The sequence below is a fragment of the Orcinus orca genome, chromosome 11 (assembly GCF_937001465.1).
Source record: "Orcinus orca chromosome 11, mOrcOrc1.1, whole genome shotgun sequence".
NCBI lineage: Eukaryota > Metazoa > Chordata > Mammalia > Artiodactyla > Delphinidae > Orcinus > Orcinus orca.
The window spans coordinates 43,415,503-43,484,204 of record NC_064569.1 but is presented as its reverse complement, the minus strand read 5'-3'; the positions used below and the strand labels follow the sequence as shown (position 1 = coordinate 43,484,204).

Below are 68,702 nucleotides of genomic sequence, written 5' to 3'. Positions count from 1 at the left end.
TTTCGATAGGACATCCAAGTTTCTCCTTTGGTGGGCTTTCATGGTGTTTTGTTCAGGACATTAAAGCTGGAATCACAGTGTATAACAATTGTTTATCTGTCTTGTCACAGTCATTTATGAACCTGGCTTACATTTTATTCATTTTGGACTTCTTCCCCACCAGGAGACTACCACAGTGCCTCTCATGTAAGAGACTCATAAATATTGAAAAGTATAAATGAGTTAACAGCTGGTGGTAGGTTGGATGGAATTTGTGATTTTTATTTCATAGAGAAGAGAGGTAAATGACTTAAGAGAACCTTAGAGATAAAACCAGGACTAGAATTTGAGTCAGTTGACACATAGCCTGCAGCTCTTGCCATCCAGTCAGGCTTTGAAATTCTGGAACACTGAAAATAAGACCTTGTCACTCTTTTGTGTACCCCCAGCCTTGCTGTCTTCAGCATGGGTCCCTAAAGATCAAAGGTAGGCTCAACTTAAGGCCTGAGAGAGGTTCCAGACTTGGAGCAGCCAACCTACTAATGTTGGCACTGTGTGGGGAGATGCAAATCAAGGGCCCCTGAGACAATTGAGTTCTCCACAGCTCCCTTCTCAGCTTTTGTTTGAGTTCAATTGGCCACCAATTGAACAGACAGATCAGTTAAAGACTTCTGAGATCAGTCTAGGGAAGGATTTCCTAAGTTTGGTCCTGATTTTTTTTTTTTAATTTTATATTGGGGTATAGTTGATTTAAGATTTTTTTTCTCTCTCTCTCCCACTTTCTCTAGGCTAGGGTCAGAGAACAGGTTGATGGATCAAGCTGTTGTGTCAACCTTGAGGTCCCATCTCGGGGAAGAGGTTACTCTTGACCTGGGCAAGGAGTTGAGAGGGAGAAGAACCATGGTCCCTGCCCTGTGGGAGGCCCAGATGTAATGGAAACATGCCAGAGCCTGGCAAGCCCTCAGAAACAAGCAGAGGGCAAAGCAGGCAGCTGAGCCTTGAGTGGACTCAGGATGTAGAAGTGGAGAGGAGTCCATCAGGAAAGGCTCCTGGGTAGAAGGTAGCTTTATTTATTTTTTAATTTATTTTGGCCGTGTTGCACAGCGTGCAGGATCTCAGTTCCCCAATCAGGGATTGAACCTGGTCCATGGCAATGAAAGCCCGGAATCCTAACCACTAGGCCACCAGGAACTCCCAGAAGGTAGTTTTAAACAGGATTGAAAAAAGATGGTATGGATACAGCTGAGCAGGTGTTTGTTGACTGCCTAATAAAAGCTAGGACCTTGGAGCTATGGAGGAAAATTAAACAAGGTCTCCTCTCTGATCTGCCTCAAGTCTAGTCTGAGAGGCCAGGTGTGAATTCATGAAGAAGCAGCTAACCATGGTGACGTGCAGTGGTTCTCAGCCGTCACCAACAATCAGCATCACTTGAAGAAGCCTGTTTAAAATACAGATTCCCAGGCCTCACGCCAGCCGTACTTGGGTTGGGCGAGGCTGGGAAGGTACAGCAAATGGTGCAGCATCCTGAAGAGGGACGGCTTTACCAAAGGGATAGTTCGAGCTGCATCTGGAAGGGGAGGTATGATTTGGATGTGTGGAGGGGTAGGGGACTCACAGTCGTGCTTCACTCAAGGAGTCTGTGAAAAATTGGGTTTGTAGAAATAGCATGTGCAAGGTTTGGGGAGCTGAGGTAGGAAGGGCGTTTTGAAAGTGTGAATGGGAAGGTCAGTTTGGACCACTGGGTTTGCATGGGAGTGATTAGAAGGAAGATTGGAAGGAATGGCCTCTGTGGGTTACAGCGCTTGCTGGGGTGCTCCCTCTTCCTGCTTCCCCCCTTCCCTCTTTCTCGTTCTCTTCCCTTCCCCCTTTACCTCCCCTGGGCCACCCTTTACACACAATATCTCATTCCATTTCTTGTATCAATATTGTTAAGTGGATATTGTTTTTCTTAGTATTTGGGTGAGGAGACCTGAGGCTCTGGCCAGGGTTACCTAGCTTGTAGGAGTCTAGTGTGGGTCTGGTAATCGTCTCACTCACCACTGAGGATTCTTGAACATGGGCAGGAAGCTGGGCTGGGGTTGCGGGTTGTAGAATTAGCAGCGTGGCCCATCGGACCGTCGAAAGCGAGATGGGTGCGGATGGTGATGCGCACAGCCTTGAGCCAGATGGTTTGGGTTCAAATCCCAGCTTCGTTATTTGCTAAGTGCGTGACCCTGGGCAAGTTGCTCGATCTTGCTAAGCCTCAGTTCTCTCCCCTGTAACGGGAACAGTAATACCCACCTCGCGGGGTTGCTGTGCACATCAGTGAGGGGCACCTGGCACAGAGCAGTTGCTCACCACCTGGAAGCTATTGTAATCCGCTCTGTAATTAGTCTCTGGGCTGTGGCTGTGCACCTGCATCCCACCCTTTAGCACATTGGTTTCCAGGACACAGTCCCTCCTGGCTGGGCTTGTTTTAGGTGCTGCAAGTTTGCCATGTAAATATTTATTGAAAACCTAGGCGTGGCCTAGGAACCAGTGACTCAAAACCTGTGCCTGATGGAAAGGAGGTTTGGAGTGGGGGATGGTTGGTGGTTATGGGTCGTGCTCACCAGGTAATATATAAAGAGGGAGGATACTTGAATCCAGAAGAGGAAGGGCCCTTCATTACCAGGAGCTGACATGAGCAAGAGCTTGCCTGGAGGTTGGGGGTGACTGACAGTCTCTTCTTTTTTTACTTTTTTTTTTTTTTTTTGCGGTACGCGGGCTTCTCACTGCTGTGGCCTCTCCCATTGTGGAGCACAGGCTCCGGACGCGCAGGCTCAGTGACCATGGCTCACGGGCCCAGCCGCTCCGCGGCACGTGGGATCGTCCCAGACTGGGGCACGAACCCGTGTCCCCTGCATCGGCAGGCGGACTCAACCACTGCGCCACCAGGGAAGCCCGACAGTCTCTTCTGAGCTCAGGAAGTGGTAGTAGGGGCCCTGGCCAGCCTGGATCCCTCCCACGCTATGACTGGGGCTGTTGGGGCCTCTGTCCATCTCTTTTCCAGGTGACAGTGTCATGGCTGTGCCCCAGGCTTTCCCGCCGGGGCCCCTCCATGAGGGGGGTGCTCTGGTGGAGCCCCAGCCCTCCCCTCGAAGCTCGGCCGAGGGCTTCTTGGAGGAGGAGCTCCGGCTTAACGCTGAGCTGAAGCAGCTGCAGTTTTCTGAGCCCGTGGGCATCATCTACAATCCTGTGGAGTATGCGTGGGAGCCGCATCGCAGCTACGTGACCCGCTACTGCCAGGGGCCCAAGCAAGTGCTCTTCTTGGGCATGAACCCAGGACCCTTTGGCATGGCCCAGACTGGGGTAAAGAGGTCGGCTTCCTCTGTTGGGTGGAGGGGGAGGCTTCAGGGTGGATGCTTGGCTGCGCGGGCTGTGGGGAGCCTGTGCGCGGCTGTGGACGTGTGTGGGCCCCCCCGCCCCACACACTGGCTCCTGTGGTCTCAGACACTCTCCCGGCCTCGCTGCCCCTAGTTAACCAAGCACATTAATGGTAGTTCCGCTTCCCCTGTGAGCTGTCCACTAATTGCCTCTGAGAGCCCTTCCTTCCGCCAGCCCCATCCTTTCCTTACCCTGCCGGATCTCCCCTCTCCCTAGAGCGTGCTTGAGTTCAGGAGAGGGACCAGGACTTATGGGGTCCGTGGGGAGACTGGTTGACCGGGGTGGGTAGGGAAGAGATGCAGGACTTCCCGGCAACCCGGGTTCTGCTTCTCAGCTTGAGGAGAGCTTCGGAACAGAGCAGACTCCAGGGCTGCCTGCTTCCCTTTCAGACCTCCAGATGAGTGACTGCCCCTCCGTGTGGGTGCTCGGCAGGTGGGGGAGGTGAAGAGGCTTCAGGGCAGGAGGCTCAATCGCTTTTATTGATCCCAACTGGGGGCTGAAAGGTGATCCATGATGATCGATGGAAACGACAGCTTGAGGCTTGGGGCTGAGAGGGCACCCAGAGAGCAGTGGTCAGCCCTGTCCTTGTGCCTCCTCTAGCTCTGGCCGCCTTTCTGTCTCGGGCCATCTGTCTGTCCCCCCTGCTACCCATCACGCCCTGTGTGGGACCACATATCCCCCATGCGCTTCCTGTACCTGGTCCCAAAGGCTCGTGGGGTAGAGGCAAACAAATAGATCCTCCTGGACCGCAAGCCACACGAACAATTGGAGAAAGAGGGACAGGCTCAAACCAAGGGCCAGGAATCCTTGTCTCAGGCCCTTGGGTGAAGGTGGTTGGAGTGGGGGGTGAGTAGGGTGCAGCTAGATCCTCTTGGAGGGTGGAGAGGGGCTGGTTGGTTCAGAGCCCAGGCGTCAGGTCTCCAGTCTGAAGCCCTGGTGTGTCTCTCCTTCCCCACAGGTGCCCTTTGGGGAAGTGAGTGTAGTCCGGGACTGGTTGGGCATTGGGGGGCCTGTGCAGACCCCTCCCCAAGAGCACCCCAAGCGACCAGTGCTGGGACTGGAGTGCCCTCAGTCCGAGGTGAGTGGTGCCCGGTTCTGGGGCTTTTTCCGGAACCTCTGTGGACAGCCCGAGGTCTTCTTTCGTCACTGTTTTGTCCACAACCTGTGTCCTCTGCTCCTCCTGGCTCCCAGCGGCCGCAACCTCACCCCCGCCGAGCTGCCGGCCAAGCAGCGAGAACAGCTCCTTGGGGTCTGTGATGCGGCCCTGTGCCGGCAGGTGCAGCTGCTGGGGGTGAGGCTGGTGGTGGGCGTGGGCCGCCTGGCCGAGCAGCGGGCGCGGCGAGCTCTGGCCAGCCTGATGCCCGAGGTCCAGGTGGAGGGGCTCCTGCACCCGTCCCCTCGCAACCCGCAGGCCAACAAGGGCTGGGAGGTGGTGGCCAAGGAGAGACTGAACGAGCTGGGGCTGCTGCCGCTGTTAACGAAGTGAGCGCCCCTGCGGCCTGCACAGGATGTGTTCAAGGTCCCCTGGGTCCTTCGGGGCAAGCAGATGGCCGCGCGCTTCCTGGACTGGAGCGACAAGGTCCCCCTCGGCTCCCTGGTTGCTGGGACCTGCCGCGGCAGTTTGGACACTACTCCTGCTTGCCCTCCCGATTCCTGCCTGCCTCACCTTCCTTTGAGCGTTGCTTCTTTGGTCTGTGGTACCCAGCTCCACAGAGAGCCAGCACCTGCAAACTGCTCCACCTCAGTGTTTCCCTGGAGCCTCTCTTCGGCGGAGAGTGACCTGAACAGTGACTTCCGAGGTCATATTTGCCGTTTTAGAGAAAAGATTCTGCCAGGATCCCCACCCGTCCTAGAACGGCTTCCTTCAGCTCACCCCTTGCCTCACAGGGACCAGGACAAAGCGTGGGTCATGGCTGCTGAGAGTGAACTTCTGATGGGAGACTGAGGCTGCGTCAGAGAGAGACAGTTCGTGTGGCAGCGTGGGGACGGCCAGAAGACCTGGATTTCCATCCCAGCTTTGAGACTTGTGAACTTTATGACTTTGGACAAGTTGCTTGACCTCTCCAAGCCTCGGGATCCTCATCTATAAAATGGGGTCCCTGCCTCATGGGGCTGGTGTGGGGATTAACTGAGATAACCCTTAAAAGTGCCTTGCGTAGTGCCTGGCACGTGGGTGCTCCTTACACCTTTTCTAGCTTTCTTGCCCCCAGGTTGGGGAGGCACTGCACTGCACTACACAGGAAGCCCCTCTGACCCAAAGACCCGGGTGGGGGTAGGGGTCTGGGCCTCCACCTGTAGCCTGAGTGACGGGCAGATTCTTGCCCCACCAGAGATGGACTAATGAATTTATGACAAACCCAGCCTGTGACTTTTCCGTCTAAGCATTAAAAGCTCCTAAACCCTTTTGTGTTCGCTCTTTTTCCCTCCTGCGTGTCAGGTGTAGAAGGAGGTGGTTTATGTTTTCCCATCTCTTACCTCTTCCTGTTTGCAAAGGGTTCTCTTGGGTACCGGGGGGTGGTATGAACAGTCTCTAATTGCCTCACCAAAGCTGTAGGGTCTCTGTTAGGGCCCTGTCCAGTGGTTTGTCTGCTACTTGGGGCACTGTGATGGGTGGATGGGAGCCTGGTATCTCCAGCTGACTCATTTCTTACGTCTGCCGAATGGCTGCCCCTTTAGTAAGGGCTGGGAGAGTGAATTCAGTTGGGGGCAGAGACCAGCTTAATAAGGAACACATGGTTGGACTCTAGCTCCTAGGACAGGTCATCTCCAGCTCTCAAATAAGATTATTTATTTTTGCGGTACATGGGCCTCTCACTGTTGTGTCCTCTCCCGTTGCGGAGCACAGGCTCCGGACGCGCAGGATCAGCGGCCGTGGCTCACAGGCCTAGCCGCTCCACGGCATGTGGGATCTTCCCGGACTGGGGCACGAACCCGTGTCCCCTGCATCGGCAGGCGGACTCTCAACCACTGCGCCACCAGGGAAGCCCAATAAATCAGATTTTTAATATGTGTCCCCCCCATTGTATAATAAATAATTTGAGTGGCCTCCATTCTTGGTATTTGGGAGGGAGCCTCTAGATCCTCAGAATTTCCCAAGTGCTGGGAGTTTGTCATCCATGGTGGGACCCTCAGACCACGCTTGAGGTTGTGCTGAAATTTGACTCAGGAGGGCTGACCATGCCCGAAAGACCAACAGTGTGATTAGAGGGCTGGGGCTTCAAGCCAGGTGATATCAGCCTGCCCTCCAGAGAGAGGAGGCAGGGCTGGAGGCTGAGCTCAGCCACGTGGTCAATGATTTCAATCACTTATGCCTGCATAATGAAACCCTAATAAAGACTCTGGACATGGAAGCTTCGGTGAGCTTCCTGGTTGGTGAACACATGGATGTGTCAGGAGGGTGATGTGTCCTGACTCTGGGAGAAAGGACGTGGAAACTGGGAGCCTGCCAGATCTTGCATTATGTGTCTCTTCATTTGGCTGGTCCTGATTTGTATCCTTTATAATAAAACTGTAATTGTAAGTGGAGTGCTTTCCTAAGGTCTGTGTCATTCTAGCAAGTTATCGAGCCTGAGGAGGGTGTGGGAACCCTTGAATTTGTAGCCAGTTAGTCAGCAGTGCAGGTGGCCTGGGGGCCTCCAAACTTGAAGTTGGCATCTACAGTGAGGGCAGTCTTGTTGGGGGCTCTGCCCTTAAACCTGAGGGGTCTGTGCTAACTCTGGGTGGTTGGCATCAGAATTACATTACAGTTTTGCACCCCCATGTTCCTTAGACTCCTTTCCTCTCTTTCTAAGTAGTTATTGCCCCAGTTAGAGCACTAGAACTGGGCACTGGAATAATTGCACAGAGATAAGAGCCATTGTTCTCTTATGTATTTAGCCAAGGTAGTCAGGGAGAGCTTTCTGGAGGAGGTGGCATTTCAGATGGCTTTAGAGACTGGGAAAGTTTTGGAGAGCTTAGTGAAGAGCATTGTTCAAGGGCTGGCGAGTAGATTAATGTTGACTTGGCCCAGTTGGGAGAACAAGGTGGAGAGCTAAGTTGGGGCCAGCTTGTGAAAGGTCTTGAATGCTAGACTAATCTTTGAGAATTTGCAGTCCAGTGAAGGAAGTGAGATGCACAGAACATGCACTTAAAACACCCAACAGATGGGGGATGGAGGGGCAAGCCATATAGGAGGCAGTGTAGGTGCAGTGGGGTCAGGAATGGGAAGGGAGGGGATTAGTGTGTAGGGAAGATGTCTCAGGGGGATAGAGTTGGTTGGGGTGAAAGCCTAGCATTGGGGTGAGAATCACGAGGTCGTGGAGGTAGGGTTGGGCAGTGCGTAGAGGCTCTTGAATAGTAGTGACCAAGATGATGACTTGAAGGCTTAGGTGTGTCAGAGTCACTGCTGGATCTGGCTTCTAGAGGGTTGTTGCCCTCAATTCTTGGGGTGCATCTTTTCAGGGAGAGGCTGAATAGGGTCCTGGGCCTGCTTTTTCCCAAGGGCACCATGTTAGTCTGCTAGGGCTTCCATAACAAAATGCCACAGACTGGGGGGCTTGAACAATTTATTTTCTCACAGTGCTGGAGGCTAGAAGTCCAAGATGTAGACGTCAGCAGGTTTGATTTCCCCTGAGGCCTCTCTCCTGGGTGTGCAGGTGGCAGCCTTCTCGCTGTGCCCTTCATGGCCTTTTCTCTGTGTGCACCTGCCTGATATCTCTCTTCTTAGAAGGACACCAGTCATATTGCATTAAGGTGCCACCCACCCTTATGACCTCGTTTAACTTGGCTTCAGTAGGAGTTTGGGGGAGTCACAAATCAGTCCATAACAGGCACCTAAAATCATGTCACCGCTTTTTCTTCCCTGACCAATGTCAACCTCTAACGAATGGGTACTCCATGCCTTTCCTCCAGTCTGGGCATGGAGGCTGGTGTGGTGGCTTAGCTGGCTAATAGGCCTTAAAATACCAGCCTGGCCCCTACCCCCCAATCCATTTTAGAACAGTTTCTTCAGTACAAGTGAGAGTGTCCTTAGGGAGGGGAAGCTCATTATTTTCTCGTGGGCCAAAGGGCATGGTGATGTCAGCTGCTACCAAACAATATTGTAAGGGAATTCCCCAGCAGACCAGTGGTTAGGACTCAGGTGCTTTCACTGCCCGGGCCGGGGTTCAATCCCTTGTCAGGGAACTAAGATCCTGCAAGCCGCACGGCGTGGCAACACCCCCCCCACCCCCGCCACACACACACACACGCGATGTTGTGAAAAGTATTTTAAAGCCAAATTGAAGTGATTTGGGATCATCAAGAGTTTTGCAGTCTGATATGTTGGCCACTAGCCATGTGTGGCTGTTTAATTAAAATTAAGCAAAATAAAAAATTCAACTCTAGTCACTTGCCATATTTCAAGTGCTCAGTAACCACACGTGGCTAGTGGCTACTGACTGGACGATGCAGATGCAGAACATTCCATCCTCTTGGAAGGTTCTGTTGGATAGAACTGTGAATCAGTTCACCTGTAGAGGTTTTAAAAAAGGCAAGCATCCCAGCTCCACTTTAAGAGATGTTAATTAGGGAGGTGTGAAGTGTAGCCTCGCATCTATTTTTCTCTTTGTGCTGTGGATATGCAGCCAAGGTGAAAACAGGATTGCCCTGGATGCCCTGAAGGCAAGGAGAGGGCCTCATATTCCTTTCCCCGTATGTAACCCCACACCTGGCACAAAGTTGGTGTCCAGGACAAATGCACATCTGGGTGCTCGCATCTGGGTTTGGAGATCTACCCCAGGGTGCCCATCCAGTAACATGAGTATCACCAGAGTTTGTTGTGTTTGCCCAGTGATGGTGACACGAATTCCGGTTCAGAGAAGTGATGGGGTCTTCAAGGTCCCACTCCAACATGTATGTATGCGCACACACACGCACACAATTACACACAGTCAACTTGATAGAAACCAAGCTGTGCTTGGGGTGGGAGTGCTTCTGAGACCTGCAGGATGGAGTGTGTTGGGGAGGAAAGGGGCTCTCCCTGTTTTTTTTTCTTACTGAAACAGGATGGCCTAAAGCAAGATTGAGTCTTTTTTTAAAAATAAATTTATTTATTTATTTATTTTTGGCTGTGTTGGGTCTTCATTGCTGCACGTGGGCTTTCTCTAGTTGCGGCGAGCGGGCGCTACTCTTCATTGTGGTGCACGGGCTTCTCATTGCGGTGGCTTCTCTTGTCGCGGAGCCGGGCTCTAGGCGTGTGGGCTTCAGTAGTTGTGGCTCGCGGGCTCTAGAGCGCAGGCTCAGTAGTTGTGGCACACGGGTTTAGTTGCTCGGCGGCATGTGGGATCTTCCCAGACCAGGGATTGAACCCATGTCCCCTGCACTGGCAGGCGGATTCTCAACCACTGAGCCACCAGGGAAGACCCAAGATTGAGTCTTGAGTTTGACCACTGTGTGGTCCTTGACTTTCCTTTCCCAGTTTGACAAACATTTATTGATGTCTGCTATGTGCCATTCCCCACGCTAGACACTGTAGGGAGTGACTTAGATGAGGTGAATTAGATGATTCTTTGCCCTCATGTTGCTCACTGTCTGGTGCTGGGAGATACAAGCATATAATTATAGTATAAATCAAACAGAAAACATGCTGTGAGCAATTTCTAAACACAGTGCTCTGGGCACACTGACTGAGGAAGGGATTAGCCCTCAGTGTGGATAGGAGGCTGTGTGCCACTGAGAGAGGGCAATGATTGGAAAGTTCTTCTCTCATCACTTGCTCAATCTTGCTACCTCCATGGCATGGGTGTTCGGAAAAGGAGAACACCCAATGGTGTCAGATTGCCCCAAGAATTTCTCAGCCCCAACTGCAAGGTTGAGGGGAGGGGCTCAGGGGCCAGGATTGGCCGGAACCAGGTGTTGGGCGTGGCTCTATGGGAGATGGGAAATGGGGCTTCCTTTTTGATCTCTTGTTCTGTGAACCTCTGGGATGGAAAACAGCAATAGGTGTGTCAGGGGGTGTCCAGGTGTTGAAGCAAAAAAGGCCAGAAACTCAGCCTGGGCATTGCCGGGCAGAGAAGATGAGTGGAATGGAGGGAGGGAATAGAGATTGTGGCCCGGCCCAGACTAGGTCTCAATTCTCCAAATATTCCTGTTTGGGAGGATGTAGGCCAGCTGTTTTCTATTTTTTCCTAATGCCCCAAAGAAGGAAATAATTTCAGTTGGAGCATAAGACATTGAGGTTAGACACATGGATAAACGTCCCAGCTATGACCATCAGGTGATACAGAAATAAAGTGCTTTGGGGGAGGCTGAATTGCTTTCTTCTTCAGAGGGCCTTATGCCAGCCTGGCCACAGCCCAAGCTTACCAGTCAAGGTTGAATTATGTATTGGGGGAAACTTTCTCTCCCTTTTTCTTTTCTCTCTCCTTGTTTTGGCCCTCATTCTGTCAAAAACAAAACAAACAAAACAACTGCAATAGAATTTTCCTGCACATCTTCTTGCCTGTTCTTCTGCCCCTAACTCCTCCTCAAGGATCTCAGCCTGACGTCAGTCTCTATGCCCAGCTCGCAGAGGGGGTGGCCGAGAGCCCAGAACAGTCCTCCATGGTGGCCTGCGCCAAGCCGGGTTGCCATTTCCATTTTCATTAATTGAAGCATCTTGACCCTGATCATTTCAGGCCAGCAATTCCCTGTCGGCTGGTTGGGAGTGTGTGGGGGACATGCCTCAGCAGGTCATTTTGTCCTTCCATCTACCTTGATGGTGCCGACTCCTGGTCCAGGCTGCAGAAATGGGTCTCTTATTGCAGTTGATAGGGGAGAAGCCCAGTCTCACCCCTTGGGATCTCAAACTTTGTCTTCTGAGGAAGGCCTTCCCTGTGTCTGTCCTCAAGCCTACCTGTTGTGATGTTGGCTCAGTTTTGTTTCTTTGTTCGGTTTTAGGAAACTTGATGACTGATGCAGTGGCCTCTCAGAACCTCATCCGATGATGCCTTCTGCTGTGCACTGGGAGAGGAACAAGTCTTTGAAGAAAGGGTTTGCCTTCCAGCCGTGGAAAGGCACCGCAGTGGAGCGATTGGGGTGTGATGGCGGCTGTGAGTGTGAGAGTGAATGTGTGTTTTACTCCTTACCTAGCTTTAGGAAGGGCTATGAAAGTCACTGAGTTAGCAAGATCTTGCCCCCCTGTGTGGTCGTGTCACTTCGTAAGAACCATTCCAAGGGGTACGGTGATGTGTTCCCTACAGAGCGTGGGTCTCCAGTGTATTACATGCATTTGTGTACTTTTGTGATCCCTGGGGATCTTCCTTGTCTCTGCATTTTGAAAAATCTCCCAGATGGACACTCGTGTACTTCAGTGTGACCCATTTTTGCTGCCGTTGGGCCTCTGTGCGTCTGGAGTCTTTTTATGTAGCCCCTGCCTTTTCACGCATCTTCCGGGGACTTGTGTCTTTCTGAGTGTCCTCTGGCTCCGTTTGGGCGGGGGGAACAGAAGAAGGACCCCAAACGCAGAGGGGAGCCGTCGGGCTGGGGGAGGAGGTAGGGAGGGGGTGCGCTGCAATCTGTGACTCGGAATACAGATTTGTGGTGGAGGCAGCAGCCCCTGCGCGCGGCGTGTGTGGGGCGGGGGCGGGGGCCGCTGTGGCCCCCAGCTCCTCCGCAATCCAATTAAATAACATTTAAATGCATAACCAGCCCGCGCGGCGATGAGTCTGGAGATTGGAGCGGCTGCGGCGGCGGGCCGCGCGGGCAGCGTTTTGTGGAGCTCAGCGATTCTGGCGGCAATTTCCCCGCTCGGCGCGGCTTTTACGAGCCGGCTCCCGGCGCCCGCGCCCTTTCCGCTGCGCCCGCCCCGCGCCCGCCGCTTCCCGCCACTCCCGCCTCCGCTCTTTCTTCTCTCTCGCCTTCTTTGCAGCCTTCTGGTCTGTCCGTGCATCTCTCCATCTCTTTGGGTAGCCTCTGCCGCCGTCCCTCCCCGCCTATAGCGGTCTAGCTCCTGCGTCTCTCTGTCTCTTTCCTCTGGTCTGTCTCTGTCCGTCTGTCTGTCTCTGGGGGTCAGACTCTCTGTTGCACCCCCTGTCTCCAGCTCCTGACGTCTGTCGGCTTTTGCTTTTCTCCCCATTTCTGCTTCTGAGTGTGACCCCCATTTTCTGGCCGATGCCCTCTCGGCATCCCTCTGGATCACCATCTCATCACAGCTTCTGATTCTCTTTGCTTGTTTCCTTGTCTCTCTGGCCTCTGCAGCCTCCCACCCCCAAAGCCTTCCCCTCAAGTCTACTTGCCTTCCCCCACGACTTGGAGGCCCGTGGCCGGGCTGTTCTGGCCTCATCACACCAGCCTTCATGCCTCAGCCTGCCTCCAATGTGTGCTAATGGGGCCCTGATGATTGGGAGTAGCAAGGCAGGGCCGAGGAGGGAAAGTAAGCAGAGGTTAAGAAGACGAGGAGCGGGGGACTTCCCTGGTGGCGCAGTGGTTGAGAGTCCGCCTGCCGATGCAGGGGACATGGGTTCGTGCCCTGGTCCGGGAAGATCCCACATGCCATGGAGCGGCTGGGCCTGCGCGTCCGGAGCCTGTGCTCGTCAACGTGAGAGGCCACAACAGTGAGAGGCCCGCGTACCGCAAAAAAAAAAAAAAAAAAGAAGGGGGGAACGGTGATGGACTTAATGGGCTGAGGCCCAGCAGGACGGTGGTGGAGATAAGTGTGTCTGCATGACTGATTGGATGAGACTGTTCTTCCCCACGTCCTCTGGGAGCAGAGCAGAGAGGGTTGTCCCATTCAGCGTCAGGGGAGTGAGATGTTTCCTTTTCAGGAGGTCCACGAGTCCTGGAGGGATGTGGTGCCATTGGAGCTTGAGGCCCTCCTGAGGGTGGGATGGAGAGTGGGGTGCTTCCTGAGGAGCCAGGGTGGAGCAAGTTCCCCATAAGGAGGAAGACAGAAAGCAAGATGAACCATTTTGTTTCTTGTGTGGGCCCAGACTCCATTATTGTCTCCTCTTCCTCCTCATGCCCTTTCTTATCCCTGCTCAGGCCCCCAACATACGGAGCCCGCCGTTTACCAGACGCTATGGCCCATGCAGATTTCTGGGGGAAGAGCATTCCTGACAAAGAGAACAGCAAGGGCAAAGGCCCTGGTGCGAGCGTGTCTACTGTTGGAGAACAGCTGGAGCAGAGGGAATAAGGGAGAGAGTGAATGGTGGGACTGAGAGGTAATGGGAACCGGATCACGTGGGGACTAATAACCCCCGTGAGGCTTTGGCTTCAGCTCTGAGTAAGATGCAGAGTCACTGGAAGGTTTGGAGCAGGGCAGAAGGTTTGACATGATCTGCCTTGTATTTGTATAGAAAATTCTTACTGTTCTGTTGAGACTCGATTGAGAAAACAAGGGCGGGGGGGAGGGGGACCAGGCAGGAGCCTATTGCAGTATGAGGTAAGAGATGATGGTGGCCTGGACCAGGGAGGTGGCAGTGAAGGTGGTGACGAGTGGTCAAATTCTGGATGTACTTTTCAGAGAGCCCAGGGATTTGCTGATGGGCTGGTTGGAGGGTGTGAGAGAAAGAGGGGAGTCAGCATGAGACCAAGGGATTTAGCCTGAGTGACCAGAACCATGGAGATTTGGGGAATACTGCAGGAGGAGCTGGTTTGGGGGGAGTCAGTTTGGACATGTCAGGTTTGAGATGCCTGTTAGGCAGCCAAGTGGAGGCATCTGGTAGGCAGAGGGATGTACAGGTCTGGGTTTCGTGGTGAAGTCCAGGCTGTAGATATAAATTTGGGGTCATCAGTGTCATTGAATGAGATCCCCTAAGGAGTGAGAACAGATAGAAAATAAAGGGCATCCAATGACTGAGTCCAAGCATTTCAATATTTAGAAGTTGTGGAGTTGCAAAAACTCCCCCAAAATGCTGAGACATCACAGCAAGGAAAATGTGGGCATGGCATGTGTGGGGCTCTTGGCTTGATCATTTTTCTTCATTCCCAGCTACCCTGGTGGGTGAACTCTCGTTGACCCATATCTAGATGGTTCCGACCCACTCTCTGGGTCTCGGCTTCATTCCCCTCCAGACTGCCCCTCCAGACTCTTGGTCTTAGAGCCAAGGAAAGAGGATTGGGGTGAGAAAGGACTGAAGATCTGAGACCCTGAGAGACAGTGACTTGCCCAAGGTCCCTCTGCCAGAAGGTGGTCAGGGCTCCCAAGACATAGTTGAGTGCTTTTTATACCACCCTACCCTGCCTTTTGGGTCACTTCTCAACAAGCAGCAAATGTTTACTGAGTACCTGATTAAACCTGCCATGTGCAGAATATCAATGGAAGACCCTAAGGGATCCAGTGGAAACAGATGATGCGATTCTTGCCCTCGAGAAGCTTGAACTAAGGACCCCTGAATAGTTGTTCCCTTCTTTTCCCATCTCTTCACTCTCATTCCTTATGACTAACCAACAGGGACTCTCTTCTTCCCCACTTTATGCCCTAGGTCTTTCCTTCCCTCCAAACCTTGCCCCAACCCTTTCTTCTGGAACCCTTCCCAGATCACCTTGGATTACCCTAATCTGACAGGTAGCTCAGGCCCATCTTCGTTAACTCTCTTTCCCTCGCTTCTCATACTGAATCCATATGCAAGTTCTGTCAGCCTTATCATCCAAGGAGATCCCAGATCTGACCACATCTCACAATCTCCACTTGTACAATTCTAGCCAAGACACTGGCTTGCCTGCACTGCTGAGCACAGGGGCCCCCGATGGGCCTCCCTAGAGTTCATTCTCGACACCGCAGTCCCTTTCACTTGGGGCCCCACCCTGTCTCCTGAGTCTGTGTGCTTCTTACCATCCCTACGCCATTCCAACCAGTCCCCCTGCCGTGGACACTTCTCCTCTGGGTGTGACCTATCTTCTCCCCTCTCAGCCCCTGGGGTGGAGGGTGCTGGAGGGCTGGGGTTGTCCTTCGTTCATGGACCACTGAGGACCCCTGTTGTGGGAGGCCATCTGCCTGGAGTTGGGATGGGGCACGTCCTGGAGGGGGCACTCAACAGGGAGCTTGGGAAGTAAGACCGAGTGTGTCTCTGCAGTGGCCGGCAGGGGTGGTTCAGAGAGGCTGTTGTGGACTCATGTTTCCTCATTTCCATCCTCCGTTTCTTCCCGCTCAGCATTCTCCCTCGTTCTCATCACTCTTTCCCTTCCATCTCTCTGACTGATTCTCTGTCTTTGTATTAGGGAGTGGGAGGGATCCCTCACCAGCCTCAGGGTCTTGAGAGAGTCTCCAGTGGAATGCACCCCTGTTCCTGATCTAAGCCCCCCAACTCTGGGGAGCTGGGACAACCAGATGGGGAGCACTGATCTCACCCCCTCCAGCCTGTGTACCCGGGGCTGAATCATTCACCATTTCCTCCCCAGTGCCTAGCACCGCACTTTGCACCCAGTAGGTGCTTATTAAATATTTATTGAAAGGATAAATGAATGAACAGCTGAAGCATTCAGCTTCCCTGTTGGTCCCTGGGCCTAGCTTTTCTGGTTCTTTAAATGAGTTCTTTCAAACTTTAATGTATACACAAACCACCTGGGGATCTTGCTAAACTGAAGGATGGGACTGACCAGTCTGGCTGGGGCCTGAGAGTTGGCATTTCTAGCACATTTTCAGCGATGCTGTTGCTGCCGTTCTCAGATCACATTCTGAGCAGCAGAGCTGTAAGGGGAGGTGTCTCTCGGGCAGAAGGAAGCCCCTGTCTAATTGAAAGAGAGAATGATGACTATTGCGAGGGACTGAGAGAGAGTGACAGAGAGAGGAGCCAGAGGAAGAGAGGAAACCCTCCACCGCTGGTCTAACGGCCCCTAGAGCCCCTCAGCAGTGCCCGTCCCAATGGTCTCAGGAAGCCTAGGGGCACCTGTAACGTCTCCTGCAGCAGCCTCCGTCTCCCCAGGGTCCCACCCTGACTCAGGGTAATGGGGCTCTAGAGACATCAGCCACCTCTGCGTCCCTGATTGGCCTCCTTATTTCTGAGACCACTGTGAGTCCCAGAAAAGAAAGCTCGGCTGGGAGCAGGTTTGGAGTTTTCACTCAGTTCCACGAACGTTCCCCAGACTGCCTCTCAGTACCAGGCACACGGGTGAACAAGAGCCAGGAGGCCCGTCTAGTGGGCAGGGAGACAACTTGCGTGAGTGAAAGAAGGTGGGATTTGCACTTGCCCTGGAGGAGGGTGGGGAGAGCTTTGATGAGCATATGGGAGCTCCAGGAAGTGGTGGAGAGGGCATTCCAGGCAACATGGGCCGTAAGCAGGATGGTTCAGGACATGTTCCTTGAAGCACATCGGGATCAGCAGCTGGGGAGAGGGGAGGTGATGGAGGAAGCAGAAATCGTAGGAGCTCAGCATGGGTCTGTATTAAGGAGGGCTCTAAATGTTGGTCTGAGGAATCAGCGCTGTGGCGTGAAGGCAGGTTTACTCTGCATGCGTTAGGGAGCCGTGGAAGGGAGGTCCGTGTATTGGAAGAGGTGCTTGGAGGAAAGGCTTTGCCATCTCTTGGTTTACCTGGCCTACCAGGGAGGGACTCTGCTCTGTGAGTTGCCTTGTTCGTCTGTTACTCACTGGAGGCTTGGTCAGGCTCTGAAGGTGACAGTGGTGCCTGGTTTGGGAGGAGCTGAGGGTGGTGGTGTTTTTTTCCCCCACTGTGGGAAAGAGCTAATTTTGTTCTGTGGGAAGTTTAATGATCTTCTGTCCTAACTCCAGGTTCTTTTACCCAGGAGTCCCTGATGAGGACAAACTTGCTTCAGGAAAGGGAGCGGGAGGGGAAAAAGGAGGCCAGTTTTCCATGGTGGCTGAGAGGTGAAGCATGCGTGCTCCGAGCTGGTGAACGCTCGGCCCCACCTACCTGCCCAGGACTGTGCTTCAGTCTTAAGCCACACCAGCCACTCACAACGCCTCAAAGCATTTTAAGACATTGGAGTGGGTGCCCCGGGCGTATCACCAGTGCCATATACTTAGGTACCGCCAGCGCGGCCCAGGCCAGGTGTCAGCCTTCCTAAGAACCAGCTTTTAAGTTTACCACATATGTATTTCATCCACAGACACGTGTGGGTGTAGGCCCTGTTTTGCTGGCTGCTGGGGAAGGGGTAGCATCTTTGTGATTGTGGAAGGGTGCCCCCCAGCACAGAGCTGGGGTTTTCCCTGACAGGGGTCCATGTCTTTCCTCCCTGCATGCCCCTGTCCTCTGTCACTCTCACTGTGCTCACCCTTCCCGCAGGCTGGAAATTGTGCCAACACGGAGGGCAGATTTTGTTTCTGTGGGAGGGCATGGAGTATTATTTTCATCTGATTTATTTTCATTCCTGATGATTCCCATGCTGATGCGCTAACGAGCAGAAGTAGCCCGGAGCAGCCGTCACCAGCATGGTGTGCAAGGTGGATGGATTAACGGGCTGGCAGGGACCTCATCCCAATAGGCTACTCAGGAAAGGGCTCAGGGGCAGGAAACTCAGGGCTGCCACTGACACACCCCAGCCTCGGTTTCTCAGTTCTGGGACAACGTTGTGTGGGCCCTTCCTCTCCCTGCGTCCCACGGCCTCTGACCTTTGCAGTCCTCACTGCTCTCCACCTCATTCAGCCCAGAGTCCTGTCAGTTCTTCTACAGCAACTGCACCCAGTGCATCTCAGGTAAAACCTCCTTGAACCTGTAGAGTGAAAAGTCCATGTCCTTGGCGTAGATCACGTCTTTGATCTGTGGCACACAGTGGGTGCTGAGTTCATGACCAGTGAACACGTGAAGGGATTCTGATGGAGGCGAGGAGGATTTTACCTATTCCTGGTTTCATTTATTTTTAGTGTTAGAGAGCTGAGGGCTAAGTTTTTGTTTCCTCGGTGGTAATTCTCCAACCTTAGGTTTCTTTTTTTTTTTTTTTTGCGATACGCGGGCCTCTCACTGCTGTGGCCCCTCCCGTTGCGGAGCACAGGCTCCGGACGCGCAGGCTTAGCGTCCATGGCTCATGGGCCCAGCCGCTCTGCGGCATGTGGGATCCTCCCGAACTGGGGCACGAACCCGCGTCCCCTGCATCGGCAGGCGGACCCTCAACCACCGCGCCACCAGGGAAGCCCTAGGTTTCCTTTTTGGGTGACATTCTCTCACCCCGACTTGTTGATCTTGTCTTACTCTTTCATGTGTGTTTTTTTTTTAAACAGGTTTTAAAAATTTATTTTATTTTTGGCTGCATTGGGTCTTTGCTGCTGCGCGGGCTTTCTCTAGTTGTGGCGAGTGGAGGCTACTCTTCATTGCGGTGTGTGGGCTTTTCCTTGCGGTGGCTTCTCTTGTTGCGAAGCATGGGCTCTAGGCATGCAGGCTTCAGTCGTTGTGGCACATGGGCTCAGTCGTTGTGCCTCGCGGGCTTCAGTAGTTGTGGCTCGTGGGCTCTAGAGCGCAGGCTCAGTAGTTGTGGCGCATGGGCTTAGTTGCTCCGCGGCATGTGGGATCTTCCTGGACCAGGGCTTGAACCCGTGTCCCCTGCACTGGCAGGCGGATTCTTAACCACTGCGCCACCAGGGAAGCCCTTTCATGTGTGTTTTTCTGTTTTATGTGTCTTACATGCTAGATCCTCTCAGGTCTTTTGGAGAAGAATGTGGGGAAAAAAACAGCAGCTCTGAAGACATTGTCACGTTCACTTCCACTGCCATGTGATTTCCTTTTTGTCCCTCCCTGTCAGGTGGCCCCTCCCAATGAAGGGGCTGTCAGTCATCTGTAATCACACCAGTTCCTGCAGGTCACTGTGAGGGGGGAAGTGCCTGGAGAGTGAACAAAATGCCAAGTTGAAGTTTAATGAGGCAGCATGATTGTAAGAGGGGAATCAAGGGAGGGCAAGAGGAGATGAGAGAATAGAAAAGAGGGTTGAGCAAAGCCGGGAGAGATCAGAGATGAGGCAAAGGGGTAGGGGCAGAGGATCTAGGCCCCAGCTTGTCATCTGTAAAATGGGGATAATAGAGTTGTTGTCAGGAGTAAGAGAATATAGTGCTTAGCAGGTTGGGAGCACTACAGAATCCTTGATGATAATGATAGTAATACATGGGGGTGATATTGCCTACATCACAAGGGGTGCTGGGAGACTCGGGCTTGTAAAACACTTTGTAAACTGCAGACTGCTAATGCTTTAGCTGCTGTTATTATTATTCCATTCGTGCATTGCTTTCGGCCACTGTCTTGTATTTATGCTGATGAAGGGGGAAGCCGCCAGAAGCCGGGGAGGACCCCCAGGTTCTGTTCTGCTTTGGGGACTGTTTCCTTCCTCTCCTCCTCACCGCCTGGGGAGCAGAGCCCACCCCTCTGCTGCCGCATCTGCCCCCGGGCGAGGTGCTGAGAAGGTAGAGGCTGGCAGGAGGGTGCAGGAGGGAGGCCAGGGGGAAGCCAAGCTGAAAATGAAAGCCGAGGAGGGGGCAGCTGAGCAGTGCCTGGAATCATGTTTGCGTAATGAGCTGCACCAGCCCGGCTTGCTGTTTCTCCAGATACTGCTCCTCCTCCTTTGTCTCTCGGCCTGTACTCCCATTGCTTTTCTTCTTTCTTCTCTCCTCACTTCCCTTGCCCCTCAGTACTCCCCACAGGCCTCTTCTCCCCCTCCCACTTCCCCGACTCCTGCTCTGAGGCCCCGTCCGTTTGTCCCCTTGATCTGGACAAGCCCCCCACCCCCAGGGTTCTCCTCTGTCTCCCTCCAACTCCCCCCCATCTCTCCTTGTCCTTCATCTCTGTGCCATTCCCTTTTTTCTTTCCGCCTCCAAGTCTCACATCTTTACCTGCCTGCTTTTATCTTCCCTTTCCATTGTCCGGCCCCTTTTCTCCTTACTGACCCCCTGCCCCCACCCCCAGCCTTCACCCCCTCTCCTCCTTTCTCTCCCTGTCGGCTTCACTGCTTGGGGTTAGGATCCACTGTGTAGCCATCATTCCCTTGATGAAATAACAGTAATAACAAAACAAAAATTTACTGAGCACTTACTATGGACAGCGCACCACTAACACTTCAATTATGTCTGATCTCATGTAATCCTCTCAATAACCCTGTGAGGTGAGTGGTATTATCAGCCTCATTTTACAGATGGGGTCAGTCAGGTACAGCGAAGTGAAATATCTTGCTGAAGTTCTCATAGTTAATAGGTGTCGAAACTCGAAGGCCAGCCTGTGTGACCCAGGAGCCTGTGCCCCTACCCACAGGAATCCACTGGGAGAAGCTGTTCGCACTTTCTCCCTGGGGTTAAGAGAGCCCTCTTTCTTTAAACATCATCTTGGCACCCCCAGATTCTTCCAAAGGTCCTTTGGTCCCTTCTCCTTTCTCTGCACAAGACCAGATCTAACCCACCCTGGACAGCTTGTTCTGTGTGACGGTACAACTAACGCTACACTGTCAGGCACTGCTCCAAGCACTGTATGCCTGTCACCTCATTTAATCAGCCCCATTTTACAGATGGAAAAACTGAGGCACAAGGAAGTGAGTAACTTGACCATTTCACACAGGTAAATCAGTGGCAGAGCCAGGATTTGAGCCCAGGCAATTGGGCTTTAGAGAACCTGCCCTCCTAGGTGGTGACATTGCTCCACTCAGCTCCTGGGAAACCCGGTTTCGGTTTCCCAACCACTGTTACTCACGCAGCTGCTCTGAGAAGTCCTCGTGGCCCAGCCCTGGGCTGCAGCGTATTTCTGTGGGCACTGCCCGCCGTGGTGTAATCTCTGCCACCAGCACTGACAGCCCTCGAGATCTGGTCAGGCCGCCAGCCCTAATCGGTACCCGAGGGGATTTATTGGCTGCCGCCCCCAGGGAGCAGGGACAAGTGTTTGCCTCTCCAGCCCCGCTGTGCCTCCTCGCAGCCCGACAGCTCCTGCGTTCCGGCCCATCGCAGCAGCTGATTTACCTCTGTGGTTGGGGGATTTAGCTGCCGTCCTGGCTCCTACTATAAATTCCCGGGCAGATCACGGAGCTCTGCATCAAAGCGGCCAACAGGGGAGCAAGCGGGACAGATGGCCGCTTTGGCCACGGGGTGCGGAGGACAGGGGCAGGCGGGGAATGCCCTGAGTCTTTCTCGTCCACCCCTGGCCACAAGGCCAGGCCGTGCCATCCTCAGGCCCGTGGGTCCCCCTTAACTTTCAGAGGCATCTCCCAACCCCCAGCACCCCCAGGTTCTGGCTGATGTCTAATCTTGGTCCTCTTGCCGCATCTGAAGTCTATTTGCCTGTTCGCTCGGGAAGGAGAGAGCCGACTACCACTCCTGGGTTTGATTAGGCTTCAAAGACTCAGGCATTGCTTGGTGTTCTGGGGCACCATATGACACATATTGGGCTTATGTTCTGCCCTCCAGAAGGAGGCTCAAGCCGAAGCAGGAAGTGGTAGGACTTTCAGTGGGAAGGGGTGAAAGACTAGGAGGTAGGTGACCTAGAGCGGGGGCAGAGGGAGACCTCCCCAAAGTAAGTCCGAGTCAAGTTGGGTGAGCCCCAAAGGATAGAGGCACTTCCTAAAAGTGAAGGGGGGAGGCCTGTGGTAGCCACGGTCAGGACCCTGAAACCTTCCACACGGTGGCTGGCCGGGATCCGCGCTGGAACTGGGGCTGGCTGGGCCTGGACGGGGTCAACCCTCTCTCCATGCCCCTTGTTTTTCTGGCTTCCTCTGACCCCTCTTTCTCTGGTTTCTGCAACACCTCCCGGCCACCCCTGCCTGCTCCCCTCTGCTCCTGTCCGTTTGCCTTATCTTTCCCGTGGTGCCGTCTCTCGTACCAGAAAACACTTCTCTCGCCCCACTGGACCAGCCGGCGGTGGTGGGGTTGGTCTGAAGCTCGGGGCTCTGGTTCCGCTCCCCAGAACCTCCCTCAGCCTGGAGCCCATCCCTGGTGTCCATGCCATTTTGTTCTTCTACCCCTCATCCATCTTCCCCGTCCCCCCTCCTTGCCCCCCTGCCATGGCCGCCTCCGCCTGGGAGATTACAGACACTGAATCAGCAGGCAGCCCCAGCGTTCTGCTGACAGGGGACTTTCTGCCTCTGAGGGCTCTGTGGTGGGATCAGGGCCCCTCCCGGGGCCTGGGGATTCGGGATGGGGGGAAGAAAGGGCTGGGGCGGAGAACAAGCGGATGGAGAGGGAGAGGTGAAGGGCAGAAGGTAAAGAGAGAGGGAGGATGGATAGAGGAGAGGTGGGAAAGAGGAGAGACTAGAAGCAGAAAACACCGGAAAGATGAAAGAACAGTGAGGGAAGTGGAGAGAGAAGCAGAGGGCAGGGGGATGGGAAAGGGGGAGAGAGGGAAAGAGGGAGAGCGTGGAAATTAGGTGGAGGTGAGCCTGTTCACCAGCCTGCAAGCCCAGGCCCCAGCTCCGCTCTCCCCTCCCCGAGTGCCCACCCAGGCAGGCCCCTTGGAGACCCAAGTTCATGGGGACCAGGCTGAGGGGTGCGGCCCGGGGCCCCCTGCCTTGTGCCTCCCTCTCTCCCTCTCACGTGGTGGTTGGCAGTTCATCTTGTTTGCGGGGCGGCTGGGCCTGCTCTCGGGGTTTAATGATCTGTGCCATTATTTATAGCTTTGAGCGCCGAGAAACACACTGAATTTATCGCTTGCTTCTATAAATAACCCTGGCAAACGGGTGCCCAGCGAGGCGGGCAGGAGGGGGAGAGAGAAGCAAGGAAAGGAGAGGTGGGGGGTAGGGCGTGGGACGTGTCTGTGGACTCTCTCCCCAAGGTGGGGTGACGCGTGTGCTCAAGGACGGCGGAGGCTGGGTGTGGGTGTGTGTCTGAGGGCAAGTTCACCTAAGTCACACAGCGTGTGCCCCTGGGATGAGGGTGACTGCACGTTTCCGAGGGCATGTGTGAGCTGACTGTGTGTTGGTGTTTGTCTCTGGTGCCACGTTGGTGGCAGTGAGGTGAATAAGCACAAGACAGCCCCGAAGAGTGGCTCGTCTATAAATGGATGTGCAATGGGGCTGAGAGGCAGCAGCTCTGGACTAGAATCCGGCTCCTTTCTCTATGGCTGGGTGACAGAAAAAGACGCCAAGGGTTCAATGGCACAGGGGGCAGGAAGTGAGGCCTAGGAAGCAGGCTGAGCATAACTCTGTCTGTGTGTCGGGCTGCGCCAGTAGGAGGGAGGAGGCGCCTGGTGTCCTAGAGCAGCAGCCAGGGTCACCTGCTCCCAGACCTACAGGGACCCTGGCTTTGGGGCTTTTGGCTACGGCCCTCCTCAGAGGACCCTGCTGGCAAGTCCTGGCTCAGGGTGGGGGTAGGGGACCAGGCAGTGCCAAGTGTCAGAGCTGTGCTTTCTGATACTGCGCCGCCTGCCCCTCCCACGGGCTCCCCCTGCGCCCCCAGGACTGCCCAGGACCAGGCTTGTGGAATGAGAGCCTTGGCCCTGCTCAGCCAGAGGGCAGTGGTCCTGCCCCTTCTCCTCTCCCCCAGCCGCAGTCCCCCGCTCAGCACTTCCACACAGAAATGGCTGCAGCAGCCATTAGCTCAGGGAAGCGCTCTGCATCTCTAATGAGGACATTTGCATATATAACGAAGAACCTTCACACGTGTTGGGGAAGCTGCCCCTCCTCTCTTTCCCCTTCTTCTCTCCCACCAGCTGCCACCCTGACCTGTAGCTCTGGGGGTGGGCGTGAGGGTCCCTGCCCACTTGGCTGGGGGATGTGCTGAGGGGTCCCAGGCACAGACAAATTGCAGGGGGTTCCCCTCTCTGGGTCAGACACAGGCAAGGTGAGAGCCCATTGTGGCAGTGTGCTCGAAGGGACCCAGCTGCTTGTGAACAGGAGCCTGGGCACATGCACAGAGAGAAGGTCAAGGTCAACCCACCCACCTCTGCCCAAGTGCACTGCAGCACATGGTAAGGTAGCCGGCTCAGCACAAGTATGCAAGACACGTCCCAGGCTGCACCCACGCGATGCGCCTGCACACTCACGCCCTGGCACCAACACAGGCAATTGGAGAAAAATGCACCTGTACCAACACTTCCTCCATCCAAGCAGGGGCCCCTCTCTCCTTTCCCCCTCCTTTCCTTGCTCCCTTCAAACCCTATCCACAGTGTTTCTCATAGAGTCACCAGCCCCTGTTCAGGCCAGAAAACTACCGCCTCCCACTCCCACACGCGTTCTCAGATCTATTAAGCACACAAGAGGCCATTTTCCTTAAAAAAAAAAAAAGAGAGAGAGGGGCCCTTGCACCCTAGATAGGTGGTACTGAAGGAGGAGAGAAAATGCCAGGGCAAGGGCAGCTGGGAGGGCTGCAGGTTAGGAACTGGGGGAAGGTGGGGGGCGTCTAGGGAGAAGCAGAGACTGGGAGCTAAAGTCCCCACAAGGTCATTCTCAGGTTATCCCCGACAGCCCTGACTCCCCCCGCTGCAGACCAGCCAATCCCTGGCCCCCACGGCCTCCCCCGCCCTCCTGTTGGTCCTGCTGAGCCACGTGACCCTCCCCTTCTCTGGCAGCTCCCCCCCCATGATGGATGCAGCGGCTCAGCTGTACCTGTTGGGGGACAGGGACTGCACAGCTCCTAATTACCTCCTTCTTGAGCTTGGGCTGGGGGCAGGGCTGGGCTGTACGAGGGCTCCCTGCTCGCTCGCTCCACTGGGGCTGGGGCTGACCTCCTGCGCTAGAGCCAGGCCTGGAGGCAGGCAGTCCCTGAGCTGCTCTGGGGTGATGGGCGTGCGGGGGGCACTGGGTGGGGGTGTGGAGTGGCAGGGAGCTTCTGGAAGGCTGATAGAGGGAACAAAAGCACATCACAGCTATAACATCAGTGACCTGGGAAGCTGGGATACTTTGCATAAACGACCTTTCTCCAAGTCTGTCCCACTGAGAGTAAGGTTCAAGTTAAATATCGAGGAGAACTTTCTGGCAGTCAGGGGCAAGAAACACTTGCACAAAAGTCGGAAATGTGGAGGCAGAGGTTTGGAAGACTTCTTAGAAGGCGAATGAGATCATCCTTTTTCTGCCCGGTGGGAGGCTCACAGAAAACAGCTGCAGAAGAAGGAGGCTGGAGTTAGAGTAGCTGGGCTGGAGGTGGAATTTGGAAGGGCTTCTCGGAGCGGGGGGATTGGGTGACCCTGGACTCGGCAGTTGAGCTTATCATAGATCAATGTGGGAGGCTCTGTGTCTGGGCCTGCTTGGGGAGGCATGGGGAAGACCTCAGGACTGTAAAGGTGGCAGAGCTCCATCAGGCTTCTCCACAGCGGCACCAAGGTCTTAGGGGGCAGATGCACATTTTAACAGATCGCCAGTGTGGGGGATGCCTGGTGGGCTCGAGTGCCTGGGCCAGAGGTGGGCAAACAGGTGGTTACAGAGGGAATGGGACCTCTCCGAGATTTGTCCTGACCCCGAGATCCTGTGAATCCCCAAATTAGGATTCTCCGTGGGATTCCAGAAGGGAAACCTGGGAAGGGTGAGCAGAGCTGGTGAATAGCACCAGGAATCCTGGCTACCAGCCCCCTCCCCTTGGGGGCAGTGGCTGTGATAATCGCTGATCACTGTTAATGGATACTGCAGGTCTCAGTAATGACAGCCCCCCTGGGATTCATTAGTCACGGTCCCCACACCACTGGGGGTCTCTCAGCTAAGGGAACAGGGGGAAGAGGTAGCCTGAGCCGCTGGCACACTGGGTCCCAGAGGAGGACAAAATAGAACAGCTGTCCTGGTGAGACATCTCTTCCTCCTGCTTCAGCCAGTGCCTGCAGTGAGGATGGTGTGCAGGAAGGTGAGGGGCAGGTGGGCTCCCAAGGCCTCCGGTGACCCCTCTTCCGAGGGGTCTCTACTTCTCTCTCTCCAGAGCATGTCCCTCCTCTCTGTGTTTACATGGGTCCCTGCTGGCTGAACTGTCCCCCACCACTGGACTCTCCCTGCCCTTCTGAGCTCATGGGCTGCTGAATGGTCAGCCCTCCCCCTCCCCTCCCCTTTCCTAGTGTCCGGGTGTCCTTCACTACTGTTGTGAGATTTGGGGGAAGTCTCAGGCGAGGAGATGCTTACTCTGTTCCTGGGTGTGTGTCTGCTTCTCAGAGGGTTTCTTCCTGGGCCTGCTGGGTGCAGGCTCGAGGAGTGTCTGGAGGAGGTGGCGAGGCTTCTGCCCATTCAGGGCGGCTTACGAGGGAGACGGAAGGGGCAGGGAGCCGGTGTTCCATCATCTCCCCAAAAGCAGACCAGGGCGGTTTTTGAAACTAGGTTTTCCTGATCTTAGCATCATACTAACATGTGCACACATGCACACACACACTCACCCCAAGAGACAACACACAGATACACTGACACATTTTCTCTGGCAGTCTGCCCTGTGAGCTGCTTCCAGGGTAAATTCACTAAGAAACTCCTTCGCGTGGGTCCCCCCCTCCTAACCCGGGTGAAAACCTTCCATGACTCCCCGGTGCCCATGGGCGAGGCTCAGACTCTCTGTCCTAGCATTCAAGGTCTTCTCTGATCTGGTCCCAACCTGACTTCCCAGCCCAGTCTCCCATAATCCTCCAACAGGAGTATCTTCCGAAAAAAAGGTCGTACGCACTTACATTTCCTCCAGGATCACCGGGGGACGTGCCCTCTTCCCACTCACATCTCTGCTGGGGTAGATACACCTCCTCCAGGAGGCCTTCTTGACTCAAGGCCTCAGCTTACAGCAACTTCTTCCTTAGCGTGTCCTTGACATTTGGAGGATAAGTCTTTCTATAGGCTGGGGGGAGGGCCCTTTTTCCCCACTTCTGAGCCTCTCCAGGCAGGGCCTGTATTTATCCACCTTTATTTCCCTGGTGCCAACATGGTACCTGGAATCTGTGTGTAAACAGCTGAGAGCCTGGCTCCGGGGAAGAGCATCCGTCCAAATTGGATCAAGCTCCTGCTTTGGCTCTTCCTGACTTTGTGACCCCGAGCAAGCAGCTTGTCCTCTCAGTTTCCCAATTGTACCATGAGGAGGTTAGACCTCCAAGCTGCTTGTCCTCTCAGTTTCCCAATTGTACCATGAGGAGGTTAGACCTCCAAGCAGCTTGTCCTCTCAGTTTCCCAATTGTACCATGAGGAGGTTAGACCTCCCTACTCTAAGATTCTGTATTTCTGTTGTGGTGAGAATGGAGACGAACATCCTCAGGTAGGTGCACATATAGCCCTTTTCAGTATAGACGGTAAGGAGGCCGAGGGTGGTAACTAACTCAGTGGCAATTAAACTCGAGGGTCCAGAGAGTTCCTGACCCAGGGAGAAACCAGGTTGGTGTCAGGTCTAGACAGATCCATGTGATTTTGGACTACTTCCTCTACCTCTTGCACCCTCAATTTATTTATATGAACAATAGGATTGATATTTCAGGCTTCTTTTTGGCATCAGAGAAGATTAAGTCTGTGGAAGCTTAATTCATACACACAGTACATCTAGGGACTCAGTTGTCTGGGGAGTGTTGTGTCTGGGTCCTCTTCCCTTCTCAGGTCCTCTCGTGAGGGTTCTGCTCTGTTTCTTCTCTCCTTGATTACTGCCTGGGAGAACCCATGCTCACCTCTCCTGCAATCAGCTGGGGGTGCTTGGCAACAGGCTTTAGTTGGGTCCCTGCTGGGTGGTCTGGGCTGCAGAATGCCGGGTGAGCTTCTAGTTAGCTCCTCGGGGGGAGTCTCCTATGCAAATGCCGCTATGCAGGGATGGCAGGATTTCCCACACCCCAGGCTCCCATAGTCTCCAAGCCATCCTGCCCCCCATCTGACCTGACCTCTGGGATCTCTCCCAGCCTGAGATACGTCCCTGTTGCCTCATCACCCTTCCCTGGGAATACTGAGGCTGGAGTTGTCTACGGTGGCCAGGAAAATTCCTCAGAAGTGTGAGGAAGGGGGAGGGATCTTGAGTGAGGAGAGACCCCTGTCCTACATTATGGCCTCTGTCTCCCCTTCGCTTCCCATGTCACCCCTGGGAGAGGGTTGGATGAAGGCCCCAGAGTTCGCCCCCCAAACCCCCGTGCCCCAGCCTCTACAAGACCTTAGAGGCAGGAAACTTTCTTCACAGGGAGCTGAAGGGGACCTGGAGTATGTTCAGGGGATCCCAGGGTCCAGCTTCCCAGCCCCTCCCCACTCTGTGATCTCCAAGGACCTCCGTGCATGCAGACCCGGGAGCAGCTGCTCTGTTTATGATGTGGGAGGTTTATTCCTACTGACGCCTCTCAGCTCAGGGCTCTTGAGGGAAGAGGGGATGGACTGTGGGAAAATTGAGGAAGAGGAACCAAGTCCAGCTTTGGGAGGAGTTGGGTTAGTGACTTTTCCCCTCCTTGGAGCAGCTGGGAGGATCTAGCAAAATCTAGCACTTTCTCCTTGGGAAAAAGGACCTAGACAACCAGTGGGGGACGGGGACCAAGAGGGGGACCCTGAGGACAGAGTAGGGTCAGCAGTGTGTGGGGCTGCAGTTTCTGGGAGTAAGAGCTGGCGAGAGCCCGAAGCAGAAATGCCAATCAGGTCTCAGCGAGATTGGTTTGGTTGTGAATCGAGTATCCATGTCATTATGAATAAGTGTGTGAGGGCCCTCGAGGTAGGGGCTGAGTCACAGTGTTTCATTTTTATGAACAGGACTGGCCTCTGCTTGTGGGAGGCCCAGAGAGGGCAGAGGGCTGGGCAAAGTCACACAGCACTCGCCTCCGATCAGCGGCTGTCCTGGCCTGGCTTTCTCTTGCTCTTATTTTCCCAGCCACTCTTTTTTTCTTTTTTTTAAATTTTATTTATTTTTGGCTGCTTTGGGTCTTTGTTGCTGTGCATGGGCTTTCTCTAGTTGCAGTGAGCGGGAGCTACTCTTGTTGCCGAGCACGGGCTCCAGTAGTTGCAGCACGCGGGCTCAGTAGTTGTGGCACGTGGGCCCTAGAGCATGCGGGCTTCAGTAGTTGTGGCGCACCGGCTCAGTAGTTTTGGCACATGGGCTTGGTTGCTCCGCAGCATGTGGGCTCGAACCCGTGCATTGGCAGGCGGATTCTTAACCACTGCGCCACCAGGGAAGTCCCTCCCAGCCACACTTGATCTGATTTTAAAAATATATATTCTCCACTCTTCACAATTTCCCATGCTCTCTCCAACCCCTTTTCCCCCTAAATAGTTATGTATGAACTTTGACCCCAGGAAGCCGCTTGGGGGGACCATTTTGGGAAAACATGATAGAATCTCGTAAAGAATTCCGACAGCTTGCAAACAGCCTGTGCTAAATTGCCCCTTCCAGTGAAAATTAAAGCAAATGTCTGTTTTATGACCGTGTTTCCTTGGGCTGCAGCTATTGTGGGAGTGCGGGGGGCCCAGAGCTGGGAGGCATGGAGAGGGTGCAGGTACTCAGCGTGGTGTATACCTGGGCCTCTGGTCCACTCCCTGCATCCCTCCCTCCACGCTTTTTCTGCGCAGAGATGATGTAGAAACAACCTTATCACCACAGTCTCTTTTCAGGCCCATCTTCTTCTCCCAGTGGGGCTTGAAAGGGTTCTTGCTCTTTCTGGGGCACCAGCCTCCCAGAGTGCCAGTGGCAGAAGCCCTAAGGTCATCCAGCCAGGGGCTTGGCTTGGGCTCTGTGACCCCCTGTTTCTCTGGCGGGCCTCTGGGGCTGCTGCTGGGGCAGAAGGAGGGACCACTGCTCAGGTTCCAGACTACCTCCTGCTCTTGCACTGTTTTCTCCAGACCTAGTCCACCTTTGCATATGAGGCATAGTGTTTGAAAAGTGGTTCTAAGGCAATAATAATAATAGTGATAATATAATAATAATAAATAATTGTAAAAGAAGGAAACCGCTGGTCTACTCTAATACCTTCATTACATAAACAGAGACACTGAGGCCCAGAGAGGACATTTTGTGGAAGATCTTGGACTGGGGAAAAGGAAATCTGGGTTCTGATTCTGACCCAAGTCACTTCCCCTCTCTGGGTCTTGGTTTCCTCATCTGTAAAACTCAATGATCGGATTCCATGAACTCCAAGGTCCTTTTCAGGCCCGTGAAGCCCTAGATCAATAAATACATAATAATGTACTAGGATGTGCCAGGTCCTAAGTGCTGTGTGTTTTCCAGGGGTCATCCCATTTAAGATTCAATGATTTTATGAGATGTCATCATTCCCGTCAGATCACTAAGGGACAGTGAGGTTAAATAACTTGGCCGAGGTCCTGCAATGGCAAAGTCAGACTGGACCGCTGGCAGTCCCCCTCCAGGGCCTGGGCACTCAGTCACTGCTCCCATGAGGACTGGATCCAGATCCGTCAGCTGGGGAGTGGGAGCCCAGCCTCACTGACCCCTGGGCTGGTGTTCGTTCTGCTGGACCAGGCCACCTGTTTAGCCAGGGTGGTGAGAGCCTCACCCTGTCTGGAGGCTGCTGGTGTCTGCTGTACTCAGGCTGTCGGTGTAATGCTCAGGGCACGCCTCAGAGAAGGGGGCTTCGGGGCAGAACGGGGCTTCTTGAATGAGGCTTTGAAAAGCTGAGAGGAGCTTTTAGATTTGTTACGAGGGACTCCAGGAAGCTATGAGGGTTCTTTTTTATTTCAATTGAAGTATAGTTGATTTACAATATTGTGTTAGTTTCAGGTGCACAGCAATGTGGTTCAGTTATACATATATATGTGTACTATCTATATTCTTTTAAAAAATTCTTTTCCATTATAGTTTATTATAAGATACTGAATATAGTTCCCTGTGCTATACAGTAAATCATTTTTGTTGCTGTGAGGGTTCTTGATCAGGGCAACAGCCGTATAATTTTTTTTTTTTTTTTGCGGTACGCGGGCCTCTCACTGTTGTGGCCTCTCCCGTTGCGGAGCGGACGCGCAGGCTCGGCTGCCATGTTTCACGGGCCTATCCGCTCCGCAGCATGTGGGATCTTCCCGGACCGGGGCACGAACCCGTGTCCCCTGCATCGGCAGGCGGACTCTCAACCACTGCGCCACCAGGGAAGCCCAGCAGCTGTATAATATTATAGAAAATCCCCTCCTTGCCCCTCACCCAGTGGCCTGCCCACCTAGGAGATCCTGCAGTAGGGAGCCCAACCGGCCCAGCCTGCAAAGCCACTCAGTGACCCACGCCCCCTCCCCATAACTAGTGTCCCTTCCACCCTGGTTATTCCAGCCTCTTCTCAGCGGCTTCACCGCTAGAACTGGATGTTGGATCTGGCTTCCTCCTCGGAAGACAATTTATGGTTACATGTTGGAGACTCTGTTTTAATGAAGTTGCAAAAGTAGGTTAATGGGCTGTGGGTGTTTTTCCTTCCCCTCCCCCTGCCCCATCTCCGCCCCTGGGCGGATGAATGATGCCTCTCCCAGCGCAATGCAGAGCTGGCCTGAGGATCTCAGGCCCGGTTCCTTGGCCTCCCGCTGGGCTCCTCAGATCTCCTCCTCCCTGCTGCTTGGGAAGGTGCTTAGAATGTCTAACCCCAATCCCTCCTGCTGTCACTGTGGCCCGGAAGACGCTCCGAAGTCTGCCCAGACTGGCATATTTGAGTGGCAGGGACTATGACAAGGGCTGGGACAGGGGTGGGCCCTGAGGAAGTAGGAAGCTAGAATTATGGATAATGGACATCTTTAGGGTTAGAGAGGCATGGAGGTAGAAGCTTAGCTAGAACGGACCTGGAGAACTCGGCGAGGTTGAGGGGAGGAACCAAGCTTCTGGGAACCTCTCCAGTTGCTGCCCCTGTCTCCCTAATTCATCTCTGTGCGTCCTGGTGCCGTGCCTGAATGTTTGCTGTGTGAGTGATGGATACAGAGTGATGGCTCTTCTCTCCCCTCCCTAAGTCTCTGGGGCTAGAGCTCCCCCTCATCCTTGCTCTTCTCTGAAATGGCCCTCCGCCTGTTCCTGCTGGGGACCCCTTCCCTTCCCACCTCTCTGCCCAATCCTTGCCCCACACCCCCATCTCTCAGGAAGTTTCCCATTGTTACGCTGCAAGGACAATTCTCCATTTATTTGCCTGGGTCCAAGCTGAAGGCCTAACAGCCCTGGAAGACTGGGGTCTCCAGGGAGAAGGGTCTATATCTTTTTCCTCCAGACTTCCCCCTGCCTCAGCAACACCCAAGCGTGGCTCTCGGATTGAGGTGGGATCCAAGATCCTGGGTGATGTTAGGGACACACAACCAGGAAGACCCTCCTGCTGCCGAGGCCCCTCTCCCTGGTCCTTCGTCCCTACAGAAAGCCGGGAGCATGCCTCGTCTCTGGCCAGCAATCACTCCCAGGCCCTCTCTGTCAATAAATGAGGCTGCTGGCCAGGGTTTGGGAGCTGAACGCCAAGATGGGGTGGAGCACAGCCTCGATGCCTGCAACCTCAGATTATCCCCCTCTTCTGGAAACCTGGGCTACCTCACCCCCTGCTTCTTTTACAGCCGTGACTCTCTTTCCTGTCCAGGCCCAGGAAGAAGCGTGGGCTCTTGGCCTTTTAGATTAACCCTACAGAAATCCCAGAGAAACCCTACCAGAAAACCCAGAAAACCCACCATAATCTCCTAAACCTTACACCAGCGTCCAGAATCGAAACTAACATCCCAAAACCTATGGTAACACCCAGGACTACCCAGCCCAGGCAGTGCTACAGTGCCACGCCAAGCATGGCACAGGAACCCCAACCCAGGCTCTCTGCAGGGGCGCCTAAGCCTCCCAAGCTGGCGTTCTTGCACCCCTGCACATGTTTTCTTTCCTGACCTAGACAGGACATTCTTCCTGCAGACTCCAAAGCCCTCACTGACCTTGATCCCACTCAGTTTCGCTGTGGCAGAGGGAAGTGTGGGTGCACAGGGCACGGATGTGGGTTGGGTGGTGCCTGCAGGATGTCAGGGTCCAGGAGAGGGACCTGGTCCTCTGCCAACTTGTCAGGATGTCCAAGGAGCTCAAGCAGGAGGCCTAGAGGTTAGACCTTGGGAGGCCCTGCCTGAATCGGTTGGGCCCAGGTTTACTCAGAGGTGGGTAAGCAGAATGAGGATGTGACAGATGTGGCTTCTCTTTTCCTTGGTCTCAGCTCAAGGACCCTCCTCCCTTGAGATTCGGGGGAAGAGGGGGGTCTGGGAGGACAGCAGACTGGATGGCCCCATAGGAGCAGGGAAGCCCAGAAGCCATGATGGTTTACACCTGATGTGGGCATCCTGGGGCTTCTGTGGAAATGTCCACTGATATAAAAGGAGACAGGATTGCTGGGTTCCCCGGACACACATCTGTACACATGTCTACCGTACAGATGTTTTGGGCGTGGATCGGGGGAGGGTATGGGAGGGGAAGATGATGGGAGGGTTGGAAAATGGCAGTTCAGAGGGAGGACACACAGGCCCAGTCCGTTAGTCTGATGAGAGAAGAGACTCACGTCTAGGACCTGATTAAGGAATAGCTGGAAGGGGTTGTTCAGTGCAGGGAGAAACAGAGGAGAAGCAAGGGTTTCAAATCAGGAGGGCTTCGTGGAGGAGGAGTGTGGGCAGTGGGATGGAAAAGAAGGGAGGGGCAGAGTTGAGGAGGGCTCTGGGCGGGCTCTGCGGCTCTGACTGTGGGGGAGACAGATTCCCTGGCCAGGCTGAGAGTCCAAGCTGCAGAGTCACCAGAGGTTAGAATCTCTGGGGGTAAAATTCTGAGGATGAGCGTGGAGGTGGAGGCAGGAGGTTTGGGGACTCCAGGCTCTGCCCTTAGCCCTCAGCCTTGAGCAGTTCACACACACTAATAGTGTCTTCTTTCCCTAATCATAGGGGATGAAGCAAGCATTCTTTTTTTTCTTTTTTTTTTTTTGCGGTACGCGGGCCTCTCACTGTTGTGGCCTCTCCCGTTGCGGAGCACAGGCTCCGGACGCGCAGGCTCAGCGGCCATGGCTCACGGGCCCAGCCGCTCCGCGGCATGTGGGATCTTCCCGGACCGGGGCACAAACCCGTGTCTCCTGCATCGGCAGGCGGACTCTCAACCACTGCGCCACCAGGGAAGCCCGAAGCAAGCATTCTTGATTTTTAAAAAGCTTCTATGGTGGGTGAGAACACCCCTTGGGAGGGGGATATTTGGGCCCCAATGTAATAGACTTCAGCAGTGTCAGCCCCTCCTGGTGTGTGAGAAGGCAAGTTCTGAGGGGCTAGGACAGCTCTGCCACAGGCCAGTCCCTTAAACAGCCTGAGTTTCCCTAAACCGAGGGGAGCTGCACTGGCTGATCACTCGGGCCCCTTCCTCCGTCTGGAGTTGCACTGGCTGATCACTCGGGCCCCTTCCTCCGTCTGATATTTGTTTAATAATTTTCAAGTCCTTTACGAGAATCAAATGAGATCACGCATGCTGAGAAGCTTTGACAAAATATAAAGCATGCTGTCATTGTGAGGGGTTCAGGGGCTGCCTGGGGCCGGGGGAAAGGCGCTTAGAGGCGGGCCATGGGCTGGGACCCCTGGAAGGGAAAGGCAGGCCCCTGCTGGGTTTATGCCTCTGCCTTGCCACTGCCTTGCCCCTTCCCAGCCCAGCCCCAGGCTCTGGGGACTGAGCCCGGCTCAGGATGGGGGTGGGGCTCCCAGGGGCAGGGGCAGAGGGGTGGGAGCCTCCCCTTTGAGTGGCTCCGAGCTGGAGCACAGCAATTACGCAGGAGGATTTATGTCCTTTTGCCTTTAATCGGAAACTCCGTGTCAAGAAGAAAAATCTGCACTGTCCTCCGGCCCGGCTTCCTGCTTTATCATTATTATTGGAGGAAGGTTGATCTGGAAACTTAAGGAAAAGTGGGGTTGGGGGTGGGAGCCACCAGGGAAAGGGAGGTGTGGGGCGGAGGGTGGCCTTCCTACTGTTTGTCCTGCTTCATCACAAGAAGGGGACAAAGGGCAGCCCGGGGGTTGAGGGTCCTGGAGGGCAGGTGAGAAGACACAAGAGGCTCACTAGGGGAAGTGTAGGGGCTGGGGATCATGGGAGGAAGGGGCATCTGGGGAGCAAGGGAGACACCAGGAGGGAGGGAAAGGATGGGTGACCACAGGGAGACACCAGGAATTAAAGGGACTTGGGAAAGAGGACGAAGAGAACTAGGGCTCATGGTGGAGGGAAGGGGCGGCTGGGTGCTGGAGGGACACTGGGGTGGGGGGTGCAGGGGGTGGAATAACCGGAAGGGGGAGCAGTGGCTCTAAGGGGGATGCTGTGGGAGAGGGAGAGTGTAGGGTAACCAGAGGGGACACAGGGTGGAAGGCAGAGGAGGGCTGGGAGTCACGGAGAAAAGAGGCATCTAGGGCCTGGGATGTGCAGGGGCTGGGGCTGATGGGGGGGCTGGGCTAGGGACTCCGGGTCTGTGGCCATCTCCGTCTGTACCTGCTGACCTGCCCCCAAGAAGGCTGTTCCTCCCCTGGCCCACCCAGGACCCGTGTCTCCTGGTCTCCTGGGTGGAGGGCGCTGGCCTCCCACAAAGCCCCTGGTTTCCCCTTCCACTTTGGGAGCAGTTTCTCCAGGAGATGGGGTATAGTGCTTGGGAATACTCAGCAGGAATCCTTGGGCCCTGGGGAGACTGGACTAGAAGTGTTAGAAGGCGAAAGGCCTGCACCCTGGGGAAGGGGAGGGACCCAGGAGAAAAGGCCTCCTAACACCCCCAACGTCCTTGTTTGGAAGTCCCCCTAGTGTCTTAGCTGTTATCCCTCCTGTTGCCGGGATTTCATTCTCATGTGTGGAAAGGGCACCAGCCCTGGGATCGGTTCCTGGGAACTGACTCCCTGTGTGCACTTCTGTGAATCTCAGGGTTCGCACCCACAGCGTGCAATATCTACGCGGCAGGCCGTGGTCAGGCTTAGAGATGGTTAGGTGAAGGATCCAGCATGTAGTAGCCACCTGGGGGGCAATGCCCAATATATGCAACCTCCTTCCTTTACAAAGGACAGATTAATTCTCTGTGAGTTTCCTCAACGAGCCTGGGTGGGTATCGTTATCCTCCTAGAGATGGGAACCGTGGCACAGAGCCGCTGAGTGACGTGCCCAAGGCCACACAGCACATCACTGGAGCAGCCAGGTGAGACGGCCCCATAATACCTCCTGAGGGCCTTGAAGATCTTCCTCTGGGTCTCCTCCCTCCCTCCTTCCCCTGAGGGCCTCACACTTGGCCCCTCGGCCCTGGGATCTGGGGTCGTTTGGGATGCTCAGTGGAGTGTCTTGGCTTCCAATCCTCCTGCAGTCTGGGCCGTGCCCACCCTCGCTCGCCTCCACCCTGGCTCAACTGAGAGGTTTTATAGCCGTTTACGAGCAATTTCTGTCCATATATCACTGGAGATATATAGCCGGGCAAATATTAGGGACCCAAGCAGAGGTTTTAAGAGGTGAGTTTTACTGCCGCTGAAAGAAGGCGTGATAGGCAGCCTGTGGAGACCCACCTCCCTCTCGCTCACTTGGCGGCGGCTGGGCGGTGGCAGCATGGACTGGGGTTCGGCCAGGAAAACTGTCTGTGAGCACGCGGGGGTGCCAGCCTGAGGGGAGTGATCAAAGAGTGGGGCTCTGATCCTCAGAGAGCTGTGTGAGTGGGAGGAGGTGGGGTCACAAAGCAGGCCAGAGGTCACGGGCTGGCTTGGACAGAACACCCTCTCCAAACCCGAGCGAGAAGCCACTGAGCTCCTGCGGATTCGCTCCACAGAAACACAGACCGAAGTGAGACACCAGGGAAGCACTGCCCCGCACGGGCCACTGGAAGAGGCTGCCGTGTTGCCTTTTGCGGGAAGTCCTTAAAATCTGGATCTGAACGAGGAAACCGCTGGCCAGAGGCAGAGGGCTGGACACGTGGCCTCTTACCCTCTCGGACCCTGCGCAGGTGATGCTGGAGGAAGGCCTGCAGGAGGCCGGCCTTGACCTCCTCTGCTCTGGGCCCGGGCCTATGTGGGCCGCTGGGTTTGGGTGAGCGCAGAAGGGTGAGGAGAGCCTTCTTGGCTTGTGGCATATGGTGAGAAGATGTCCCCGGGAATCCTCGCTGCTGATTTAAGCAGCTCCGACAGCTTTATGGCGCCTCCTCGAGTGAGCCCCCAACGCTGGCCGTTTAACTTTTTAGCGTTGTTTAACGCTTAGGCTCCGGCGGACAGGCAGGCCCCTCGGCCCCAGAGGCAGCAGTACTAAATCAGGACACTCATAGGCCCCGATAAATAATTTTTACAGGGCACGCAGCCCATAGATCACCAGTGGGGGTGGGGGGAGAGCGGCTGTGATATTTCAAGCAATTGTCACATATGACTACCCTGTGCTCTGATCCAGGTCATGCACATGGCAGCCAGCTTCATAACCAAAGTCAGCTCCAGGGCCCCCCAGCCGGGGCATGGGCGGGGCTGCGGGAGCTGATGGCTCCGATTACCCTACAGCCAGCGGATGACCCGCGGACTCATCGTCTGCTCAACCTGCCCTAGTGTGCCGAGCGTGGGCCCCCATCCGAGCTGCCTCTGGCACTGGGAGAAGGAAGGGCTGAGGGCCGGGTGGGAATGACTCTTTCCCAAAAAGTCATTTTTCAGACCACCTTCCTGGTTCCCCCATCTGACTCCAAACCTGAGGGTCCCAGGAGAGAGCAGGCAGCAATGCCTGCAGCAGAGGGAGGGTAGAGCTAAGCAGAGCTAAGGGCTGGAGGGAACAGGAACTGTGTGTCAGCTGCACGCCATTCACACCTCTAGTGAAAGAGGCGGGTGGGGAGTAGAAGGAGAGGCACGAGCAGTGCGAGGAAGAAGGCCAGGGAAGGATAGGGACAGAAAAATGAAGACGGAAAGACACGTGAAGACTCAGAGAGAAAGTGAGAGAGACAGAGGCAAGGGGAGACAGACAGAAACTCACCCAGAGAGGATGCTGCAACGGGCAGGGACTTTTCCTAAAGCTGGGTACAAAGCCAGAGAGACCTGGGGAGGACGGCGTCGGTGCCAGGTGGGCCCGCCCGTGCCCTGGGAGGGCACCTCCAGCTGGCTCCGGGCCTGTTTCCCAGCGCCAGCTCCACGCTGCTCCCTCCTCCCCCTCCCCCCAGTGCCCTTGCCCTGTCCCCTCATCTGTAAGATCCTGGGATATGCAGGGACACTTAATCCATATGGAGCTGATTCATTCCCATCTAAATCATCTCCACGAGCTTCCCTAAGAGCCCTCTGATGTGCCAGCCGCCGTCCCTCTCCCCCGGCGATGGCGGGCTGGGGGCTGCCAGTAAACAAAACTCAGCAGCCATCCATCCTGGCGTCGTCCGCCCGTCCAGCCAAGACCATCCATCTCTCCAGCCCTGCTCCCCACGCCCGCTTCACTCCTCCTGTCTGTCTGTCCCTCTGTGTGTCCCCTCCTCCTCATGCCCCTCAACTGGAACCTCCACCTCTCTGCCTCGTCCTGGGTAGGCTCTTGAGGGGTCATGTCGGCCACGCCCCTGCCTGCAGACAGGATACCTCACCCCTGGCGCAGCAAGGCAGAGGCTCTCCTGGTTCACCGCCTTCCAAGAGGAAAGGTCTTCTGATGATCTTACTGTGCAACGTTGACAACCCATGCTCAAGGAAGTTCTTTCTTCTGTCTAGCTCGCATGTCTGAGGTCCACATAGGATCACATGTCTGAGCGGGGGTGAAGGTAAGATTATGGGGTTCTGTACAAACGTGAGGGTCTCCAGGATTTGTAATACGTACTTCCCTGGGTCTCTAGCAGCAAGAGTCAGGCCCGTGCCGAGCATATAGTGGATGCTCCGTGTCAGTTGCTTACTGGCCATGATCTTCCCTGTCAGCTCCAGTGAGTCCAGAGGCCTCACATATACCCCAGGGAGGTTTTCAGTGAACTGATCCAGTGGGTTTCATACAGGGCCCAGATCGTGGCACTCTAGCCTGGCAGGGTTGGCAGGAGACACGAAGGAAGTGTCTCTCACTTCTGCCTTCCCACCCAGACTCCTCAGCCCTGTCCTGGGGGTGGCGCTTGCCCAGACAGCTCTGTCTTGGCAGTGATGGGCTGAAGAGGAGGAGAGTAAGCAAGCAGGTGCTGCGTATCTTCTATGGCACCAAAGCAGAACCCTCACATTTGGGGAAAGCCCTTAGGTCTACACGGACTAATAAGGAGAGAGCGGGGGGAATTGCTGCCCCTGGCCCCAGTCTCAGGCATGGTGGCCCTTCCCCCATCAGGTTCTTCATGTCAGCCTGGGAAGGGTAATTCTGGGAACGGGCTGGGGCTCTGCTAGCCTCTCATGAGAGGAGACGGGAGCATTTCTTCTGGTCCCATCTCAGTTTCTCCGTCCACAGCAGCAGTGGGAGTGGGGGAACAGGGCTGTCTCTGGAGTAGAGTTGGGGTCAGACTCTAGCAGCCCTGCAGGGGGATGATTTGGGCATGGGTGAAAGGGTTTAGGGTGGTGGAAGTGGAGCCACAGGGAGGGATGAGGGCAGCATTTGTGGACCCCACAGTAACAGTGAGTGGGAGAGGCAGAGGAGAAGGAGACGGGGAGGCCGAGTCTTCAGATGGCCTGAGGGGGCTGGTACTCCAGCACCTCCCTGAGACCCAGGACACCTTGCTGAGCATCTGACCTCCCCATCAGGCCAGACCAGACCAGGTAGAGAGTCCCACCGCATGGGTGCCCCCTCCTGCACTCTATTTCGCAGCGCCTTTCCCCCTTGTCATTGGTCCCCTCCAGGGAGCCACTGTGAGTGCACAGAACAGGTGGGGCTCTCCCAGCTGCTATCCAGCTGTGAAGAACCCTGACCATACCCCCCCACCCCCCTGCAGGAGAGAAGGTTCTAATTCTAGCCGGAAAGATGAGAAGGATGGTACGGGGAGAGCGTCCAGAGGGATGCGTGGAAGCTAACCACTTGCCCCAGTTGTGTGAACATATGTGTGGGAGGGGAGGGGCCTGCAGGTGGCAAGGCCCAGCTTAAGAATGATGGAGTGTTGCTTAGTTCTCTGAGCTAGAGACATATGGGCTATACAAGACCAAGCAAAATGAGAAATTATTGCTTAAGAGAGAGAGGACATGGGGGGATAAGAAAAAATTCAAGCCAGGGAGACCCAGTGCCGCTTGCCCCCTCGCCATCATGACCTGACCCATCTGTGCGTGACTGGATCAAAGTCCAAGGGGAGGGAGAGGTCTGAGAACTGACCCTCAGGGCCTCCGGTGGGGGAGAAGCTGATCCTCCGAACATGCATTTCCCCGATGTTACACAGAGCGCGGGGAGCTGGGAACAGCCGCCCCAATTCTCCAGGTGGGACAGTGGGTGGAGCTTTCCCCATCCTCCTCTGTGCTTCTTGTGCCCGCCTCTCTGTCCACCCCTCCCCTCTCTCCAGTCCAATGGGGAACCAGTTCTCTCTTCTCCCGCTGGCCTGTCTCTCATGGTTCTCCCCGGCACTGAGCCTTCCTCATCCACTCAGTGGCTCCCACACTCTCTTGTCTCCTCTGAATGTCCCCTTCCTGCACCAAGCCTCCTAGGCTTTGTCTGTCCCCACGAAGGCCCCTCCCCCTAAGGCAAGTTCACTTACCCAACCTTGTGGCTGATGCAAGTCCTTTAGGGTCCACTGTGGGCTGGTGCCTTGGTCCAGCTCCAGGGCTGGAGTTTCTCTGGTCCGTCTGGCCTCTATCACTCAACATCCACGTGTCTGGTTTAGACTGTGACCTCCACAGGGCTGGCAAGGATCCAAGTGTTTCTGTGGTCACCAGCACAGCTCTGGGAGCAACCTGATTTTTGATAGAGTTGACAGCTTTTCTTTTGATTCCATGAGGCAGAAGCAGCTAGAAGGATGCTGAGAGGTCTTAGAGGACCACTGAGTGTGACTAAGGCACTTCCTCCAGGGAAGCCACCTCCTGCTACAACAAGCAGTGACTGAGGCTGGACAGCAAGAACTTCTGAAGACTCTTAAGGTGGAAGGAAAGATTCCCAGGGTTTCTGTGAAGACGTTGGGGAGGGATGGCCTTAACCTTTTCAAGCTCGGAGGGAGCAGAGGGGTCTGTGAATCTGGAGACGTTTACTTCCACCCTTGTAGGATTGATCCAAAAGAGGGATGGCCACTTCCTCTTTTTTTTTAAATTTATTTATTTATTTTATTTATTTATTTTTGGCTGCACTGGGTCTTCGTTGCTGCATGTGGGCTTTCTCTAGTTGTGGTGAGCGGGGTCTACTCTTCATTGCGGTGCACGGGCTTCTCACTGCGGTGGCTTCTCTTGTTGTGGAGCACGGGCTCTAGGCACGCAGGCTTCAGTAGTTGTGGCTCGTGGGCTCTAGAGCGCAGGCTCAGTAGCTGTGACACCCGGGCTTAGTTGCTCTGCGGCATGTGGGATCTTCCTGGACCAGGGATCGAACCTGTGTCCCCTGCATTGGCAGGCGGATTCTTAACCACTGTGCCACCAGGGAAGCCCGCCACTTCCTCTTTAGGAGCCCTGACTCATCATTCTCAGTGCAAATCCCATTCACAATTTCTTTGATAATTGTTTGTTCCTTGGCCAGAAATCTGGTTCTTGAATTCCCTCTCCTGTTCTTTTCCATGATCTGGGAACCATCTTTGCGAACCAACCCCATCTCCGTTTTATGGAGCCAGAAGAACAGAGAGGTAGAGCCCTGTCTAGGCAGCGACAGAGCAAGCCTACAGGAGCCGGGAATGCCTCCTTACGTGAATGCCCTCTTCTTGTCTTTGGATGCGAAGGGAAAGGATGTGATCCCCGAGGGAAAGGGCAGGGTTGTCCAGAGCAGGGTGTGTTATCAACTAGAAGAGCACCCGCACCCAGCCACCTCGATCTAAATGTTCACACAATGGAAATATCTTCACAGCCAAGGGCCCCTCCCTCCCAAAGAGAAAATCCCACAAGTGGGGAACATCTGGATCAAACCGCAACCATGAAAGCACAACATCAAACGAGGGTTTCAGAGGGACCCTCCCCGCAGGCCCTGCTCCAAGAGAAATTGCAGATCTTCCTGCTTGAAGCTTTTAAGTGTCACAGAACCACTCAAGTTTGGGATCTCTCCTTATTCACCAGAGACAGATGTCCCCAAGTGAGTACGGTTGGGTTTGATTACCCCCAGCGGGAGAGGATGTGTGTGACCTGATCCGGGCCACGTTGGGGGGTAGCCTGGGATTTAAAGCTGTGATGAGGGGCTCCAGCAGTTCAGGCTGGGGGCTGGGGAGAGAGAGGGGACAGGTGGGCCTTTTAAAACGTGCCTACATCAAAGGTCTGAGTAGGCTCCCTTCCCAGCTTTGGCGCCTCAGGGCAGGAAAGCAGTGATTTCACCACATAACTGCACGTAGGAGTAGGACGGATCTCAGTCTGAGAACTTCTGGGGAATGTGGAGAGGGGAGGGAGGGTGTTCCCCAGAGGGGAGGACAGGGCAAGGGGGTTTTCTCATTTCCAAAATAGCCTGCCCAGGCCAAGGAGAATGGGGCCATATGCTGCCTCCCTCCCACTCTCCCCCTGTGGAGGGATGTGGGGGAGGGGGGCATTCTTCCAGGGGGGAGAGGAGGGAGCAGCTGCAGCCGTGGGAGGTGGGAGCTGGGTCCGGATGGAGAATGAAGGGGAAGCAGGGGCATCTTCCCCAAAGGCACGAAGGAGGAAGGCTGCAGAGCATGTAATTCTAGGAGACGATAGGCTCTTCCTTCCTGGGTCCTGGGAATCAGAGAGCACCTGGCCACGATGCTGGCAGGCTGGGATGGACAGTGAGGAAGATGGGATAGGAAGGTGCCCCAGATATGGCTGGAATCCCAGTTCATGTTTGAATACTCTGCCCAGAGGGCAGGTGGGTGAGAGAGTGCTGGGATGTTGACAGCACGCTGTGACCTTGGTTGAAGAAGCCAATGGTTTCTTCTTGAGGTGAAAGGTGACCTTCAGTTGGGAAGGGTGTGGGGAGAAGAAGGGTACCACTCGCTTATAGTTGACATTAGCCTCCCTTTCAGGATGCCTTCCCTGCCCCCTTCCTCTCCCCTTTCCCCTGAGAGGTTTATGTGTGGGCGTGGTACCCCACGATGCCAGGGAGGTGTATCACCGGTGGAGGTCCATCCTTCACTGCCTTACAAAGATCTGCTTACGGTTTCTTTTCCCATCTAGACTGTCAGCTTTGAAGGCATGGACTCCCTCATTGTAACTGGGTTTCTAGTGCCCCACACAGTGCCTGGCAGAGAGTAGCTGCTCGGTGATGAAGCCCCGCTCCAGCTTCCAGCTGGAGCGCGTTCTCCCGCCGCCAGCGTTCTGGGAAACAAAACAACCCACGCGATGATTCCTCTGCAGCCTCGAGGCCTCTGAGGGGCTACAAGGGCATCTCCTAGCTGACCTCCTCTGGGAGTCTTCTGGGGGGACCCTAGTTGACAGCACTCTCTCCCACCTCTGAAATGTATTGTCCACAAGATTCACGCGGGATTTCCCTGCTGGTCCAGCGGTTAAGGCTTTGCAATTTCAGTGCCTCCTCTTCAGTGGGAACGAGTTCGATCCCTGGTCGGGGAACTAATATCCCCCATGTGGTGCGTGGGGGCGGCCAAAACGAACAAAGAAACAAACGAAAGCAAACAAAAAAAGGTCTCACTACACCTTCATGGTAAGGGCTATTATTGTTATTTACTAATCTGGGATGGATGTGTCTTTCTTGGTTGAGTGAGACCCGAGGCTCTTGGGGACCGCAGTGCCCAGCATGGAGTCTCCTCAGGACAGGCTGGCTGTTGACTAGCTAACGCCTCCAAGTCCTAGTGTGTAAGCTTTTGATGTGGTGGCTCCTCTGGGGCTCTGATGGCTGAGCGTCGGGAACTGCTGAGTCGGGATGTCTTGGCGTAATCGGGGGAATTGGACACACACGCGAAGGAGCCCGGTCCCAGTGAGGTGAGGCCTGAATGACCCTGCAGGTCGAGAGAATGCTTGAGCGGGAATGTTGCGAAAATGACCAAGGTCGGTGGGCTCTATTCAGAAAAACTCTTTGGGCAAGGAACGTATGAAAGAGGTTGGAAGGAGAGAAGGGCAGGGCCGGCAGAGGTTGCAGGAGGATATCCGGGTGGGATAGGCTTGGCCGTGGGTGAGGAGGCTAAGGCGGCTCTGCCTGCAGGTGAGGGCCCAGGAGGGAGGGGCTTGGGCAATTGTAAACATTCCCTCTACACTGTGAGGACTGTGACCACGGCTCCACAACCCGCTCCCATCCCTCCCCAAACTCTAGGCCAGGAGGGATCCTACCTCTCACCGCCATTTCTAGGCCCAGGCTGACCTGTGCTCCCGCGACATCACCTGACACCGAGCTCGGGGTGGATCAGCTTTGCTCTGTACCCTCGCGGTCCTCCCTGGGGCTGGAGCTGCCTTTGAAGTTGATGGAGAGAAGATTGGTGAGCTGTCGCCTGAGCCTAGATCTCCCAGACATCCGTGAGGGGAGGGGATCTCCACTTTGAGCCCTTTTTCGGGGGGCTGAGGTGTTGACACTTTAGTTGTCAGAACTGACGTTTCTCATCTGTGAATGCGGCGCGAAGCTGACCGAATTGCCAGCATCTCTGGGCTGCTGGGTGGCAGCACTGCTCAGCTCCAGGGACCAACCACTCACCGCACTCCTGGAGCACAACTCCAGGTGGAGCCATTCACATAGAATTTGACGTGCACGGTCGCCGCATTCCCCGCCGCCCAAGGTCGCGCGGTGATGGTGGGCCACCATCGTGCCCTTTTTGAGTCAGGGTTCTGTTTACCAGTCTAAGCTAGTTAACCTGAGGACCAGGAATATTCATGAGGCTTTGCCCGAGGACAGAGAGACAGACAAAATAGTCTCCAAAGTCATGTCCTCATGAGACGTGGGCACCGGGAAACCAGAGTGTCTCCCAGACAACAGGTCCACAAAGCAGGGTGCAGTCTGAGGCCAAGTAGCAGGGAAAAGAAATGACAAACTCCATCCATCGGGGAAGGAAAACTGTCTTTCACCCCCGGATTGAAAAGAATAACCCACGTGTAAAGACCCAGTGACACTTAGTAGGTCTGCAGTTACCATGAGGTGAACCAGAATCAGTGCTCACATTCCAGCCTCTAGGTTCGGGGTTCTTGGAAGCAGAAAGGCCTAGCCACCCTGGTGACACTTGTGCATGGGAATTTGCTGAAATCTGAAATGAGATCCTGACCCAGATGGGGGTCAGGAATTTGTTTCCTTCCCTTTTTCTCCTTCTTAGTTCACTGTTTAGGATGAAAAATGACAACCAGATGAGCAAAAGAATGATTATCAGGAATGATAAATAATACACTCCAGATGTGGCCGGAGAGAAATGCAACTGAAAGCACCACCGCCTCCAAGTAGTCACGTTGGGGCGACCCCCTTCTCCCAACAAGGCCACGATGACAAAAGTTCTGTAACTCTTCTTTGGGAATTGTCTTCAGGGTATGTGGCTCAGTCTTTTTTTTTTTCTTTTTTGGCAGTACGAGGGCCTCTCACTGTTGTGGCCTCTCCCGTTGCAGAGCACAGGCTCTGGACGCACAGGCTCAGCGGCCATGGCTCACGGGCCCAACCGCTCTGCGGCATGTGGGATCTTCCCGGACCAGGGCACGAACCCGCATCCCCTGCATCGGCAGGCGGACTCTCAACCACTGCGCCACCAGGGAAGCCCTGTGGCTCAGTCTTTAAATGTCCTTATTGGTGAAAGATCTTTATCATTTGCTTCTCTGGAATCAGTCAAAAAACAATTTGTAGCTAGTCATGGTTTTCTTGAGTATTTTGTAAAATGGCTAGAAAGTCCATTTTAAAGCAGTCTTTGCAGAAATGGTTTAATCAAGAGAGGTACAGATGGGATAAGCGTTATTTCCTCCTAAGGTGACTGTTCCGGAGGACAGCCCTTGTTTGTTCTTCCGTGTTTGTTTAGAGAAGCTAATCACAGGTGTACATCCCGTACTGTATTCTGTATAATCAAAGAATGTATTAGGATGTTGACGGCTGTATGCTAGCTGCTTCCCCCTCCTCCTGCTATCATGACTTAATGCCTCTGAGGACAGTGCCCTTGCTTTTGCTGAGGGACAAGGGGAATAGAGGCGGGGCTGACCCAAGTGAAGAATTGGTACAGTTATCCAGGGCAAAGGTTCGGATCGCCGTCTACCCTCGAGAGTTGCCTAACTCTGCACTCCTTTCTGGACTAGCTCTGTGTTCATTCTTCCAGGGGACTTGGCCAACTGGGCAGAGCCCTTTTTTAGGGGAGAGGGATTCATTTCTTAGCATGGTTCCCTGTCATTCGTGCAAAACTCAGCACAAGTTTAAGAGAGGGAAGCTGTTGGTTCGTGACTTATGTAAAAATGTTATTTTTCACAGAAGTGGAGGGGATGAGGTCAAAACGCACCCACACAGCAACCTGTTTCTAACAACGATCGGTTAACCTACATGAAGAACTCTCCAGTTGCAGAAGTTTCCTGGACGTTTGCTTTCCTGAGGAAAGACCTGGAAGAAGGGAGTGAGCCCTGGACTGGGGAGCCTGAGGGTCAGTCTCGGGAATACTTGCCCGCCTTGGGCGGTGGCCTCTCTGTCCTTTGGGAGAGGCTCCCGTCTCTGGTCTCGAGCCGGGTGTGTGTGGTGGTGTGGGTGTGATCACCGGGGCTGGGGGCACAGGGAGGGATGGCATGACCTCTAGGAGGCCCTAGTGCGGCAGAACGCTCAGCGCTCCTACTCCTTCGCTGACAGACCAAGCTGCAAATCAGGAATTTATTAGGAGCTGAGACTCATTTCCCACCCTTTACAGCCCTGACGACTCAGAGCCAGACTCTGGCAAGGGGCTTCCTCATGGTTTTAATTAGACAATTAATTTTTTATTGGGTCGTTTGATTTCCGGAGCCGATTCCACTCTCCCTCTTGTCCCCCACCTGCCTCCCAGCTGTGAACAGCCAAGGGGAAGCCGGGGGATTCGGGGAGGGTGCAGAGGAAAAATCCGCTGTCTGCCCTGCGCTGATCTGGGAGTCAGTGAGTGGGGAGGGGGTGGGAATCCCTCTGCCCCCCTCAGCTGGTCCAGCACCAGAGATAGTGTCCAGAGCTCAGCCCTGGGCTTGCGGGGCTGCACAAAGGCATTCCTAGCTACTCCCCCAAGCTGTTGGGCTAATTAGTAACATGGGGTGGGAGCGGGGGTAGGGAACTGTGCCCAAAATACCTTAGCAGCATTTCTGCGGTTAATCCTGGCCGTGCTCGGAGACTGTTTACCCTCTACCCAGGGATTAGGAACCTGTTTGAGTTAGAAGGGCAGAGAGAGGCCAGGGCCTCTGTCCTCCACCTGCTTTTAGGAGCTGGGGCAGGGACCCTGAGCCAGCCGGAAAAAAAGGGAGAGAAACCTGTCTTTAATCTATCTCCCTTATTGATTTCCCTGCCGCCCAGCTGCTGGCCTGCTTTTGAATCTCGATCCTCTCCCCTCCTGCCTCACCCGTGGACGCTGCCCTCGTCGTCAAGTAACAAGCTGGATTCGAAAGGTGGGGAGGAAGGAAGGAGGAGGATGTGGCGGTTTAGCAGTGGGGATGAGCCTGGGTGTAGAAGGGTCCCCTGCAGGTCATAAATGTTCTCTTGGAGGGTGGGGAGTCCCGGCCCAAGATTCCTGATCATCTCCATCCTCCAACCCAGAAGGAAGAGAAGGCTAGACTCAAGGAAGAACTTACTCATTTTCAGTAGCAGAAACAGCAGCTCCTTCTCCAGAGCTCTGTGATAGGGCAAGGCCAATTTCTATTGACAACAACGTTGCTCAGAGGCCTTGAAATGGAATTGCGGGGAGTGAGGGGACTGTTTCCTCAGGTGCCCTGTTGGTGGGGACATTGTCACTTGTTGTCCTGGCACAAGGACTCCCGAAAGTGTGCAGTCACGCGCGCTGACCTAGCCACTCAGAGCCTAACTGACAAGCGTCTGCAGACACAGGAGTGTGCTCCGAGGAGCCTCTGGGGACGGGGCTCTGGGGTCCTCGTGGGTGGAACAAGCCCCCCCGAAGAACAAGCCAGGACACCATTCAAAGAGGGGAGCTCTGGGGACCCTCCCCGCCGTCCACCACCTCCTCTCTCATGAGCGAACCCCAGCGTTAGGGCACGTTGGATCCACCCAGCACCACCCCTCACTGGCCGGGAGAACACAGACTTCCCTTGGGGCCCAGGACTGGAAGAAATAGGAGTGCATATTTACACTGGGTTGTGAGGGACACAAAGATAAAAGGACCCAGAGATCAAAGAGCCCCCAGAAGCTCGGTGTGCAGACCTCTGGGTCTAGGATTTGTTCTGTAAGCAGATTTCCTTCTCCTTTGGGGAAAACTCACATGGAGGGATCCCTCCCTTAGGGCTTGTGGTGGTTCCACTCTGGGAGCAAGGGGACAGCCTGAGGTGGGCCTCGTTGGGACACAGGCCTGCCTCCTGCTGGGGCACATCTCTGACTGCCCAAGCCGTGCAGAACTGCACAGAAGAAAGGGAAAGGAAAGTTGTGTACATGCCGCGGTGGGTGAAAGGCAGAACAAGCCCAGATCATCCATTGACATTTGTGCTTCCATGTGGCTCCCAGGTCGAGAGGGTTCAGACCTTCCACGACTCAGGGCGCTGGGTTAAGGAGGGTGCGTGGAGATCCTGAGCTGGGCACTTCCGGGCCACGGAGAACAAAGGAGCCGGGGGTACAGGCAAACCTCCATCAGAGAGGTCGTGTGTGTGTGTGTGTGTGTGTGTGTGTGTGTGTGTGTGTGTGTGTGTGTGTGTGTGTGTGTGTGTGTGTGTGTGAGCCTGTGGGTCAGCATCCATCCGTAGGGAGCGGGGAGGGAAAGAAATGGTGAAGAGAATAGGAGAAAGAGAAGAAATAAAAATGAAGGCACTGAAACAGAGAGAGCAAGCTAACAGACCCACACAAAGAGAGGCAGAGAAACACTGCAGGAGCCTGGGGACCAGGCAGCAGGAGGCGGGGAGGGGAGAGCCTCGGGAGGGTCAGCAGCGAAAACAATCGGCCAGGCTTCTGCCCGGGAAGGTGGGCAGGAAGGCAGGGAGGGGAATGGGTGGCAGAGAAAGCCCCCCCTTGCCGGGCAGGGCAGAGGAGCTGGAACCCGAGTCTCCCAGCTCCCAAGCAATCAGCCTTCTCCCCCTGCCCTCGCCCTGAGCCCAGGGCTGAGATTGACGGGACTGCAGCTTCTCTGGGTCTGGGTGGATTTGAATAATTAAGTCATCTGGATTCTTATGATTTACCATTTTCAGTGATAAATAGACAGTGCCCAAGCCAGCCAGTTGGCAAAACTCTGGCTGCTAGTTATAATTTGTCAAGCTGCCAGTAGATTCATGTTTCATGCTAATGGAGAGAGACTCATTGACTGGGGGAGGCGGTGACCCGGTCAGCTCTTTCCTCAGGCACCCCAGAGGTCGAGAGGTCGGGGGGAGAAAGGCCGGGCCGCTATGGATTTGCTGTAAGGGTCAGTGTAATTTTATAATAATTCAGCGGGTACACACGCTCTCGAATACACAGAGAGTCATGTATGCGGAGATATGTTCGGATCTGTGCACCTCCCCCGCCCATGCACCTGCTCCAGTGCAGGCGTCTGGGCCCAGTGCACACAAGCCTGGTGCTGAAACACTTGTCCAGCCCCCCTCAGCTCACTTGCACATGCACACCCTGCTGTCCCCTTCAGGCATGTGATTACACCAAGGCAAACCTGCAGACCTGCTCAGACACCCAGAGAAACATATCTCCCCTCACCGACAATGCACACCTCAAAGATGGGAAGATACCTCTGGGGGACCCCTCTGACCACCACCCCAACCCCTTTATTTCAGGGCTTTCGTGTCTGCCGTTCCCACTGCACAACTCTTGCTCCCTTTCTAACAGTCTTCCAGTGGGGGAGACAAATGAGCCCTGGGGCCGTCCTATTTTCCAACCGGCTGGGTCTGGGTAGCCGGAGTTGGGAAAGCACGGGCTCGGAGACAGAGCATATGGAAGGCGGCAATCAAAATCCAAACTTTCTTTTCCATCAGTTCATTTATTTATGTATTTGTCCACATGCACTAAAGCCTCACAGTGGCAAGGATCTCATGACTGACCGTCATGAGAAACAGAGGTAGGGACAAGGCTTCGCACATAGTAGGTACTAAATAAATAGCAGTGGCAGGAACAGCTGCAGCTACTGACTGATTTCTCGACAGAACAAACTACTCATTTCCCTTCTCTTCCTCCGCCTCAACAAACCTTTATCATCAGGGAAGGCCAGAGAAGAGGTGTGGGTCTGGGTGAAGCCCTCCTATTCCTTGACTTGAGAAATCTGGGCCTTTGGCGTGATAAAAAATGCTAATTTTATACCAACAGAAGCCATCCGGTCTCAATTTTGACCCCCAAATGCCCTTAAAATGGATCAATGAGCAAGGGAGGACCGAGGAAGGAGCATCTGTCCTCCCTCGTGCCCAGAAGAGAATGTGAATTTGCTTTGAGTGAGTAGCTTGTGAGCAGGGCCAGAAGCCGCAGCTCGTTACCGTCGGCGGCTTTAAGGTTTGGCGGGGGCGTGCGGAAGGATCAGGGGCCCGAGGAGAAACATTGCCTTTCCCTGTCCCCCAAAGCCCCTAAAGGAGAGAGAAAAACACAATAGCGAGCCGAACAGAGCAGAGACCGAGGCAGCAAGGAGAACCCCCAAAGACAGAAGCTGCTTCCAGCGTCAGGCTCAGGCTCGAGGATGCAGTCGCAGCTGTTGGCTCTGCCCGTGGAGATTCAAGATTCCGGATCCTGCGAAGTGAATTGGGTTCCCTCCTTCCCAGCGGGGCCAGGCTGGGGTCAAGGAGGCTGCTCTGGGCAGACAGTCTGGAACCCCTCCACCAAGGCCTGGAATAAGAGGCCTCCCTTCTTTGCCGAGCAGAGGTGGATGGCGGCGGCAGGCCCAGCTAATCAGAGGCATTCCTTGGAGAGACGGCCAAGAGCCAGAATCGACCAGCTTCTCCATTCAAGGGAAAGAGGACCCCTAAATGCATCGGGAATAGGGAAACAGGCTTTGCTTATTTAATAGTTTGAGGCTTTGACCTGGTTTCACTGACGTCATCCCACCTGCACCAAGGTGAGCTCCTGCAGGCCCTCACTCACCCCGGGAGAGCAACAGCCTTGGGGGCACCAGCAACTCCACCCCTATGGGCAGGGGCAGGCCGACTGTGGCCTGCAGATGGGTGAGGTGGGGAAGGATTTTCTGGGGCAAGCCACGGGGACGTGAGGGCAGTAATCATGATTGATACAGAAAGTGTGTCGCTTCATCCCGCAGTTGATCAGCAAAGCTTCCTCCCCATTTTGCCTCTCATCTTCCGTTCCTAATATTTGCATCCAGGTAATGAACTCCTGAGGTCAGGGCACATGTTACCTTGTCTGAAGGTCTCAGAGCAAAGCCTCTGAGTACGAAGACAGTACAAGAGCCCCAGCCTGGACTAGATGAAGAGGGAGAGAGAAAGAAAAGGAAAAACAGGAAGAAGGAAGGAAGGGAGCAAGTGGGTGGGGGGATGTGGAGAGAGATAAAAGAAGGAAAGGAGCTTGAGAATGGGGAGGAAAGCTAACAGAGCGATGCTAAAGTTGGCCCGTGGTTTGAGGGTTGAATCCTCAAGGCTTATGCTGCCCTTGGAAGATGTGCTGACCTTAGCGACCTGCCCCATCCCACTTTGGGGAAACAAAGGAGCTATCTAATTGGCTTTAACTGGGTGGTTGCCGCTGGAGCACATGGACAGGATGGGGGAGCACAGGCCCAAGAGGCTGCAGACACACAACCACCCCAGGTCAACCTCCTCTAGAGGCTGAATCTGAAGTCATTTTGCCAATTAATCTCTGTGTGTGTGTGAGTTCTGTGAAATACACTGCAGACCGAAAGTCCGCTTGCCCCAGGAAGGCATGTCCTCGTTCTCTTTCAGCGTGCGATGCTTTCTTTGGTTCCTCCAGCATCTATAAACCTCACACCAAGCTCTTTATAGATTAATCCAACCCCTTCTGGCATAGAGAAATCCCTTGCCCTGGAAGGTAGCTTTCTGGGGCAGGGATGGAGATAAGTACGGCAAAGGAGGAAGATTTTTCTTCTCACCAAGGAAGAAAATGAAGATGTCCTTCCCAGAACGCACCGGGCCTTATCATCACCCCTCTCTCACCTGCACACACACAGGCAGGCTAACCAAAGTGCCAGAAGAACCCTCCAGTGCAAAGGGTTCATTTGACACAGAGAACAAACTGAGGCCCAAGGTCACAGAGCCAGAGCATGGCAGAACAAAGCAGCCCAGGCTGCAGACAGAGGAGCAGGTCAGGAGACAGAGCCAGGGTGGGTCCGTGACTCACCCCTCTCGAAACTGCTTCTTCTGCTTCCAGCACTGCTTTGGGAGCCAGATATTGACCTGCAGAGCCTCAAGGCCAGCCCCAGGCAGGTGCGGCTGCACGACGAACTCCTCCAGCTCTGTCAGCTACTTCGGAGAGAAGTGAGTCGCAAGAGGCTGGCCTCCGCCTCCACCCCTCCTGTGGCGCCGGCCTGCAGCCTGCCTGGGGTGGGCACTGGAACCTGGGAGGTCAGGGTCACGGCAGCCAGGATACCTGGGAGCCCCCGCCTCAGCCCCACTGGGCCTCTCCCCGCTCACCCTCCTCTCCGCGCCTTTCCTGCCGCTGTTCCTCCCGTCTAGACCCCCTTTCTGTTAACCCAGTTCCCCCTTCTTTCCTTTCTCTCTGTATATTTCTCATTTTTCCTTCCTTCGTTTGCCTTCTTCCTGCCCTCCCTCCACTTTTTTCTCCTCTCTTCCTTCTTTCCTTCTTTCCTAGCTTTCCTCCTTTCCTACCCGTCTCTCTTTCTCCCATTCATTTCTCTTTTATTTTTTTTAAAACTTCTTTCTTTTCCTTCCCTTTTCTTTTACTTTCTAGCTCCTTTCATTCATTTGCTTTTCTTTTCCTTCCTTCCTTTCTTTCCTTCTTTCTCTTATTTCTCCTTTCTTTCCTTCTTTCTCTCATTTCTCCTTTCTTTCCTTCTTTCTCTTTCATTTCTCCTTTCTTTCCTTTCATTTCTCCTTTCTTTCCTTCTTTCTCTTTCATTTCTCCTTTCTTTCCTTCTTTCATTTCTCCTTTCTTTCCTTCTTTCTCTTTCCTTCTCTCATACAACAAACTAATCTTGCTTCATTCTGTCCTTTATCAGCATTCCTTCCTTTCATCTCCCTCCCCTGCTCTCTCCCGAGTTCCCTCCGCTGCCCCCAGTATTGGGGCTTTCTCGAATTTTCTCTTCCCTCACCAGTCGTTTCTCTTTGTTGTTCTCAACTTTTCCAGTCCTTTGTGCTGTTTCCTCGACCTCCTTTCCATCTTCCATTGTGTCTAAATCCTCTCTCTGCAACAAGCATAAGGCATAAAAGTGCCCCCTCCCCAGGGTGGGGCTTCCGTCCTGTGCCGGCCTAGCCACCCTTCGTGCCATTCCTTCTCAACTTCCCTCAATGTGGGGTTCAATTTCAAGGGCCCAGGAATGGGGCTGTTCCCTGCTAGCTGAGAAGTCAGGGCTAGGTCCACAGCTCCCCACTACAGGCTTAGGGGACACCTGCCAAACTGTTGTCACTCCATCAATCCTAGTAAAAGAGAAAGGGGAAGAGAGGAAAAGAGGAAAAGAGAGACAGCTCCACAGACTGTGTGTGCGTGGTGTTGGGGAGGAAGGGGCAAGACGGACTGGATTCATCAAAGAGGGAGGAGGCAAAGTCCAGAACCAGGCACCTTCTCTTAGTGCACCCAGAGCTGGGGGCAGCCTGCAAAAGAAACCCCAGTCGGCTCCCACGTTAATTTTGGGATTGGGCAGGATGAGACCTTCCATCCAACTCCTCTGGGCTGGAGAGGTGCGCAGGGCCTCGGGATGGGAGGAAAGAAAAGGGCTTATATTTGAGTATCAGTTGCCTTTACATCTGCCCCTCGACACATCCCTGCCGAGGCCCCCGCCCTGGAGACCTCCGAGTCCCTAGGCAGTGCCCCCTGCGGCCCTCCTGGACCTCTCAGCTAGGCGGGCCTAGTTCCAGGGCTCCCTCGGGAGCAGGGCCGGGGCAGCCCCTGGATTACTCACAGCAAAACCTCAGGCGCAGTGGAAACAAAGGCCTGGGAGGATTGGCCGCTCTTGACCAAAAGATGTGGGCCAAGTAGAGGCCAGAGACACCACTTGCTCGACATGGGAATTTTCTCTCCTGGATCCACAGTCCCTCCCGGCCCTTTCCAAGAAGCCGTCCAAATGCTGCAGCCGCCTCCTGCCTGGCTCCTCAGGCCAGACCTGCAAACCTCAGGCTCCACGGAGACCCTCCGCCCAGGCTGGGCCTCCCTTTCCGGGGCTCCAGAGTTCCCTTGGCCCTGCCAGTGCACCTGCCGCGGCCTCGGCCCTCGCCCGCTTTCCCAGACTCCGCAGGCCAGCCCCCGTCCCCGCCTTGGACTGCCCACTCCCGCAACTCTCCACCCGGGGTCCCCAAGTTCAGTCGCGCCCTCTGAACCAACCCTCTTTGACTCCCTTTTGAAGAGCCTCCTCCATCCCTTCCTCCCGGGACTTCTCTTGGGACGGGGGCGGGGGGCAATGCCAGACCCGGGAAGGGGGTAGGGGGCTCTTTTCCTGGCCCTACTGCGGGAGCTGCAGAAAGTTGGAAGGTGGTTGCGCTGGGGCCGGGGAGGAGCCCTCCCGGGATTCCATCTTAGGGCAATGGGTCTCTGAGTCAAATTGGAATTAAAAGGAGAAGAAAAAGAAGAAGAAATTCATGTCACTCCTAACTTAAAATCAGCAAAAGGTCCCGGGGCAGCAGGGGCCCCAGGAGGTCCCGGGCTGAGGCTCTGGGGCGATACCCCGCCCCCACCGCGGCAGAGTCGAAAACTACTATTTTCGGCTAGTACGTCTCTCGCTTTCCTGGGAAAGCCCTTTGGGGATCTCCAAGCGTCTCTAAGAGCTTGCTGGATGCGCAGGTTTGGGACGTGCCCGGGTTTTTCCTACATCCGTAATCAGCCCTGATTGGGAAACAAACTCATCCTTCCTTTAGTATAAGAAGCAGGGGGCCCTCCCCCTCACTTTAAACCTCAGAACCCCAACTCTGCTCCCTTCTCCGTCTCTCTTCGATAAACTTTTCTGAAGTTCCCGCAAGTTGCGTTTGGGGAAAGAAGTGATCACCCTCAGACGCTATGGGTCTCTAGGCCCCCAGTTTCTCCCATCCTCTCTAGTTTCAGAAGCAACACTCCTCGTCCCTCTGCCAGCTGCCACCTTAGTCCCCAAACTCGGGGGAGGAAAGCTGCTCTGGTCCCACTCCTCTGATCAGTGGGGATTAGTATCTGCCAGCAGGGGAGCCGGGATGGAGTAAGGAGAGACAGAGATGGGGAAAGGCAGATTGCTTTCAGGCTACAGCGCACCCCTCCCGGACCCAGCTCACCTGCTCCAGACGGGTTCCTCTTGATTTTTATCCACTCAAAAGTTTGTCCTTCTCTCAAACTGTCTCAGGAGGTGCGCAAACTCGGCCGTCGGGGTAGGGTGGGCGCCCCTGAGAGCGCAGGCGCCTGATTCAGAGCGAGCCCCGGGGAAGCGGTACTCGCGTGCATCTTCCCCAAGGTGGGGGCCCAAGCAGTGATCCGGAGGCATGACACTCAGGCGCCCGGGGTACTGGGTCAGGCTGCCAGCCCGGGACTGCCCGGGGCAGATTGGGCGCTATAGAGGGAGAAGCCAGCGGGACCGGGCAGGCTCGGGGAACTGGAAGGAGAGGACCCTGGGTGCCTGGCGACGTCTCTCGCTTCCTCCAGTTTGCGCCCTCCCGGGTGTGTCCCAACCCACAACATTCCCTCAACCCGTTCTGGGGCGACACTCACGGCCCGGACTAGGCAGAGAGGGAGGGTGAGGGGACGAAGTGACCCCTCTCCTTAGCCCCTCCCCAGCGCCCGCGCCACTGCTCCCCGCCCCCGCTTCCCTGCCCAGAGCCAAGGGACATACAGAGAATTACAACTAGAAATTCGATCGATTGGTACGAGGGACCACGTGGTCCGGGGTTGGCCAATGACCAGGCCGCCCGGGATGAGCTAATAATGGAAGCAATTTGTAACTTTCAGTAGCTCTCTAGGCCTGGGTACCGGAGGGAGGGAGGCGGGCGGAGGTGGGGAAATGGGTGACCCCCAGTCCTTCCACCCTCCTCATTCGTTCAGGGCAGCGGGATCCCCGAATCCTCCTTTCCCCCAACACGCATGCACTCGCAGAGTCCCGCACCCACTTCTGTCCGGCAGCCGCTGCTCCAGAGCAAGGTAAGCGGGTCCTCCATCCCTCAAACACCCCCAGCCCCATCCTTTCTGGCACCTGCAAAAAATGTCCCTCTTCTTGCCCCATTAGACAATTTAAATCCGGTTTTGTTTTTCTCTTAGTTGAAAAAATATAATCCTTTTGTATTTTTTCGTATAATTTCAGATTTGTGGAAAGATTAAGTTCAGATTAATATACTTTACTTGGAGGGTTAGTGGTACTTTTGGGATCAATTTTATATTCTGTTCTTTTGGAGAGGAGCATTCTACTTAAGGAGAGTTTGCAGATGAGTTACACCCTATGTTTTTGCAAGTTTCACTTTTCTGATGATGTTAAGTTTGTGCCTTTCTCCATCCCATCTTCCAATTTCAATATTTACAAATAATAAGTTAACATATTTCAAGTTTATTCGTTTGTTTTTTTCCTCCGTCACTAGTTGTTCAGCTGTTACTGAATCGACACGATTTTGTTTTTTCTCCTGGTGTGGACCAAGCCTTAGTTTTGTGTTGATTTCTCTTTTTGTTTTGTAAATGAATTTGTTGTTTGGGAAACTATGGGAGTGTGAATGAGGTCTCTTTTGACTCATTCGATCCCTCCTATTTTAAAGAACAATTGAAGTGTTGTATACATTGTCTTCAATTTTTGTTGATGTTAATCTTTCAATTTTGATGTATTTTACCTCCTTTTAAAACCTGACCTGTTCTTTAAATTTAATCTTTTGTGTATGTTAAACCATCTTTAAAGTTTTAATTTTATAAACTTCACCATTTTGTACATTTCCTTAGCCTTGTTCAGCCCCCTTTGCCCTCCTGCATCCTCCATCTCAGACCTCCCACCCCTAGTTTCCACAGTTCCCAGCTTCAAATTCGATTCACCCATCCAGGCTAGGTGGGACGCCTGGGAAGAAGAAAATGTCCTACTTGGGTCACAGCTTACACTCAAGGTTCTGGTTCTGGGCACCTCTAGTCCAACTCCCCAAGCCAGCAAATTCAGGGAAAGCAGAATATCTGTTTGACTTTTTAGTTTGGGACCAAGCTCTTTCTCCTTGGCTCTATTCTGGGGAAGTCTTTGGTATACAGAGTTGAATTTTTAGTTCTCATCTTGTCCCTGAATTCTAAGAAAAGTACCAGCAGATATTTTTTGCTCCTTTAAATGTAAGCTGCTGGCTCGGGGTCAGCCTGTTGGGACCCTTGCCTCCTGGGAGAGGATTCCCAGAAGCGAGACACAATGTTTAGTCCCCTCTTTCATTTCTGATTAAGGTGGAGGTGGCAGGGGTTGGGGGACCACATTTTGATCTCCAGCTCTGGCTTTGAACGGACACAAAGAAGGAGAGAGAGCTGGCCTAGGGACTAGATCACTTTGGGTCAGTGGGATCCGGTTTAGGAGAGTTTGCGGTAAACCCCAGCTCTGAGGACATTCTAGCGACACTGTGAAGTAAATCATCAAAATGGTGTGATGTGGTTTCAGCCCATTCAGATTCATCGCAGGTACAAAACTCAAATGATGAGAGAAATCTGTTTCCCAAAGATCCGCCTCTGCTGACTTTGTCCGTTCCTCCGAGGGAAACAGCCGAACTCGGCAGAAGTAACACTGCCACGGCTCCTCCCCGCTTGGTCCCCAGCTCCGTCGTCACATTGACATTCTGGGCACATTCGGCCCAGCCCCCGTACCCGCTTCTCCCAAGTATGAATCTAAATTACTATTAATAAGGGGCTGCTCCAAGTTAATTGGCATTCAAAGAATTCATTTCAATTTGTTAATATTAAATGAACCCTCTGCACTTTAGCTCCCTTCTTCGCCCTGGATTCCCAGATGAGTGATGGGAAGTGGGGGCGGGGGAGGAGGAAGAGGAGGGTTTTATTTCTGATTCCGGCACAGCCGCTGCCGTGCCTCCTGGGGTGGGCGGGGCCGTGAGATCCAGGTGCAGCGGGGGCCTGACTGGGGACTGGCTGATGGTCTTTTTAGGTGAAATTCATCTGATCCCGCTGGAGCTGTCGGGGGAGGGCAGAGGGGAGCTGCAACTCTTGCAAGGGAGCGTCTCATTCTTATATCCAGAAGAGTCAGTTGAGGCTCTGAGAGCTTAATCCCCACTTCAGGTCACACATCTGGTAGTTGGGCTGCCTGCAAGGCACAGCTCTCCAGCCCGGTCTCACCTTCCCTTCCTATAGTTCTGGCCGTCCTGCTCCCCCTTATTTGTGGTCACGCCTAGTGACTGGGAACAGGGGTTAGAGAATGAGGTGCGACTGAGAGAGAGAGTGGCAGGGGGGCAGTGGCAACAGAAACTTTTCTCACATCCTTGTGAAGAAAGTGGATAGAAGGGTAGTCTCTCTGGAGGAAGCCTGCTATCGCTTTCCTGGGGCTCTGATCTCGGGGTGGATGGTGGGACCTCATTGGGAATCACTGTTTTCTGAACTGTGGACTCTAGTTCTCCTCCTCTGGGAGGAGAAGAAGAAGAGGGCGGCTCGGCTGGGGGGTTTGAGCCCTGGATTAAAACTGCTATAGTTGTCCACTTAATCCTTCTCTCCTTGTTCTGTGAGGGTAGAGAACCTCCGAGCTGGACAATCCATCTCCCGGCTGCCAGGTGTGGCCAGAGGGGAGTGTGAGCCGAGTAATGTCATCAGAGCCTTGAGACATTGGGTAAGTTCTCCTTTTCATGAGCTGGACCGGATGTGCCTGAGACTGAGCTTTGACCATGCAGTTGAGGAGAAATCCCTAAGAGAGGGCAGAGCAAGAGTAGAACAGGAACCCAAGTTCCTGATGGACCAGGTGGAACAGAGCCACCTGCTGTCTGGGACTGCTCCCTTCCAGACCGTTGTGTGACAAATAACCTTGTTTTCTATATGTGGCTGTGTTTGGGGACCTTTTTTTTTTTTTTTTTTTGCGATACATGTGGCCTCTCCCGTTGCGGAGCACAGGCTCCGGACGCGCAGGCTCAGCGGCCATGGCTCACGGGCCCAGCTGCTCCGCGGCATGTGGGATCTTCCCGGACCGGGGCACGAACCCGTGTCCCCTGCATCGGCAGGCGGACTCTCAACCACTGTGCCACCAGGGAAGCCTGGGGCCCTTTTTTTAATAGCAGTTTTGCTATCATCCTTCCTAATATACCTTCCCACCTGAGGACAGAGATGAAGGGGAACTTGGAGATCATCCTATGCTTGGCCAAGTCCCTTCATGTCACCGCAGGGGCCTGGGTATCTCCCATCCCCACCCTCACTTCAACCTAAGGACCTCAGCAGGACACTCATGTTAGATGTTGGGTTGCTACATAAGGTTTTATTTGAAGAAAGGACCCTGTGGTTAAAACCAGTTTGAAAGTTCAATCCCCTCCCCTGTTTTTTAAATTACAGCCAAGGCCCAGAGAGAGGCAGTGACTTGCTTAAGGTCACACACTTAGTTTTTCTGTCACTTTCTGAATCCCATATGGGGTTCTCTAACCACCATATCAGCTGCCTCAACAAATCGCAAGGACAGAAAGAACCCAAACCAGGCAGGGGGCCTGTGTCTCCTCCAAAAAAGCTCTGGAATAGCCAGGCCATGTTTCCCTGATTTCCCCTGGGTCCCTCCAGTTGGATGTCTGCCTTGGAGACCCGCCTCCCTGGGCCTGGAAACTACCGGGCTGCACCTTTGCTCCAGCCGCCTCCTCACCCAGATGGTCAAATATGCAAAGCAGAGCTGGGGCCAGAGCCTAGCTCCCTGCCTCCCTCTAGTCTTTCCACATTTGTATCTCCCTCCTCCCCCCATCCAGCCCCTTCCTAGTAGCCCACCAGGGAGGAGAAGGGGGAAAACTGTCATAAATTTCCCCTATTTATACAAGAAGACAGAATGTTTCTCATGCCAGAAAAAACACAGAGAGGGAGCTGTCAGGGGAGAAGGGACCCAGCCCCATACCTCTGGGGCCAATTTATCTTCCTGAGTCATGGCTTGGGGGCTACCCTAACACTGCCTGTGTGACTTGCAGGCTTTGGCTTGGGGGGCAGCCAGGACAGACTGTGCCTGGGCTTTGTTTGGTCTTCCTGCTCCGTCTCAACTGCTCCGTCTCCGTTTCTCTCTCTCTCTCTCTCTCTCTTTTTAAAAACAAGTTTCTTGAGATATAATTCACATACTGTACAATTCACCACTGAAGTGTACCATTCAGTGGTTTCAGTATAGTCACAGATATGTGCAACTATCACCACAGTCCATTTTGGAACATTTTCATCACCCCTGAAAGAAATCTTATAGCCTTTAGTTACCACCCCCTTTTACTCCTCCATACCCTTGCCGGCCCTAAGCAAACACTGATCTGCGCTCTATTCCTATAGATTTCTCTCTTCTGGACTTTCACATCAAGGGAATCATATACTGTGTGGTCTTTTGTGGCTGGCTTTCACTTAGCATAATATTTTCAAGGTTCATCCGTGTTGTAGTATGTATCAGTGCTTCATTTTTTTTTTTTTTTTTGCGGTACGCGGGCCTCTCACTGTTGTGGCCTCTCCCGTTGCGGAGCACAGGCTCCGGACGCGCAGGCTCAGCGGCCATGGCTCACGGGCCCAGCCGCTCCGCGGCATGTGGGATCTTCCCGGACCGGGGCACGAACCCGTGTCCCCAGCATCGGCAGGCGGACTCTCAACCACTACGCCACCAGGGAAGCCCGCTTCATTCTTTTTTGTGGTTGAATAATATTCCATTGTACTTTTGTTTACCCACTCTTCCACTGATGGATGTTCGGGTTCTTTTTACCTTTGGGATATTATGATTCTCCCCTAACTCTTATGTCTCTAGACAGCCTGGATCACATAGAATGAGGTCTGTGGGCAAGAATGGATGTGTCTTAGATGAATGGATAAAGAAGATGTGGGGTGTGTGTGTGTGTGTGTGTGTGTGTGTGTGTGTGTGCTTGTATGAATATTACTCAGCCATAGAAAAGAATGAAATAATGCCATTTACAGTAACATGGATGGACCTAGAAATTATCACACTAAGTAAGTCAAAGAAAGACAAATATCATATGATATTGCTTATATGTGAAATCTAATACAAATGAACTTTTTTTTTTTCTTTTGTGGTACGCGGGCCTCTCACTGCTGTGGCCTCTCCCGTTGCGGAGCACAGGCTCCGGACGCACAGGCTCAGCGGCCATGGCTCACGGGCCCAGCCGCTCTGCGGCATGTGGGATCTTCCCGGACCGGGGCACGAACCCGCATCCCCTGCATCGGCAGGCGGACTCTCAACCACTGCGCCACCAGGGAAGCCCCCAAATGAACTTATTTACAAAACAAACGGATTCACAGACAGAAAACAAATTTATGGTTACCGAAGGGAAAAGGGGAGGGGATAATTAGGGGTTTGGGATTAGCAGATATACACTATGTATAAAATAAACAACAAAGTCCTACTGTATAGCACAGGGAACTATATTCAATATCTTGTAATAACTTCTAATGTAAAAGAATCTGAAAAAGTATGTATATGTATATATACATATATTTGTATGTGTATATATGTAACCTAATCACTTTGCTGTATACCTGAAACTAACACAACTAACACAACATTGTAAATCAACTATACTCCAATAAAAAAAAAACATGTGGAGGCATAAAAAAAGATATTTGTTTTATTGTTAATTATTGATAACAATAAAAATTGAAATTATTACTAAATAAAATAATAAATTACAAAATAAAACGTTTGGTTGTGCAAAAAAAAAAAAGAATGGATGTGTCTTATACATGGGAATACCCAATATCCATGAAAGCAGGGTCTTGGGAACATGCCTTCTTTTGTGTTAATTACACATAATAAGCTGGAATTTTCCTCCCTCTGTAAGTTACTGAGGGGGCGCTGCTCCTTCCATTCTCTCTTCATTCTTTTCTTGTTGCTGTGCTCCTCAGAGTTGGGGACTCAGAGCCTTCTCCAGGGGTTTCAGAGACAGAGAGTAGATGAATGGATGTCTTCCCACTGGGGAAGCGATTCCCTGAGTCTGGTCTCCAGCGATCCTCCAGTATCACACAGTTGAAGGAAGGTCTGTGGAGGCTCCAAGGTCTGTGGGAGGTGTGATGGAGCCTAGAATGCAGGCCTCCCGCCCCCCCCCACCTCCTTGCCTGGTGCATCTCAGTGTCGCAGACGGGCTTTGAGCTCCACCCTCCGCTCACCTAGCAAGTAGGCACAAAGCATCCAGGGAACCCAAGAGACACTGCCCCTTCCCTCATGAACCTTGCAGTTTTAGTGGTGAGAGTAAGATAAACACAAGTGAGCAAAATAACGGCAAGTTCTGCAAACATTTGCTGAATGAATGAATGAATGAACAAATGATGTACCTATTATGTGCTCCATAAAGAAAATGTGAACAAAGCAGAGTTGTCAGTCACTTTTGCTGCCACCGGCTTTTCCAGTCTGGAAAGCAGCACTGCTCTCCATCCCTCAGAGGGGATGGTGTGTGGACAAAAAAAGCATCAGCTAATAATATCTACCAAGTATTGGACTAGCCATGTACCAAGGGAGTAATATATCTCACTGATTTTCACTCGTTTTTTTGTTTGTTTGGTTGGTTGGTTTTGCCTTGTCGCTTGGCTCACAGAATCTTAGTTCCCCAACCAGGGATTGAACCCGGGCCACGGCAGTGAAAGCACCAAGTCCTAAACACTGGACTGCCGGGTAATTCCCTTTCCCTCTTTGAATTAGGTATGATTATCCCCATTTTGAGGATGAGAAAAACTGACTCAAAGAGATGAAGTAACTGTTTGAAATCATGTTGGTAGCAGTAAGTGGCAGCACATTCGTACTGGACTCTGGGATGGATTTGTTTTTTATTCCCAGGTCTCCACGACAAAGACAGATACATTTCTTTCTGAGGCCCCAGCACAGAGGAGCTGGACACCCTCCCCTGTCCTGCCCTGGCTCGGCCCCTCTCCTCCCTTTGCCCAAAGGCAAAGTGGGCTGAGGTGGAGTTGCCAGCTCCTCTCTGGAAGCTTGTGTCCACTGGCTATACCTGCCTCGTGGGTAGGAAGGGAAGGACCAGTTTTGCTTTCAAAAGCCTTATCCTTCCAGCCCATGCTGTGTGGGAGGGACCACAAGAGGCCTGGATGTTGTCAAGCAAAGGCTTGAACCAGCCAAAGAGACGATGATGTTGACAAGAAGGGGACCTCAGCAAGGCAGATAATTAGAAACTGACGACTGACAGCCCTTTAGCGTCCACCCGCCACCCCCCACCAACCCCTGCTCAATCAGGCACGTACACGAGCTTGACGACAAATAACAAACTTTAACATGTTTTAATTTTCACATGCATTTGTTCACTTCTCAGAGCAAACATAAGATGCATCCAAGGCTGGGCTTATTACAGAAAAAAAGTTTCTGAGACTAGAACCCAAGTGTTCTGCTCAATTTCATGTAATGAAATTTATGTAGGGCTGACTACGGACCATGTCCTCTGTTCACTATTTCATGACTATTAACTCATCTCTTTTCCACCACCATACGAACTAGGTATTAGTATTCTCCACGTACGTTTTTTAAGATGAGGAAACTGAGGCATAGTCATGAAGCATCTTACCCAAGGCCACACAGTCGGCAAATGGCAGGGCAGGGATTACGAAGCCGTCCGCCCAGCCCCGGAGTCTGTGCGTCATCGCCCCGCCAGGTGGGCTTGGCGCGGTGACTATACTTGGGAAGTCGAGTGTGTTTTCCTGTCTGCCTCCCTCCCCTTCTCCTCAGTCTTTATGGCCCATTGGAAAAAGCAAGGCAGAGCTGTGGCTCCCAGGGTGACTATCCTTCAGCTGCCTCCTTGGCACTGTCATTCTCGCCTCCCGTCTCTTGCCAGGGGCTCCAGCCGGGAATACCACAGACGGTTTGCTATGGATGAAGACTCCTCTGGAGAAAGCTCACAGGAAGGCTGCTGTGAGAAATGAAGTCCCTTGCTGTTTCCCCGATTCCTTCATCAAGAGGAGCTAAATGAAGTCACTGCACATTTGAACGGGGGCCATTAAAGCGCAGCCTCTGACCAGTTCAGAGGCAGACGTGGGCTTGGACGGCCAGTGACTGAACGGCGGCGGCATGGAAAATCTGAGGTGCTGGATGGTTGAAATAAAGCTCCTGTGGGACGGTTATGTGTGCCTCACTCAACAGTGCTCCCCGACGGGGGCCCAGGGTGTGCACCTGAGCTGTGAATAGGCTTGTTCATTGACCGGTTAGCCCCTTATTTATTCAGTAAGTTCTGATTATGTACTTAAGAGGCACCGTGCTAGGTGTATAGGATGGACAAGACAAAATCCCCACCCCACAGGGGCTACAGTCTGGAGAGGGGAGGCCGGAGCAAGATTACAGTGATCTGTACCAAGTGCTGAGTAGTCTCGTGTCGCCACTTGACATCACTACCCCCCACAGCTGCCCTCCTCCTGGCCTCTCCCTATGTTCAGTGTAGCCCCCTCCCCTCCAGCTTCTTTCTGCCTGGGTCCCATCTTCCTTCTGAGCTGGGTCGCTGCTGGGCTGCAGGCAGTGACAAAGGTGGCCATAAAGCAGCAGAGTTAAGGCCTCAGTGTCCTAAGGGAATCCCAGGTGCAGCGGGCTGGGTGATGTGGTTCGCCTCCTCTGTTCTCTGGGCCACCCTGGCCCTGGAGGCTGCCCTGTGCAGACGGCATCACCTGGGCTCCCGACTTCCCATCTGTGGTCGGGCCTGGCCAGCACGGGTCCTGGCAGGGAGGGGAGAGAGGAGCCACGGTATTTGTCTCCCTGTCCCCTGCCTGCCTCCCTGCCACCGGCCTGCCTGCAGTCCTGGCAGGGGCTGTGGTTCCCCAATGGCCCCGGCTTTGCTGGGTGGCTGCTCTCCCCGACCCCAGTTTTGTCAGCACCATTTCAACCCTTTTGGTACCTCATCAACCCTGAATGGTTCCCTTAATTCCAACTATGCCTTGAAAATGGCCATGTCATTAAACTCTCTTCAGTGGAGCCCTTTTGAAGGTGTCATGTGTTTGCTGTTGGGACCCTGACTGGCTCACCTGGGTGTAGGTGGGGGAGGGGGAGCAGGCAGGTTGGGTCCCCAGGTGAGCTTTATTCCTCCTCTTCTCCAGGGGCTCCCCGTTGGAAGAGAGAGGCTTTGGGCCAAGGAATGGGGGACAACTCTCTACGGACGGTTTCCACTGAAGGATGAGGAATCACCGCCTGTAGCTCCCTGGAAAGCAGAATCAGGTGGTGCAGGTCAGGGAGATCAGCTCCGTGCTCTATGACCCCCTAGAGGGGTGGGATAGGGAGGGTGGGAGGGAGGGAGCCGCAAGAGGGAGGAGATATGGGGGTATATGTATATGTATAGCTGATTCACTTTGTTATAAAGCAGAAACTAACACACCATTGTAAAGCAATTATACTCCAATAAAGATGTGAAAAAAAACAAAAAAAAGAGGTGGTGCAGGAGGGCTTTTTGTTGGGCCAAAGGGAAGGATATTACAACTGAGGACCGACGCTGTGGTGACCTCTGACAACACTTCCCAGCTCCTTCATCCCTCCACGTGCCTGTCCTCATTTTACAGGTGAGAAGCTTGTGGCTCAGAGAGGGAAGGAGGGAGCAGAAAGGAGCTTCACCCCACCTCAGTTGCTCTGTCAATCAAAGAGAAGCCTCACTTTGTGATCAAGGGCTTGGCAGGGTAACAGACAAATCTCCGCTTAGGTGTCAGCATAGCACTGGAATCTGCAGCCAGACTAAGAATTTGAATCTCGGATCCACCTCTTACTAGCTGTGTGATCTTGGGCGCGTTACTTGACCTCCCTGTGCCTCAGTTTCCCCAGCTATAAAAATGGGGCTGATAAAAACAACACTCCCAGAGAGGGTTGTGGAGGCCGTGAAGTGATCTTACGGTTATGAGGTCCTTAGGAAGTGCAGGCACACAGTGTAACACTATGTGTAAGTGATTAAAAAAATTGAGCCTTAAAGGATTGAAATACTGTAACTGCTATGACATGAGTGAGTCTCAGAAACGTGCTAAATGAGATAAACCAGATGTATAAGCTAAAAAAAACAAGGAGCCTTAAGCTTTCTCTTTATGTTCTACCCCCCGCCCTCTTCTCATTGCATGCCTTCCCTGCCTTCTCCCCAAGGTCCTGAAAAAGGGTGAACGCCTACCAGGAGCCCATTGACAGGTCTGTTGATTCCCAAGCCCTCTGTGAGCATGATTTGCTCTGCCCTGCCCCCAGATGTCCCCATTTTGGGGACAGCAACAAGGACCAGACTCGGTTGGGTCATCCACGCCAGGTCCCTGCACCCAGTGGGATCAGCTTCTCTGCGTGCACAACGGCCTCTTCCCTCCAGCCCCCCTCAGTTTCCGGAGCGGCAGGGGGCCCGGGAGCTCTTGGTAACAGCACATTAAGCCCCTGTTTTGTGGGAACTTTAATTTAAACACAAATTAGAGAAGGCAAATGACTCTGGCAGCCAGATAAGCCATCCCTGGAGAGCAAGGAATAAGCCCAGAGAATCAGCTGAGGTAAGGCCTGAATTTAAACTCTGTAGATACTCAGAGGCCTGGCACAGGTGGAGGCTGGAGGTCCTCAGTGAGGAACCCTGGAAGCCCCACACCCCTCCTGGGTCCATGCCAGCTGCCGTCTCCTCCATTCTCTATATTTCCTTTTTGCAAAATTCCAGCCCAACTCCTGATTCCATCACTCCCCGCTCCCACTCTACTGTTTTGGAGAACTCCATTCGTATATTTTGTTTCTCATCCTTCTCTGTAATCCACTATTCTGAGAAAGTTCTGCTTGTTATCTAACCTCTATCTGCTCTGTTACAGTTGGAGGCTAATGTATCCTGTTTAGTGGTGGTTCAGGGGCTTCTATTCAGGAGGCAAACGTGGGGTAGCGGAAATAACCTGAATGCTAAAAGGCCTGTGTTTATTTCTCTGGGTCTAGTTTTCTCATCTGTACAAAGAGTGTGTAAGAGGGTCTCTAAGCCCCTGTGAGCTCCAATTTTTCACAGGAGAATTGGAGGACAAGAACACCCCAGGAAATCTCTATTGTTCTATAACCCAGGAATTTCCCACTGTTCTAGAAACGCTGTTGGATATTGGGGGTGGGGTGGGGATGGGGAGAGCAGTCAAGCCTGTCTATCCCTCTGTGGGCGGGGTCTCCGGGCTCTGCTTCCACCCCTCCGCATGCAACCCAGACCCAGGCCCAGGCCCGGGCCCAGGAGAGAGGCTGCCTTTCCAGTTCTGTCAAGGCCTGCTGAGCCCAGCTCTGTGGGGCTGTGGCGCTGAGATGTTGTCACCGTCCCCTGGGGTGGAAGTGACATATGTCCCCTCTGTCACAGCACCTGTGAGGGTGGCTGAGGGATGGCAACCCCCAAGAGGGCAGAGTTGTACCCTCTCCAGCTGACCTTGAGAAATCTTCTTATCCTGCTTTTCGGGGAGATTTAAAGTGAAGGCTGAGGAGGGACACCGTCACAGCCCCAATGCCACCCCACCCCCGCCAACCGGGAAGCCGCTGTCTTTTGGAGAATGTAGAAGAGCACATCTTGGCTACAGCAAGAGGGAAGAGAGTCAAACCACAAGTAGAACTTTCAGGTTGGGTACTGGAGCAGACTGGGACCCCAAGAGGTCATCCAAAAGGGAAAACCCATGGCCCTTGGTCTCAGAGGGTGTCCGTGAGGCCTGGGTCACTGGCAGGAGTGAGGGCAATGACCCCGCAGCCCGTGCCAGCCTGTGACTCAGGAGTCAGAAGGTCCCTGTGATCGGCAGAGAAGGACCTTGGCATTTTCTCTGGCCCAAGGCCCTCAGACAGAGGTGAGCAGCTGCCACTGGGGCCCGGGGCCCAGCTGCGTCCCCACCTTGCCCTCCTTCCCCCTCCCGTGTGTCTGGCTGCCCCTGGAGCCCCAGGCCTGTCCGCCATCTGGGCAGCTCAGAGGAGAGCCCACTGCCAAGGGAATGCCAGTGTTGATTTATAACCCATAACCTTGGCAGGCTCGGCTGTGTGCCCGGAACCTCCTTTGCTCGGGAAAGAGGCGCTCCTCTTAAAGGAGCAGTGCAGTGGAATGCGGGGAAGGCCAGGACCAGTGCTGAGGCAGACAGGGGGCTGGCGAGGACCGGTCCCACCCCTCAGGACTCTGGGTGGCTGTCATTCCCTAGGGAAGCTTCTCCACCGACCGTCACGTCCCTCATCATGCCCTTCTCTGTGGACTTAGCCCAACTCTAACAGTTTAGTTTGTTTAACCTCAGTCTCTCCTCATAGACTGTCAACCCCGTGAGGGCTGGAATCAGAGCCGTGTGTTCATCCCTGGATGTGCGGCACCCAGCACAGCGCCTGGCACGTGACAGAGGCTCAGGAAGAACTTGTCAAGCACAGAAAAGAATAAATAAATGAAGGGCCCTGCCCATGAGGTCTGGAGAGGACCACAGCCTTCCTGTTGCCTGTCATGGTTTTCAAGACCCTGCACCACCGGCCTCCACCCCCAGGACTTCTCCCTCCAGACCCTCCCCCACTTCTGTCATGTCAGCTGGGACCAATGG

The 68,702-nt window shown here is 53.9% G+C and overlaps 1 protein-coding gene and 2 long non-coding RNA genes across 11 annotated transcripts in view; 2 read left to right on the top strand and 1 right to left on the bottom strand.

Annotated features, from left to right (window-relative positions):
• The window catches only part of SMUG1 (single-strand-selective monofunctional uracil-DNA glycosylase 1), a 6,387-nt gene extending 603 nt beyond the window's left edge, over positions 1-5,784 (top strand). Inside the window, exons 2-4 of one of the 6 annotated variants that reach the window (XM_049694455.1) lie at positions 111-186; positions 768-3,309; positions 4,343-5,784. In XM_049694455.1, the coding sequence (XP_049550412.1) occupies positions 3,022-3,309; positions 4,343-4,870 (816 nt within the window). In that variant the 5' untranslated portion in view covers positions 111-186; positions 768-3,021 and the 3' untranslated portion in view covers positions 4,871-5,784. Of the gene's footprint in view, positions 3,310-4,342 lie in introns of all 6 variants that reach the window. The other 5 variants (XM_033436123.2, XM_049694454.1, XM_012534626.3 and 2 more) reach the window with 5 other exon arrangements.
• A 12,624-nt stretch (positions 5,785-18,408) lies between these two features.
• Positions 18,409-26,388, bottom strand: LOC125960459 (uncharacterized). The gene is made up of 2 exons (XR_007470126.1): positions 26,270-26,388; positions 18,409-19,091 (listed from the first exon to the last, which is right to left on the bottom strand). It is a non-coding gene; the product is annotated as an uncharacterized LOC125960459 (long non-coding RNA).
• A 7,274-nt stretch (positions 26,389-33,662) lies between these two features.
• LOC117202976 (uncharacterized) lies at positions 33,663-65,439 on the top strand. 4 transcript variants are annotated; one of them, XR_007470123.1, is made up of 6 exons: positions 43,932-45,440; positions 46,359-46,497; positions 47,406-47,497; positions 58,781-58,875; positions 64,040-64,286; positions 65,286-65,439. It is a non-coding gene; the product is annotated as an uncharacterized LOC117202976 (long non-coding RNA). The 4 variants fall into 4 exon arrangements; XR_007470122.1 differs by lacking the exons at positions 58,781-58,875; positions 64,040-64,286; positions 65,286-65,439 and adding an exon at positions 33,663-42,113 and having other exon boundaries at positions 43,160-45,440; positions 47,406-52,970; XR_007470124.1 differs by lacking the exons at positions 64,040-64,286; positions 65,286-65,439 and having other exon boundaries at positions 58,781-64,012.
• The last annotated feature ends 3,263 nt before the right edge of the window (positions 65,440-68,702 follow it).